Source organism: Gastrolobium bilobum, unplaced genomic scaffold (assembly GCF_033153095.1).
Source record: "Gastrolobium bilobum isolate Gb01-03AN ecotype WA unplaced genomic scaffold, APGP_CSIRO_Gbil_v1 utg23001, whole genome shotgun sequence".
Lineage (NCBI taxonomy): Eukaryota > Viridiplantae > Streptophyta > Magnoliopsida > Fabales > Fabaceae > Gastrolobium > Gastrolobium bilobum.
Genome location: NW_026899448.1, coordinates 39,581 through 111,669, shown reverse-complemented (window position 1 = coordinate 111,669; position 72,089 = coordinate 39,581). Strand labels below are relative to the sequence as shown.

Sequence of the window (72,089 nt, the reverse complement as noted above, 5' to 3'; positions counted from 1 at the left end):
GGAAGGAATGTTGTTTCTCTTCCTTTGCCTAAATACAAACAAGATAGCTTCCTATCATCATCAGTTAAGGCCCAGGCTGTGGAGCTCACAAGAGAAGCTTATTCGTACAGGGAAGACAAGTTGCCCAAGAAAGATAATAACAAGATTGATAGTGGCTTTGATCCAAGACCTGGGTTGTGGCCTCCGGTTAATAGAGCAGATAACCCTTCGCTTAGGAATCCCTTGCTTCGACAAGAGAGGATGGGATGTGGCTGGTTGGGTGCTATATTTGAGTGGGAAGGGGTTCTCATTGAAAACAACCCTGATCTAGAGAAGCAAGCTTGGCTTGCCCTCTCTCAAGAAGATGGCAAATCCTCTCCTCCTGCTTTCATCCTTAAGAGAATAGAAGGCATGAAGAATGAACAGGCAATATCTGAAGTGTTGTGTTGGTCCAGGGACCCAGCACAGATAAGAAGAATGGCTAATAGAAAGGAAGAAATCTACCAAGCTTTGCAGGGCGGAAAATATAGTCTCATGCCTGGGTCTAAAGAGTTTGTGAGTGTTTTGATGCATTATAAGATACCAATGGCATTGGTTTCCACGCGACCTAGAAAAAATCTTGAGTCTGTTATTGGAGAATTTGGTATTGAAGACAACTTCAGTGTTATTGTAGCAGCAGAGGATGTTCACAGGGGAAAGCCTGATCCAGAAATGTTTGTGTATGCAGCTCAGCTTTTAAATTTCATACCCGAGAGGTGCATTGTGTTTGGAAACTCAAATCAAACAGTGGAGGCTGCACATGATGCACGTATGAAGTGTGTGGCTGTTGCTAGCAAGCATCCTGTCTACGAGCTTGGGGCTGCAGACTTAGTTGTCAGGCGCCTAGACGAGCTTTCGGTGGTTGATTTGAAGAATCTGGCTGACATTGATTCGGCTGAATTTAGGTCTGACGAGCCTGAGGTGGAGCCAGAGATGGAAATAGATTATGACACATCATCTGTTGATGACAGTTTCTGGTAAATTCTCCAAATGTACAGTAGATTGAACTTCATCTGATTCTTGATGATATTAGTTACAAATTAGTTACTTGTGTATATGAAAAACAGAATAATTGGGAAAAAAAATGATAGGCAGTCTGCACTGAAGAAAGATGTTACTACTATTACTGTATTTTCTGTACTATATACATGCACGGTATTTTCAGATTTGATTTGCTTTTGTTTCTATCCATGAGATGAAATACAAATTACCAAAGTTTAGATCATCTCTATATTTGGTCCATAAAGTTTATTTTGTGACATAAAACCCCCTAACTCTTGTAAAATAAGATGATATATCTAATATTGGGTAACAACTAACACTTGCCTCACAAGTGACCTAATTTTAAACTATTTTTCCTCTGTTTCTTCTCTTAGTCTTCAAAACATAGAAAGATGACAGCTGTATTTATGGGGGGATTGAAGTATGCTAAGCCTGAAACATTGATCATAATTAAGGGATAAATGAGAATAATGTAATGGGGGAAAATGAGGATTGATAGATCATTTGTTTGCAGTGTTATAATACTGTGCGTTATATATTACATCATCCACTTTTCTGTGTGCTTATACTATACAAGATTACTGATTATGGTGCTTTTAGGTTCTCGTAATTTATTGAGCTAAAGGAAATTTTCTTTTAACTTTCAATGGTTATATTATATATGATAGTTATTTTGATAATATTGTTTCATTGTAAGTTCTCCCTTCCCCATTTCTAAAGTAGGGGTTACAAATGTTTGTGTTATGTGTTATTTTATCTGAAGCATGGGATGCTTGTCGGGGACCACTTTCGGTTAGTAGTTTATTGATATTAGAATTTCATTTCTACTTTTAAAACAAGGGGGCGAACCGGAGCACTGGTAAAACTGTTCCTTCATGACTGAAAGGTCATGAGTTCGAATCCAGGAAATAACCTCTTTGCAATTATGCAAGGGTAAGGCTGCGTACAAGGATTTCCTCCACCCCACACTCGCTAGTCGGGTTTAATGGGGAGTGGTTTTTTTTTAAAACATTTTGAGTGTTTTAGCAAAATATGAATTCATTTTGCTTTTAAGTAACGAGTTCTTTGTGAACCAAGCTACAATTAAGTCTCTGATAGCTGATATAAATGTATTGAATAGAATGCTCATCATACTTTTAAGAAGTTTCATTCAGAAGAAGAACCCTCTGAATGGTTGCATATGGAACGCGCTTTTCATTTTCTCTTTATAGCATTCCAGAAGTTGACAGCAAGTAAAAGGGGCAACCACCCCGAAGCGCACAAGTGTTAATTGAAAGTAGAAGGCTCCCCCGTTGAGAAAACACCTAGGACACACTAGTCAGTAGTCACCAAGGTGTGGCAATGAAAGGTGAAAATGGAATATCTAAAGGCTCGTGTTACTCTGGCCCCTTATGCTTTGTGTTATATAATAGCTAGCTTAGGATTAACAGTACTTTTGGGTGGCCCATCTGCCATTACCTTTTAGTTGACAATCTAAGGTTGCAGGCAATGAAGGGGTTAAAATTTTTTGTAAAAAGGGCGAAAGAAATAAAATTTACATGGTAATATGAGGTCAATGCATAGTTAGATTTAAAAAATTCTTTCAAGTTTTATTGGTTTATGAGGAATAATATGGATGAACACTCGAAAGTTGAGCTTGAATTGGATGAACTTATATTATAAGTAAAATATTTTTCGGGTCTTCAACACAACAAAAATTACAGGATTCATTTTAATCTTTAGAAGAAAAAAAGTCCTTGTGACCCTTCTGAAATTCAAAATAATGTTAGTTAGTCGAAATTGTGGTCTCTCTGAAATTCAAAGAAGATTCACGCTAGTTCTTCACAAAGATTAACATAGGTCAATTTTGAATTTTAAAAGAATCATGACTGGGTCCCTTGATATTTGTTGAGGACTCAAAAATGCATTTTACTCTTATATTATCTTTTTGTCAAGTCTGAATGGGTCTTAGACTAAGATTTACATAAACTTAAGGGGGTGATGGGCCCTTCCTAAGCCCTCCGTGATTCCACCATTAGTTGTAGGTTTAGTGACCTTTATATTTAGTTTGGGATGTGTTTAGAGATGAATGGTGATTGCCATCGACTCGAGATTGGAGCTCCTCAGTTAAAATCAACTTCCGACCTGGGTGGATATTATATTAAACAAGATGGTATGATAACCATGCTGTTATGAAACGCAAGTAGCTGAACTGACAACATTTACTGGCACCTGAGTATAATATATGCAATATGTGATTTCCTCCAAAGAAACGGACTACCCATAAGGTTCCTTCTTTTTATTTTCTTTGGATTTTTGTAAATTTTTGCACCCTCCTTTCCTTACTGGCATCTGTTTGGTTAGGTTTGATTGTGAAAAGTAATGAAGGAGATTGGGCTTCATCTTTCTCTTTTCCAAAAATCAAACAGAGAAAATGATAGAAAGGAGATAAGGCAACGTGCACGTGGGTTATATAAATATGAATAGCTAACGTCTTCAATGTTTTCTATATGTCGGGAGGTTTTGTAGATCAAGGTTGTGTACCAAACGTTAAAATTGAATGAGAAATTAAATCGTTGAATGCGCGTAGAATCAAGTGAGTTTGTACAGTGATGAATAATCTGAATCATCATTATCTCGTAAATAATGGATATATATTTTTGTAAGTGTAAATACGCTATAAGCCTCCTTATCTCATTGTCTTTGTTGTTGAGAACAGCCACCTCTCGACATTCCAACACCTCCTCTCTTAGTTGTAGGTTCTCCTCTTTAAAAGCTGGGATATCTGGATTTGTGGATCTTTCTAATTACTCTTGAGGTGTGATGGGAAAGTACATGGACACTAAATTTTTTTATCTTTGATTGATTTTAGAAGTTTATGAATAGAATATATTTATGGAAGCTAAAAGAAAATCTAGGTCTAAAACCCTAATCTCTATTTAGGTTTCTTTTACACACTCAAGGCCGGAGCATAAATCCAACAAAAATATCTTAAACTACGAGAGTAATTTGTATTTTATGGTATTAGAAACGATGATGAGTGGAAAAAAGACACTTGAGATTTATTCAATTCTTCATTGATTAAACGAGTGAAAACAGTGAAAAGTTACTGCTATATAATAGGTAAGTGGAAGTAGGTTTCATCTGGAGAATTCTCTTCTATAGTTAAATAAATTTTAAGGAATATTAAGGATGCAAATTTCAGATATCTGTATGTGAACTGATTGTGAAAAAGTAACGTAAGGGAGAGGAATTCGAAGTGAAAAGGTTGCAAGTCATACAGACAAGTTGGAGAGATGTTCTCATGACTTACTGTGAAAAAATCTTAATCACACCTTTCTTAGTCTCTACTCTCTACGCAAACACAATGGATACATAGCAGCTTGCCCTTCCCTCTAATCTTCCCAACCAGTAGTCACCACAATTGAAATTTAGACGCCGCTTATCAGAATATGAATTACGCGGATCAGATGATTTTTTTCACACTCTTTAAAGTTAAAACAAAGCACTTCCTATTTTATTTTTTATGTTATAATCAGCAAAATTCAATGTTGACACAGATTCTCAAGATCATTTGAGATGCTGATTATGACAGTTTCAATAGATTGAGCGGGAAGAGGGAAGAATAAGGTGTTATTGTGGGTGTAAATGAGTTGGGTCGAGGCAAACTTTAGCTTAAATGAGTCAAGTTTATGAAAAATATTTTGAGCTTGGCTTGACCCATTAGCCTAGTACGAGCTAAGTTCTAAGCTTGACTTGGCTTGTTTGTAAAAAATTAAAGGTTTGGTTTGAGTTTGACCTGGTTTATTTGTAATTATAAAATATATTTTTTCAAAACTCACATACATTCAAGAAGGTTGGGAGGAAATGAGAGACCAATAGTCAAAGTGCTTATTTGTGAAACTATTATTGAAAGAATATCAGTAGACAATAATAACAAAATAGGGTTAATGATTCAATGACATAAAAATATATTGTTAAAAATATATCAAGTCAGCTCACGGGCTTTCAAGCCAAGCCAAACCTCATTACATTAGGTCTGAGCTTATTTGCTAAACAAGTTTTTTTAAAAGCTTGAACCTGTTCTATTTATTAATTAAGTCAGGTCAAGCCAAGTCTAAAGCAAGTCAAGCTTTGGACCCCTGACAAGCCACTCGGTCCATCTAAACCCCTAGTGTTATCTCTTCATTTTTTCTAGTTGACTTAACATTTTGTTTAATCATTTTCTCTATGCGCTTTCGGTATTAATTAAAATTTTCTTATTAATTAAGGTTTTAATTTGGGTTGTCGTCCTGCTTTGGAATATTATTTTAATGATCTTTATGGCTCCTAATATTGGTCCAAATCATTAACTAAATATCAAGCAGCTTTTTTTTAGATCAACCCAAATATTAAGTCCAAACGTGATGAAAGTAAAAAATGTAACGAAGAAATTACAAGTTTGATCCTCCAGTATATCTATATTTGAATTATTTTACCCAAATATTTCTAACTACTTTACTTTTTTTTTTGATCCTCCAGTATATCTATATTTGAATTATACCCAAATATTTCTAACTACTTTACTTTTTATATATTTATGTCGTTTAATTTTCGATGAATATTAATTCTGATATCTTTTTATGTAGTAAAATATATTACATGGTTATTTTTTTGTATATTATTACATGGTTATTTTAATAATATAGAAATGGATTCAATATTGAATGATCAATTCTAATTATTAGTTGCTAAATTTTGGATTATATTTCAGTAAACTTAAGTCATAGTAATGGTTTTTTTATATAAATATACTCGCGCGCACAAATAGGGATGTCCATCAACCGATTCAAACCGCAGTAACCGAACCGAAAACCGAATAAACCGAAAAACCAAAAATCGAAAAAAATCGTAAATTTTAATTGGATTGAATCAATTTTCGGATTGATAGATGAAAACTGATCCAATCCAAACCGATCCAATATATTAATTTTCCTCTACCTACTTGGGTCTTTCCCCATCATAGCCCAAGAATTTCTAAACCCAAAACCCATTAACTAGGGGTGTTCGCGGTCTGGATTGGATCGGTTTTGGAAGCAAAAATCATCCGATCTAGTTCTTTCGGTTTGATCACATAATTATCCATTCAGTTTGGACTTTTTTTCAAATCCGATCCGATCCAATCCAATTTTTTTCTGTTTGGATTGGATTGGTTTTCGATTTTTTGAAAATCCTAAAATTTGTTTCTTGATTATTGCTCAAATAACATCTTTTGTATATATTAACTTTGTAATTTTCTTTTCTTTAAATACAAAAGTATCAATAAACGATAATATAGATTTTTTTTGGACAATAAGATATGAAGCTCTACATATATAAAATTTTGTTGATTAGATGTGACTAGATTTTTTCTTGAGTTTAGTTAATGGGTTTTGGGTTTAGAAATTTTTGGGCTATGATGAGGGAAAGACTAGGTAGAGAAAAATTAATATATTGGATCGGTTTGGATTGGATCGGTTTTCATTTACCAATCCGAAAACCGATCCAATCCAATTAAAAGGTACGGTTTTTTTTCGGTTTTTCGGTTTTCGGTTTTTCGGTTCGGTTACTGCGGTTTGAATAGGTTTGGATCAGTTGATGAACACCCTTACCATTAACCCATCAACTAAACTCAAGAAAAAATTTAGTTACATCTAATCAACAAAATTTCATATATGTAGAGCTTCATATCTTATTGTCCAAAAAAAAAAATCTATATTATCGTTTATTGATACTTTTGTATTTAAAAAAATAAAATTACAAAACTAATATATACAAAAGATGTTATTTGAGCAATAATCAAGAAACAAATTTTAGGATTTTCAAAAAACCGAAAACCAATCCAATCCAAACCGAAAAAAATTGGATTGGATCGGATCGGATTTGAAAAAAAGTCCAAACCGAATGGATGATTATGTGATAAAACCGAAGGGATTGGATCACATGACTTTTGCTTCCAAAACCTATCCAATCCAGACCGCGAACACCCCTACGCACAAACACACACGCATATATATGGCAAAATAATTTGTAATGTGACTGTATATAAGTATTTGTGCAGTGACCTAAAAACTACGTCGTTTTGGGTGAGATGAAGGACGTTCGCGTTCAAAATTAATTGTAGAAAATGGAAATATTATATTTATTTTCACCTTTGTATGGTTATGATTCTCCATATTTAATGCTTTATATTTATTTTTACCTTTGTATGCTTATAATTTTTCAAATTTAATGCTTTCACACTATAAAACGACGTAGCTTTATATGACTGCACCAATCCTTAGGTGCAGTCACTTTACATTCGCTAAATCCTATATGGTTTACATTTCTGCAGTTATTGTACGTACAACAATCAAATACTTGTCATATGGCAAAAAAATTAATTTATTGTTTTTTTAATAAAAAATTACGAAAATGTAATCGTTTTAAAATTAATTATGAATCTATTACACTCAAACACGCCTAGAATAGGTGTGACCACTCACACCCATAAACAGATGTGACTCATAAGAGAGAGACGCCTAAAATAAACGTGATCAAGACACGCCCCACCTGGGCGTGAACGGGGTCCGTGAAGTTTACTTTTTTTAAAATTAACTTTACACTGCTTCAAACAAAAGACCCCAAGTTTTCCCTTCCAGCTTTCCAGAGACTATTGATTTTTGTTTTTTCTTTTTTTCTTTTTTGGGCTAAAGGGCACTGATTTTTTACTAGTCTTGAAGGCCAAGATCTTCTCATGTCATCTCTCTCTGAAGTTCAACAGATATTTTCATAATATATCTTTCAATCGTACACATGAGAGCTATCCAAACTCCAAAGTATACTATTCACTCTTCTTTTTGAACGACAGAAGCACGTGATTTCTAAAAATATTTTAATGTAATGAGAATCACAATTGATGACGGGACATATAAAGCTTGTCCAGCGGTGCACGTAATTATGTAAAAGAAAACAAATATCGTCAACCTCGTTCACCCTCAGGTGTGGCGTGTTTCCCTTTTGGGGTCACGTCTAAATGAGGCGTGTCTTGGTCACGTCTCATGTGAACGTGTCTCTCATGTAGGTCACGCTTATAATGGGTGTGTCTTTCTCCATTGAAACTCACCTCAAATGAACGTGTTTGAGTGCTATATTTGTGTAAATAATTTTAAAACGATTATATTTTCGTAATTTTTTATTAAAAAAGTAATAAATTAATTTTTTTGCCCTTGCTATATATAGGACATCCTGTTATAGGACATCCTGCAACTCATTTTTAACTATATACTCCCAAAAGTGTATAGTTGTAATATTAAAGTTACTGCTTTTAATTATGTACTTCTGGAGTACATAATTAAAAAATTATTGCAGGAATGAAAAGTATCATTCCTGCAACATGATTCTTATATTTCTTACAGGGAAAAGTTATATTTACAAATTTTTTGTTTATAAACTCTTACAAACTAGACTAAGTATGTCCGGTCATACTTCAATCAAGAGTGTATGACCGGTCATACTTAGTGTATTTTGTAAAAAAGTTTGTACACGAATCTTTCCCCTTTCCCATATATATATATATATATACAGAAAAATATTTCTGCAGTTACTGCAGATAAGTTACCTGCATTTACTCCCAAAATGACGTCGTTTTGGGATTGAAAGATTAAAAAATTATAATTATAAAGACTATAATAACCCTGGAATAAATTAAAATTACAAAAATACCATGATTTTCGTTCCAAAACGACGTCGTATTGGACTTACTGCATAAAAAGTGAACCCTATATATATATATATATATATATATATATATATATATATATATATGAGGAAAAAAATATTTTTACAGCTACTTTATATAATGCTATCTACAACTACTTTTTATAATTATGTACTATCGGTAGTACATAAATATATTATTAAAGTTATTTTTTTTCTTTCTCTATGTTAGCAGACAGATTCTAAAAAGTGACTGAGGAGAGAAAAAATAAATTTAATATTATAACTATATACTATCAGTAGTACGTATTTATAAAGAGTAGTTGTGATAACCTTTAAAATTTTAAAATGCCATTTACTTTTTATTCTAAATCCTAAAATGACATTATTTTTGGATTGTAGGAAATAACTTTATCTCATGTAATAGAAAAATTATTAACCCATATATATATATATATATATATATATATGAGTTCGCTTTTTCTGCAGTTACTGCAGATAAGTTATCTGCAGTAAGCCCAATACGACGTTGTTTTTGGCAGAAATCTTGGTATTTTTGTAATTTTAATTTACTTCAGGGCTATTATAGTCTTTATAATTATAATTTTCTAATCTTTCAATCCCAAAATGACGTCGTTTTGGAAGTTGTTGGAGAATATCACTCATTGTTAGGATCTTAGTTTGTTGTAGATAAGATATATCAGATTCTGTTTTAGCTTAATACACGGTTGTTTAGTTTGTTCGCTTCTAAGAGTTTGTTACGCGTGTGTTGTATCAGATTATAGGATCCATCTGTTAGTTTGTTAATATTTTCTGTTTCCTTGTAAACCTATTTATACGTTATTAATTAATGAGAATCACAAGGTTGAGTACCAGATTTTATCTTGGTATCAGAGCAATCCTTTTTTTCCGCAAAATTAGAAAGTGTGAAAGCTTGCCATGACTGGAGGCACCACTCGCTTGAAGCCATCGGATCCTGGTTCTCCATTCTACCTAGCAGGGTCGGATAGTCCAGGTGTCATGCTCACAACGGTGTTGCTTCAAGGGGAAGCCAATTATGATAATTGGGCCAAGCTCATGAAAAACGCACTTAGAGCCAAGAATAAACTTGGTTTTGTAACTGGAGATGTTAAGAAACCAGAAAAGGACGATGAAGCAGATTGGAGAGCTTGGGAAATGTGTAACTCCATGATCAATGGGTGGATCCATAACACCATTGATCCAAAGCTTCAGCCATTTATTAAATGTTTTGATCAAGTGAAGGATCTCTGGGATGACTTAAAGGAGAGATATGCGGTGCAGAATTTTCCTCGACACTATCAACTCCGTGTCAGTCTAGCAACCATCCGGCAGCAAGGGAGCACTGTAGGCGAGTACTATACAAAGCTACGGGCCATCTGGGATGAGCTTGAAGCCAGCAAAACATACAGGTCATGTGCATGTGGAGATAACTGCCTTTATGCCAAGGATATCAGTGCTGATAGTGAGAACGTTCGAGTGTATCAATTCCTGATGGGATTGGATGACGGTGTATTTGGGAACTTACGTTCTCAGATTTTGAACACTACACCACTACCAAGTGTCAATAAGGTGTATGCTATCGTCACCCAGGAAGAAACGCACCGCACCATTGCCCGCAGTCAGGATGAACGCAGCAATATTGTTGGTTATGCAGCACAGACACAGACTTCTAATGCACGACCAGATGTCCAGAAGCCGCAGATGACACTCGATAAACCTCCTGACCGACACCCGTGTATACATTGTGGGAAGACAAATCATGATTCTTCCAGATGTTGGGCAAAGTTTGGCTATCCTCCTTCTCGAGGTGGTGGAACTCGCGGACGTGGAAGAGGTAGGTTCGGAGGACGTTTTATCCAGGAGCAAGCCCATGCTGTTCAAACCACCACTCAGCCACCTGATGCACCTTCGGCCATTGCTGCTTACTCGGCCTTAACACCAGAGGTCATTAATAAACTTGTTGCACTTGTGGACCAGCCTCAGCCAAGCGATAAATTAACTGGTAAGGCTACTTTTTTACAATGGCTTATTGATAGTGGCGCATCCCAGCATATGACAGGTTCCTTAGATGCATTGATCAATGTCACTCCAGTCCCACGTTTGGCAGTAAGCTTACCGAATGGATCCATAACGTATGCAGAAAAGACAGGAACGGTGGTGATCAATAAATCCTTCACATTGCACCACGTTTTATATGTCCCTCATTTGTGTTGCAATCTCATATCTGTCTCGCAACTGTTACGACATGGTGATTACAAACTGATGTTTACTGAGAAAGAATGTATTTTGCAGGACCAGGTACTGAAGAAGGAGATTGGTTTGGGTGAACTCCGCCAAGGTGTTTATGTGTTTCAGCCTAAAGTTGTTTCTGCGTCTGCTGTTCAATCACCAGATAGCCTTGACTTGTGGCATCAGCGGCTTGGTCATCCTTCTTATGACATAGTTTCTTTAATTCCTTGTGTTTCCCGTTTTCCTGGCAAGGGAGTCATTAATAAATCATGTGATGTTTGTCTTCGTGCGAAGCACACTCGATCCATGTTTCCTTTAAGCGTTTCTCGTAGTAACGAGTGTTTTGATCTTGTGCATTGTGATACATGGGGACCTTATAAAGCACCTTCTACTTCTGGTTCTCATTATTTTTTGACTATTGTTGATGATTTTAGTAGAGCAGTTTGGGTCTATATGATGGCCGAAAAGAATGAAACCAGTAACCGTATCATTAAATTTCTTTCCATGGTAAAAACACATTTTGGCAAAACAGTTAAGACAATCCGATCTGACAATGGGACAGAATTTAAATCTCATTCCTTGCAACAAATTTTTGTTAATATGGGTATACAACACCAGACATCTTGCATCTATACACCTGAGCAAAATGGCCGTGTCGAAAGAAAACATCGGCACATTCTTAATGTTTCAAGAGCCTTATTGTTTCAAGCTTCGTTACCTGTTCATTTTTGGGAAGATAGTGTCTTGACCGCAGTTCACTTAATTAATAGAACACCAACTCGGGTTTTGGATGGGAAGAGCCCTCATGAAATACTGTTTGGTGTTAAAATAAACTATGATTATTTGCGCATTTTTGGTTGTTTATGTTATGCTACTATGCGCCCAAAGCCCAGTGATAAGTTTGCTTCACGTTCCCGTAGGTGCATTTTTGTTGGGTACCCTATGGGGCAAAAGGGTTGGAAGTTATTTGATCTTGATACTAAAGAATATTTTGTAAGCCGCGATGTCAGGTTCTATGAGCAAGAATTTCCTTTTCAACATCCTGTTGACCACGACAGTAGCAACCAGACTGCACCATGCTTGCCCTCACAGTTGCCATGTCTTGATGACCTTGCCCCAGCAGAAAGTGTGACGGACACACCACTTGCTGATATTGAGGAACATTCCCCGACGTGCCAGGATAGGGGGAGCACCGTTGAACCTGTTGCTGCTGAAGACCAGTGTCATCGATCATCCCAGTCGTGCCTGGATAGAGGGAACACCGCTACTGAGTCTCTTCCCACTCTACAGCACCGAGAACGTCGAGCTACTAAAGCACCTGCTTATCTGCAAGATTACCAGTGCAATAAGGCTGCAACACATAAACTACCCACGGCCAACACCCATGCTGCGTCTTCTTCTTGTACCAGGTATCCTATGACTCACTTTCTTAGTTTTTCTAAATTCTCCCCTCCACATCGAGCTTTTGCTGCAGCCCTTGATACAGGAGTTGAACCAAGCAGTTATAAAGAAGCTGTCCATGATCCTCGCTGGGTGGATGCTATGCGCAAAGAGATTACTGCCTTAGAGGACAATAACACCTGGAGTATAACTGACTTACCCCCTCAACGAAAGGCACTTCCCAGTAAATGGGTATTCAAGATAAAATACAATTCCGATGGGACGATCGAAAGGTACAAGGCTCGTTTGGTAATAGCAGGCAATCGACATTTCTTGCCGTAGCCGCAGCAAGGAACTGGGAGTTGCATCAGTTGGACGTCCATAACGCTTTCTTAAACGGTGATCTTAGTGAAGAGGTATACATGAAATTTCCACCCGGGTTCAGTAATGGTATGACTAACAAAGTCTGTAAACTCCGTAAATCCTTATATGGCTTAAAGCAATCCCCGCGAAATTGGTTTTCCAAATTGAGCACCTCGCTGAAGGCCTATGGTTTTATTCAATCGCATGCAGACTACACCCTCTTTACTTTGAAGAAAGGTGATATATTTTTAGTTCTTTTAGTTTATGTTGATGATATAGTTTTGGGAGGTAATAATTCTCATGCCTGCACGGAGGTGAAGGAATATTTGAACCAGTGTTTCAAAATTAAGGACCTCGGTCATTTGAAATATTTTTTGGGCATTGAGGTTGCTCGTAGTAAGGAAGGTATTTTCTTGTGCCAAAGAAAGTATGCCCTTGATATTCTCCATGAATCCGGACTCAGTGGAAGTAAGCCTGCTAATTCACCAATTGAGCAAAATCACCGTTTGGCACTTGTGGACAGTCCAGTTCTTGTGGATCCAGAGAGATATCGACGCATTGTTGGCAGATTGATCTATTTAACGATAACACGGCCTGATTTGAGTTATGCTGTTCATACTTTATCCCAGTTTATGCAACAACCGAAACAAGCTCATTTAGAGTCAGCCATGCGTGTTCTCAAGTATATTAAACGCAACCCAGGACAAGGACTTCTTTTAAAGTCTGATTGTGATCTTCAGCTGCATGCCTATTGTGATTCGGATTGGGCTTCTTGTCCTCTTACTCGCAGGTCCACCACAGGATTTTTTGTCATGCTGGGCACATCACCAATTTCTTGGAGGACGAAGAAACAAGTCACGGTGTCCCGTTCTTCTGCGGAGGCTGAGTATCGGGCTATGGCGGCAGCTGTAGCTGAGTTAGTTTGGCTAAAAGGATTTCTTTCTTCCCTTGGTGTGCTTCATACACGCCCAATGGAGTTGTTTTGCGATAATCAAGCAGCCCTTCACATCGCTGCTAATCCGGTGTTTCATGAACGCACTAAACACATTGAGCTGGATTGTCACTTTGTGCGTGATCACATTCTCTCCAACAACGTTGTTACTGCTCATGTTCGCTCCAAAGCTCAGCTTGCAGATCTGTTCACCAAGGCACTAGGTCAAGCGGATTTTCTGGCCTTTCTTCCCAAGTTGGGCATTTCATTCTTGCATGCTCCAACTTGAGGGGGAGTGTTGGAGAATATCACTCATTGTTAGGATCTTAGTTTGTTGTAGATAAGATATATCAGATTCTGTTTTAGCTTAATACACGGTTGTTTAGTTTGTTCGCTTCTAAGAGTTTGTTACGCGTGTGTTGTATCAGATTATAGGATCCATCTGTTAGTTTGTTAATATTTTCTGTTTCCTTGTAAACCTATTTATACGTTATTAATTAATGAGAATCACAAGGTTGAGTACCAGATTTTATCTGAAGTAAATGCAGATAATTTATCTGCATTAACTGCAGAAATATTTTTCTGATATATATATAGGGGTTTACATTTCTGCAGTTGTTGTCCGTGCAACAATCAAATACTTGCCATATATATACTTGAAAACATTAAATGCGGGGAATCATAACCATACAAATGATAAAAGCATTAAATGTGGAGAATCATAAACATATACTTATCGTTGCTGTACGTAAAGCGGCTGCGGAAATGATTTTACTATGCAAATTTTGTTTGAGAAAAATATCATAAAGTAGAAATTCAAACCAACCAATAGCACAAAATTAATTATGAGAGGTGTACATACTTTGAAGGAGATTACAAATTTCAACTTATACCATCGCTTCGGAAAACAAAATTGAAACAGGTAAACAATTATCGAATTTTAAACTAACCCATTGGATAATGATCAAAATGATATATTTTATTTTTCCTAAAATATTACGCTTGAAATAATTTTCATTCTACCATGTCTAAAATTTTGCTACCGAGTTCAGCAAGACACATTTTAACACGTAACAAGAATGACATGAGTCATGCTGGCTAAGTCAGTGGTATCAATTTCTTTTTTTCTTTTTTTCGGTAAATAGTGGTATCAATTTCTAATATTACATATGTTTTGTCACGTGACAAAACAATTCCGCTGAACCCAAAAATAAAATTAAACCGTAACATTTCATAAAATAATTTGGAAGTCGTGACATATTAGTTATTTCCCGCCTTAAATTATGTCGTATAGGTTGTTGTCCATACACCCATAACTTCGTAATTTAAACACAACATGATGTCCTCATCACACAAAGCTAGTTTTAAACTTGTTAGTCGGTCCAATATAACTTTGGGTCCAACCCAAAGCATGTCATGAAAATATGTTCTTTTATGAGATGAATAATTTATTTTAAAATAATAGTTATAATATTATAGGGAAAAAGAATTCTTACGTTGTAGGAGCTCTCTTCTCATGTTAGTGAGAGTTCATTTTGCGTGCAATAATTTTTTTGTTTTCTTTATTTTTTATGTGTGGGCCCCACCATAAATTTGAGTGTGTAGTAGATTTCCTCCTCTCCAATAGCATGAGAAAAGCATTGCCCAATATTATATATATAAAACCCTCATCAATTGTGTATTGAAAACTTCTTACTAACATAACACTATCATGTTATGAAAGAGGAAAAAAATATCAGAAAAATATTTCTGCAATTACTGTATATAAGTTATCTGTATTTATTCTCAAAACAATGTCGTTTTAGAATTGACAGATTAAAAAATTATAATTATAAAGACTATAATAATCCTGAAATAAATTAAAATTACAAAAACATCATGATTTTCGTCCCAAAACGACGTCGTATTGGACTTACTGCAGATATTTTATCTGTAGTGGATGCAGAAAAGGCAAACCCAAAAAATATTATACATAAAAAAATTATGAGCTTTACTATAATTGATTTTATTTCTTTATCACTCTTAACATGAAAATGTCATGTTATTTGTCATGTTAGTGAAATGATTGTTATATTAATAAATAAAGTGAGAGAATTCAAATTTGATTAAGTATTAGGGTGTGTTTGAATGTGTTTTTGTTTTTAATTGTTTTGAGGATAAATTTTGAAAACTGATTTTGAGAGTAAAAAAAATAACAAAACTTGTTTAAATATAATTAGTTTTAAAGTAACAAAGAAGTTGTAGTTATTTACAAAAAAAAGCTATTAATGAATCTTCATATTTATAAGATTGCCGCAGCGAAATAATTTAAAATTAAAATTAAAATTGATTTAATTACGAAAATGCCATTAATGAATCCTCATATTTACAAGAATGTCACTGCAAAAAAACAAATTTTTTTTTGAAAACATCCTTATATTGTTTTGCTTTTTCAGTTTTTAAAACAAAAAAACAGAAATTATTTTTAAAACAAATAGCATGAAAACACTCTTTTCAAATAAGATTTTTTATTTTATTGTTTTTAAAATTTAAAAACTGTTCTGGAGAACAGAAATCAAACAGAGCCTTAGTTTCTAATTTAGCAAGGTATATCTCCCAAAATGATAATTTCACATAATATAGGGTATATAAAAAATAAAAATAAAAATATGTAATAATCGAAATTATCCATTCATAATTAAGCACGTTGAAGGTTAAAAATTACAACAGATAATTTATTGTATGTCAAAATAAAGACAGTCACATTCTAAAAGCATTGTATATCAACAGATATGCATAGCATTGGGGAAATGTGTTTTTGGATATATTTTCTCTTGTATTTAAGGAGTTATGATTTGGTTACAGAATTTGTGTCAATTATATATTAAGTTGTTTCCCCCACTAATGATGATGGTGTTGTGGCCTGAATGTGGTTGGCAGCCAGTTTCTTTAACAGATTTGATTACAGCTGTTGCTGTTAAAAAAGCCTATAGTAAAGCTACGTTGTGTATTCATCCTGATAAAGTGCAGCAGAAATGTGCCACTCTTTAGCAAAATATATTGATGCCCAGTGAACCTGACTTCTGTATGCTCACCAATCAATGCTTTATAAAGAAAGATGAAATTATTTATAGTGGGTGGTGGCAATCAATGGTTTCTGAACGTAGACTATGCTACTTTTATTCTTCTAAACAGTTTTAAAAGTGAGTTTTTACATAGCATTTTATTGTCATTAATGACTAATTGTTGCTGAGAATGCTTTTATGTTTTTCATAATATGAATCAAATGATATAACTGTTATTTTTTCAATTCTACATTTTGGCTGCTATATTAGTTTCTCCATGTCATTAATGCATTTTTGTTTCATTTTACACCAAATGTTTCTTTATTGGTACAGTCTAGCAAGTGTTTGGATAGGATACTACAAAACTAAGAATTTTTTGTTACATAAATATAACATTTGAATAGAATTGAATTGAGTTAAGGATTTATTTTTATTTAGTTTTATAATTTTCACGTAATGTGATACTATAAAATTTATGTGCCAAAATATGAAATAAAAAGATTATTTTAAGATCTCTATGTATTATTAATTGAGATTAATTTTTCTTACTTTGTTATTGCCTAATTTTCCTTCTTATCTAACAAGTGATAGATACTTGAAACCGAGTTTATCCAATTTCAAGTTTTTGTTGTACTATATTGAAAATGAGATTATGTAATTTGCACAATAAGCATCATACAAATTTTACAAAACAATACATACAAAAGATATGTTATTTGCACAATAAACATCATATAAATTTTAGGCTTTTCAAAAAATCAAAAACCGATCCATTTCAAACCGAATAAAATCGGATTAGATCGATTTGAATAAAAAATCCAAACCGAACAGATAATTATATGTTCAATCCAATCCAATTTGAAAGGATTGGATCAGATAATTTTTACTTTCAAAATCAATCTAATCCAAACCGCGAATACACCTAATTATGCCTACACCCGTAACTTGGTAATTTAAACACAACATGATGTCCACATCACATGAAGCTAGTTTTAAACTTCAGTAAAACTTTATTTTTTTTAAAAACACTTCAGTATAACTTTTGGTCCAACACAAACCTTACATTTATATCGATATTATGTAATTTTAATAAAAAATAATTATATTAACTAATCATACTAATTTAACGCATGCCATGAAAATATTTTCTTATATGAGATGAATAATTTATTTTGAAATAAAAGTTTAATATTATATATGTAAAACCCTCATCAATTGTGTATTGAAAACTTCTTACCAACATAACACTATCATAGTATCATGTTATGAAAGAGGAAAGAATTGTTATACATGAAAAAATTATGAGTTTTACTATAATTGATTTTATTTCTTTATCACTCTTAACAAGAAAACGTCATGTTAGAGACTTGATTGTTATATTAGTAAATAAAGTGAGAGGATTCAAATTTGATTAAGTATTAGTTTCTAATTCAGCAAGGCATATCTCCAAAATAATAATTTCACATAATTTAGGCTATATAAAAAAAATGTAATAATCCAAATTATCTTTTTATAATTATGCACTTTGAATGTTAAAAATAACAACAGATGATTAGTTGTATGTCAAAAAAAAAATCCCATTCTAAAAGCTCCAGGAAGAGCTTTTTTAAATGTATGTCAGGTTTTTGGAGTTCTTACATTTATTTTTCAATTATATCCTTATTCTAAACTTTTAGTTATAAATTATATCATTTACTATAATAATTTATTCTGATAACAAATCATTCATCTCTCTCTTCAAAATCTTAAGAATAACTTTAAACAATTACCAAACAACTTTTATTTATTTTTTAAGTTTTTTTTTTAACTTTAATTTAAAATCGCTTTTAAGTTAAAAAAAGATATATCAAACAAGCTCTAAATAATAAAATAAAAAAACATAAAAAATGCAGTAAATCCTACAAGAACAGTTTTTATAATTGGCTTATATTTATAATAAGAAAAATATATTTTTGCTTTTGCAACAGAAAAAATTTCTCTTTCGCATTCACATAAAAATGAATGAGTCCTATTATAAATAAAAGAGAGAGAAAAATTAGTGAAACCCATTCATTTTTATGTGAGTATGACAGAAAATTTTTCTTTGCAACGAAAGCATAAACGTTAAACCTTTATAATGACTATATTTTGATTTTTATCTGAAAAATATCTAACAATATAACATTGCTTTTGAATAAGCATGTAGTCAGGTCTAGAGAAAACTCTGAATCAGAAATGTTTGTGTATGCAACGCAGCTTTTAAATTTCATAAATGAGAGGTGCAATGTGTTTGGAAACTAATACCAAACAGTGGCGGCTGCACATGCTAAATGAAACAGCAAGAGAGTGAGAGACTGCACATGATCCACGAACAAAGTGTATGATTATTAATTACTAGCAAGCAATCAAGCATCCTATCTCAGAGTGCAAATAACTTTATAATAGAATAATATTTTGTATAAGTAGCATGACAATTGACAATAATATTCTAGTATTTTTAAAATTTTTAAATTTTATTATTATTATTACTGATTTAATTACCGTAAAATTAATAAATCATAAATTGGTGCTAAAGACCAATTCAATTTTAAAAATATTGATTTAGATGCAAATGAGTACAATAATTAATAAATTTTAACATATTTTCCTTAATCAAAAATCTTGAGTTCGATCGAGTTATGGGAAAAGAGAAAATTGCATTAGGTAAGATAATATTTTAATCGGATTAAATCAATTGGAAATGGATCTTCATATGTATTATTTAACATGATTATGTCATGTGAGAGGATCTTAATTACTAATGAATGGTGATAATTTTATAATTTTTTATCTCGATATTTTTCTTTTTCTTCACTTATCACCATTGATTCAACCTTATATGATTAGTACTTTCATGTTAAGCAACATTTGAGAGGATCTATATTCTCAAATCAATTTAGATAAAAAAAATAATAATATAAGAAAAAAGTAATTATTTTTCTTAATTTTTCAAGTGAATAAATAGTTAAAATTAAAATAAAATAATTTACAAGTATTTAACATCAAATTCGTTAACTTTTTTAAATGGTTAAATGAGTTTATTTTGATTATAAAAAAAGGATCTATTAATCTCATGTTGCATGAGATAATTATCTCATGGAACAGAGACAAGATAGTGGGATCTATCATTTCTAAAACAAAAACAAAAACAAACAAAAATAATGTAAACCCTACTACTTTATCTCTGTTGCATGAGATAATTATCTCCATAAAAAAATGAGTTTATTTTAGAGTTTGCAAGATATTTGTAACAACAAATTAAAGTTTGTGCAAGTATTATTATTTCTGAATATGAAGGGAGATTCTTAATTGCTTTAGAACAAGAAGTATCTTATATATTGTATTCAAAAAGAAAAAAAAAAAAGTATCTTATATTATAAGTGTGGGGGCAAATACAACTTTTTATGTTTTTTCTTGCAAGACAGATGCAAGTTTTAATTTCTAAAGACACAAAGCTTTTGAGCAAAAACACATCCATTACCAAGTCTTACTACACACCCCACAAAACTTGCCGAGCACGGACAAGGAGTATAGCACAAACTATAATAAGTTATAATATTATGTCATTTTCACTTTTGTTTTTAGGGAGCTATGCAGTGCACTCACAAGTATGAAATTATGAATGGTTAGTAGATCATAATATTAATATTATATTGTTAGCAACATCGAACCTAACCAATTGCAGAGTAATAGCCAACAAAGTAGCATTAAATCATAAATTATTTGTATTGTTAGTCCATGAAGCTTCGAACCTGATCAATTCCCGAACTTCATAATTTTATCAATAGTAGTATCATAACATTCTTTCACAGCAGCATGCTGAAAATTAAAAATGTTAAACACATAACAAAAGCAATTGGACTATTTTTAATTACAACACTTTTTATGCTAAAATGTCCCAAATCATAGTGCTAAAACTTTTGTGCACGCCTCTATGTAAAGAGCCACTCATCTTTCTGCTGACCTTAAACGAAGCCCAATAATAGGTTCCACTACAAATTGATTAGGGCACGAACACATCAATAATTAAAGTTTAACAGATGAACAGATCGTGAAAGCACATGATGAGGGTTGTGCCGATTCCTCCCGTGGGTCCACGATACTATATATGAGACGACAAACACAAACGGTTCTTTATTTCTAAAACAAATTTTTAATTTCCATATAACTAAACGACGGAGTAGTGTTCGTGGCTAAATTAGGGAAGGAATATTCCATCGCTGATTATGTGGAATTCAAGAAGAAAATTATCTTTAAAAATTAAAATGCACAACATTTAGTAGCGACCTATGGTTTTGTCGTTTAGTAATATCTAAATTAAAGCTTTGTTTTGTTTTAAAAGCGAAGAACCATTTGTCTTTGTCATCATCTTGCAAATGGTATTGTGACCCCCAAGCCAAGGGGAATCCACTCAGCATGTTATCATGTACTTTTAAGACTCGCTCCACTCTTTATTTATTATGTGTTTGTTATTATGTGTTTGTGTCCAAATCAATATGTAGTAGGGAACCTTATTCTTAGGCATGGTTTCAACTTAGACACGTGCACAAAAGTTATAAAACTCCCTAGTCGGCACTAAATAGGTTCAGTTTGGCGGGTCAACTTGCTAAACGGAGTGGGACAGATTTCATTTTTCAACCCATCTCAAAAGCGGGATGAGATAGGACGGGTTCATTTTTTGACGAGTTGATGTCGGATCGAGGCAGGTTAGTGTAAAATAGACTCGGACTGACACGCCAACACACTTTACCCGCGAAATGGGATGGAACGAGCTGAGTTTTTCAGCCCACTTTCAAAAGCGAAACAGAGCAGACCGACTCATTTTTTGGCAGATTAATGGCGGGATGAAGTGGGGCGAGGTGGACCGCCCACTTTTCTACCTTTAGTCGGCAGTATGAGTTGGGACATTTTAGCACAGAAAAGCATTATAATTTTAAATAGTATACTCCAATTGGTTTTTATTGTGACTTAAAATTACATGGCAATACAGTTAACTACTTAGTGTTATTAGTAATTGTTTTTTATTTTTTATATTGATCATTGTACAATCCTAAAACTATATATGTGACATAAGATATACGTACTATCATTTTAGATTTACTAATTTTATTATTTTTTATTGTTGTTGGATTAATTCAAAATTAATGGTTAAAAAAAAGAAAAAATAATTTAGTATACATTCTTGTATTTATAATCACCCTCAATAATATTAATATGTTTTTAAATTTTTAGATCGGAATAAAAATATTCAGCTTAAGAATAGTTTTTCGTTTTTGTTGTGTTGAGCTTATAATACTCGATTACTACTAAACTTATATTTTGTGTTTTTATTTGCTCTTAAATTTTCTTTTGTGAGTTTTGTTTTATTATCTAATTTTTCATAAATGAACTCTATTTTTTCTACAAATTAACTCCGTTTTAACTTATCATTGTACAGATTAGTTCCGCTATGACATTCCTATTGGTAAAATAATTAAGTTGGGAAATTAATTAGGGGCTTTGTTTGCCAGGAATCAAGAAGCTTTATGGATGCTGCATGGACTAGCAATACCAATAAATAATTATTTAACGTACTTTGTTTGACCATCAATTTGCAATTGGTTAGGTTCGACGTTTGTAACGATATGATATAATTTGTTGTGGTATACTAATTAACCATTAATACTTGTGAGTGCAATGCACTTATAAGCTCCCTGAAAAAGTGAAAATGACATAATGTGGCTAGTATTCAGTTTTATTGTGATGTAAGTGCTGCCGCTTTAGACGACTTCATTATGATAAATAGATACAATGTAACAACGACAATTCGGTTAACCTGGCCCCTCTCATGAGTTAAAATAAAGATGTTTCTCAATCAGTCAATCGCACGCACAAGTTAAGATACGAGGTTTCACACCTGCTGGCTGCTGAGGTTTACAAGGGCAAAACGCCAAAATCATTATAGTTCTTAATGCATAAAAATAGAACTCAGACTAAATAAGTTTTTACGAAAGCTCTTATGATGAAAAAAGTTTGTTTTTTTATAACCAAAAAAAAAGTCAAATGTCTTTAAATTGTATCAATTTTTTTTTTGAAATAAACAGTTTTAAAATTAAAAAATTTATATAATTATCAAACAATCTTTAGTTTTATTTTAAAACTCTTTTTTTTAGTTTTAATTTAAAAGTAGCTTTTAATTTAAAAGGGAGATGTCAAACAAACTCTTATTCAGATGAATTATCTTGGCACACGCCCGAGTGAAACGATCCCGGGGCGTTTGGTACATGAGAAATTTTTTTTTATCCGGGAATCTCGATTTTCAAAAATATAATTTTTACATTCAGTTTGCGATAATATCCAAAAATTTAAAATTTAGAAAAATTCAATTTCTCAGGAATCTTGGAAAATGACGCGTACCAAACACCCCCTTAAAGTTGTTTAGGCAGATTGTTTTATGATAACATTGGTGTGGGATAAGGGATGGCCTACGTCGTGCTCATAGATTAGGTAGTATCCCAAGTTTCTTGTATGTGTGGGAAGAATTATATTTACAAAATATTTATTTATAAATTATATTATGTATTTATTAAAATACACTAGGTTATATTATATATTTTCAAAAATATATAATATGATTTATAAAAATTTGTAAACGGATTATTTATCTTATTTTGTTGTTAATTTTTTTTGTCATCCAAAAAAACAAACAGGCTCTTATAATCACTCTTCTTTTTTCTTCTAGAGCCACTATATTCTTATAGAGCTATAGAGCTCTGATCTATATTATTGGCTCCTAGATCATGTCACATCCACATACTTTATCTCTTAAAAAAATAAATCTAATACTAACACGGAAAGATAGTAATATGGGGGAGGATCAGGCTTCAAATTGCATACAGTGAAAAATGATCAGAAAGGACGCTAAGATATTGTGTAAATTATTTAAACTTCTCATAACTAATTTATTCGTATTGGTTTCTTTCAAATTTTACTTATTTTATGACATTTTAACCAAACAAAATTTACAAAAATTCTTATATGTATTTATAAAAAAATGTTCCATACTAATACTATGATTTAAAAAGTTTATCCAAATATAATCTAAAATTTAGCAACTAATAATTAAAATTAATCAGTTAATATTGGTTTACCAAAAAAAAAAAAAAATCAGTTAATATTGTATTCATTTGTATACTGACAAAAATAATCATGTCATATATTTTTACTATACAGAGAATTAATATTTGACTAAAATTAGAAGACAAATATACAAAACAAAAATGGAAACTAGTAAAAAATATTTGAGTAAAATAATTAAAAATACTGGAGGATCAAACTTCTAGTTTTTTTTTTATCACATTTGAACCTAAAATTTGGGATGATCTCAATCGGAAAATCTGGTTGGCAATTAGTTGTCATTACAAGAACTTCTTTGGTGATTTTAGAGCAATACATTTATATTATTAAATGTACTTTGATTATGCGAATTATTAATATTGTCTCATTTTAATTCTTTTTGATACGTTAACCAATACGGAATGTATTAAGGGGGTGTTTGGTAGAGGATAAATTTTTTTTTATCCGGGAATCACGATTTCCAGGAATATAATGGAAATATGAGTTTTCTAGGAATGTTAACAAAAAGTTGTTTGGTAGACTAAAATATTCTCAGGAATATTGGGTTAATTTTCTTAATTCTATGTTTAGTTGTATTAAATTTTCTCTTGCCATAGAAATCCTATAATACCACCCCCTGGATAGTATTCCTAGATGGTATTTTCAAAGAAAATTACACACAAAATAAAATTTCCGAAAAATCAGATTTCCGAGAAAATTTTAAAAATTATGTACCAATCATGGGTAAATATGATTATCACTTTCAGTTTCTCGAGAATTCTAAAAATATCTGGTACCAAACGGCCCCTAAATGATATTAGCAAGAGAAATCTCTTATTCGAATAAGATTCAAAAATCTCCCTTTTATCTTTAAAGTTAAAAATGCTCACACAACTTTCAGTGTTACTCTAAGGGGGCGTTTGGTTAAGGAGAAATTTTATGAATAATAGGGAAATGTGATATATAGGGAAATAGTTGGAAAGTGAGATAGGTAGAAAAATGTAAAAAAAAGTTGTTTGGTTGGGAAAAATTTTACCGAAAAAATTAGGTAACTTTCACGAAATCTATGTTTGGTTGTAGGTAACATATAGATGAGAAAATACAGTGGGTATTATAAAAATAACCCTGACTTTATAAATTTTTTAATGAACAGGGAAGACACCCGTTGTCCTTTCCCAACGTCCTTGGTTCCTTGTTACTCTCTTTCTTTCTTTCTAGGTCTGAAAATGGCTCCTGTACTAAGTAGAAGCATGGCCACTGCCTCTGTTGCCCCATTCACACTAACAAAACCCCAATACCACCTGAGAAGCGTTTTTCTACCACCGCAACATGGTCTCATAAAGTGCTTCTCTTCTGCCACCGCCGGGTTGAAGGGGAAGCAGCACGCGAGAAGAAGCAGGCTCGCTGTGCGGTGTGAAGCGACGGTTGCAGAGAAAAAAGGGGTACGCTGGTCTTTTTCGTAGTACAGTCAGTGAGCAAATGTGGAGGTATTCCACAATACCACCTTGCAAATGGGTTTCTATGGCCGGCTAAATCAGTACAAATACATAGGAAAATAGGAATGCCTTCAATCACAGTTATCTAGCTAAGTGAGGAAACCCAACACACCAAATGCTGCTTTCTTCCTTTCCCATTTGTGATTTATCTATCATTCTGTTCAGATTTCTTCAACCAAACAGCCCCTAAAGATAAACCCATTTGTCCATTCAAAAAAGTCAAGGAATTTGCCTTGAACACTTCAATACGTTTGGTCATTTAGACGTGTAAAATTGTAGGAGCAATTAGATATCTGCGGAAGCGTTTTAGACCATTGCGGTTTGGGATGCAAACAGATCATCATTGTTTTACATATTTACCTTTTGATGTCCACGTCTTGTGCATAATCTTTCTATGTACGATTCCTCTTTACGAACTACTTACCTTAGCACCACAACACGAACAAACTCCTTGAGGCTGAACAATGACAAATCTTCCAGACTATAAGGGGAAGAGGAAGTGTGGGAGCACTCTCTCACTTTTAGGGAGATGACCTTACCTAAGCCTCTGCAACCACCAAGTGAAGATCTAAGAGGCTGACGACTATAAGTGTAAACTATATATGGAAACCGACAATTTACATAGCACACAGATCACAAATGAAGAGAGAGAAAGAGTTTTCACCAAAAAAAAAAGAGAGAGAAAGAGAAAATTGACACAGTGATTTACCATATTCATCCAATGCAGGCTACGTCCAGCTTATCTGTACTATATTTACCTCACTGCCACTCGTTACAAGACACTCGATTTACAAGGAGAATATAAATAGAATTATAAAACCCTAACAACAACTATTCATGGGCGCAAGGCCAAACTACTAAGAAAAAAATTACAATAAATCAGAGGCCCACAACAGTACCTGACATCTACGGATCCCAATTATCTTTCTGCTTATCCCGACAATAAGGGCCCTAATAACATGCAAAGTATGAGCCATATCCAACATTCAAGTATCATTAAACTATTATTTTAAATGAGAGGTTATAAATTACAATATCTTTTTTCTTATAATCACTTTTATAATCGTCGGATCAAAATTAAATCAACAGTTATCAAATGACATCAAGTGAAAGCCTTTAATTTGATTTTAGTCTAAGGACAATAAAAATAATTGTAAGAGGTTATGAGAGAAAAGAGATAGTAAATATGATCTCCCTCTTATTTTAAAGATTATATTCATATAATTAAGCACAACTCCATCCCAAAAGTTAAGCTTTCTTATTTAGTCTTTTTATGTCAATGAGCTTTTTAGTTCACTTACACTTGGCATGCATGTTTGAGAGGAGGGGAGCGCATCTCTCCAATTTATTCTTTATTCTTTTTCCTTTTTATTTTTTCCTGAAGCTCTTTGAGATGCCCAAATGTTTCATCTTAGAGTGAGACCCTTTATATATAAGTTTAACAATTAGAATTGATCTAGTAGTGAAGAGTTTGAGTAATTTGCATAAAGTTTAAATTTTGAAAGAATACCTTTGAGTATAGAAATTTTTTGCATGAGAGTTCCATAATTGTCACACCGCTTGATTTGAAATTAATCTTATATAAACATGACTCATGTTTCTTATAAATTATGAGATATCCAAAAAAAAAACACCTAACTCATCTCAAAGAATAATTCGAATTATGAAATTAAAATTATGATGAAAATGAATGAAAAGGAAGACAAAGAAGAGGAAGGTAACTTGTGACCGGCTTAAAATGAATCGCTTAGTAATTAATACTTTCAAGATTTAAAAAATATTTTTAGTGCTACGGCCTACGGGGAATATCGAGCAAAAACACTATTGTTATTTTTATGATTATTTCCTCTTATATTTCTTTTTTTTCTTTTTAATAAGAGTAAACACCCTTTTTAGTCCCTGACAATATCTACGAAGTCCTTTTCAGTACCTGGCAATAAAAAAGGACCAAATTGGTCCCTGAAAGTACAAGAAAAGGGCCACTCTACATATTTGGGAGTTGACATAGGGACTAACATGACCCTTTTTTTGTAATTTCAGGGACCAATTTGGTCCTTTTTTATTGTCGGGGACTAAAAAAGACTTCGTAGATATTGACAGAGACTAAAAATGGTATTTACTCTTTTAATAAAGAAATACCTACTCTCGTTGCATACAAAATGTGTTGGGAGATTTGATAATATAAATATGTTATCAAACTCAGCTCGAACCGATCTGAATGACCTGAACCGTGTGAACTGATGATCTAACCCGTTTGAGCCAAGTAATAGTCGGCCATGTATCGAAACCGGTGAAAACAGGTTTGAATCGACCAATTTTATCAAAATTGATGACCCGATCGGGTCACACAAAAATCCACGGATCATGCATTTAAAAATAAATAAATCAAGATTGTTCCAAAATATTTAAAAAATCATAATTCTTCCCAAACGAAACCTTTCCTTCCAATTATCGGTTCTACTACTTGTTCCCTATGAAGCACCGACACTTCAAAAACTCCGACGTGTCGTGTCTGACACTTTCCGATACTCTCCGACACTCCGACACTCCCCGACACTTCAACGCGCGTTGTAGAAACTCAAAGAAAGGTCCAAAGGTTGCGTTACGTTGCATTTTTAGTTTTAACTATTACTATTTTATTGAATTTAATATAAATATTTGTGATATCTTATGTTTCTTTGCAAAATTAATGGGTCTTATAAGTTTAGCTTTATTTTTTTGTTAAATTATTGAATATGAAATATAATTTACGTAACATAAATTAAAAATATTATTCAATATCAAAACGTGTCCTAACGTGTCGAAATCTAATATTTTTTAGAATTAACGTGTCAGAGTGTCGTGTCGTATCATATCCCGTGTCCCGTGTCAATATCGGTGCTACATAGCTTGCTCCAACACTTCCCTTCTCCAATCGTTGATTATCATCTTCTTTTTACTCCACAAGGCCATTAGCTCTGAGCTCGAGTCTTTCCACCTTGTCGCCATGTGAATCGTTTCCAACCAAAATAATGTCTCTTAAGTCTTATCCTTGTTCCAACACCGTCACTTTCTTCGCACTGTTTATAAATACCACTTCAATGTCAAGGACTAGGTGCATTCATGCTTTTCATTTTTTTTATTTCATTTTCTTTGTTTTTATGTAGAAAATCTCCAAATTTCATTTTAAAAATGAAGTCCTTGATGAAATATTTTTGCAGTGTGTCTTGTCGTGAATAGTAAAAAACCCATGCGTGGGTTTTTAATAAAATATTTTTAAAATATTCATTTTAAAATCTTCAAATTTTTGAGTGTAGATTTGTTTAGTCAAGATGATCATACTATAAATTGTTTTCACAACATTAATGTGTCTTGAATCAAAACTAGTTTATAACTTCCTGAGCTTTGCACCGTTTGTAAAACTTGATGTATAAGATATATAATAAATTTAGCAAAATTTTTATGAAAATCGATGTGAAAAGACTTTGTTGTGGATTCTATACTGGATTTTTAAGTGTAAAATATAAATTTGCAGATATTCACCCGAATTAACTGATTTGAACTGTGACCACCAATTAAACGAATAACTTATTAAATATTAATCCAATATGTCGGTCAATGTCTAAGTCAGATTTAATATTCTTTATATAAGGGAAAAGTTCACCAATACCTCTGTAGTGTGTAAAAAGTAAAAAATTATAGGGACATACATGATAAAAAAAATATACTCTTTTACAAATCATATGAGCATATATAATAAAAAAATCAAAAAAACATAGATGATTCTAGAATAAACGAGAGAGTTGAACTTTTCCCTTGATACAAATCATCAACGGCATCCGTTAACCATGATGAGAATGACCAATCGGTATTAATTGGGAAAATTCTATATTTATTTATATTCATAAAGATATATAAATGAGAAATTAATATAAACTGATCCTTTTCTATTCCTTTTTTTAATTTAAAGGAAATAGCGGTGCGTGACCGTGAATGTAGAAAAAGACCCTTTTCCCTCTTGTTGTTCTTCTTCTTCTCCCTACACTCTGATTTCCTGCCTCCGAATCCACAACCCTAATCCTCTTTAAACAACAACACACTCGGTAATCCCCTCTCACCATCACACTTATATAATCATCATATTACACAGCTTCGTTAATTTCTAATTTTCATCTCTACAATCAAACTTTGTTTTTTGTTGCATCAGCAGAGCAACCACCATGTCTGTAATTTCCAGAGCAGCTTCATCATCACAGTTTATGCGCCACGACATAACTCGACATAAGTTCGATGGGTCCAATGTTAGTAAAACCTCTGTTAGCAACACTTTCTCTTCCTCTTCATGGGATTCTGTCAGGAACACTCATGTTTCGCACAAGAGGATTATTGCTGCTGATGTTGGGTGTAAACGGGGCCGTAGGGTTATTGTTGCTGCTAGCCCTCCCACTGAAGATGCTGTAGTTGTTACTGAACCACTTACGAAGAAGGATCTTGTGGATTATCTTGCCTCTGGTTGTAAAACCAAGGATAAATGGAGGTTCCATTTTCTTCTAACTTGTTTCCTTGAATTTTTATTTTTATTTTTTTATTCATGTTATTTTAAATTTTAGTTCATTCCTTTAAACATGTGATTTACAATCGTTGTTTCCTTTTAGCAGAATATCACTTAGTTTGAACCTATGATGAAGATAGTATTTTTTTTTTAAAAAAAAATCTTCTTCATGAATTACTGGGGTTTAATGTATCTGGTTTTACGTAATTTTCTGTGCTGTTTGTGTTTGGAGATCAAATGGAGATGTATAACTGAAGAGCTAGTAATTGTATATACGGACTGAAGATAGAGATGACCAGAAAACGAAAGCACAATATCTCTAGCCAATAGTTCAATGATATGAATCAGGGGTGTGTGTACACCTGGAGATGGTGAATGCTCTGGATAATAGAATTAGCTAAGCGTAAGGTCGTAGTACCTTTTCGGGCACTGTCTTGGGCTGTTATAGGCCCCTGGTGACAGTTGACCGGGTGGAAAGCGGTCCAGAGCTAGAATTTCGTAGGTGGTGGATGTGGGCAAAATAGTGGTGTTCATGAGATCGTGGGTCGCAGACAGACCCATGTCCTAGGTTAGTGGGCTCAGGCAGGCTTACTACCAAACCGGCAGGCGGTTCGGCTAGTCAATCAATACTGTGATCCCGGGTAGAGTGGCCTTTAGGCCCAACTCCTGAAGCCCAACCAGGAATCCTTCAACAGTTTGTATTTGCAATGAAAATTGTGATGATTGGTTTTAGGATTTTCTGGACTATTAATCATGCTCCATCGGTTCACCTTTAAAGAAGTTGTGTAATAATTAAGAAATTCATGAAAGAGTCTTAATTTTAGGCAGAAACAATTGCATTTGATTGAATTACCCTTTGTTGGAATACTCAGAATATCAGTAGGAGAATGATATGAAACACTTGAGTAGTTAATTTTGAGTCTCATGATTCGATACGATGCGATTTGGAAAGTCAGTGATTTGTATCACGTGGTATAAATAAGAGATGGCTTTAAATCGTGCAGTATATGCATAAATTAGTATGATTCCGTATCACCCGATATGAATGGCATAATTTAATGATTCAGTAATTTTTTTCTTTCTTTTTTTGTTTTGCTTTAATCAATTCTCATGAATGAAATTGAAAAGTCAAATAAGTTAAAATTGTTAAATGAAAAGGAACTACAAGAGCAGTACTGAATGCCACCTATTTGATTATTCCACGGCCCTTTCTTTATTATTCTGAAACAGGGGATTAGCACAGTCACTCACTACCTCTATGCATTTGGCTATTCTATTGCTCTTTTTCATTCTTTTGAACCGGAGGCTTCACATAGTCAATTGCTCCCTCTATATGCACCTTATTTGGTTATACCCTTGCTTTATTTTTCTTCTTTTGAAACATGGCTTCATGTAGCCATTTTATGTGACTCAGTTATGACTTATTACTTACAATTTTGTTTTGTGAGAGTTATGGTTAAGCTATTTTGTGAATTCGTAGTTTAAATTATTACATTGAGCATGATACATCATTTATATGATACATTTCAAACTACTTTTCATTGTGGTATTGAATCTTTTACGATTTGATACAATTTATGATTCATGATTCAAAGTTTAATTTGGCGATTCACAATTTGAATTGTGATTTGATAACCTTGCTTGAGTGTTTGTTAGGTGATTCAAAAAGGGAAAAGACCTCCGTCAATGAGCTAAGCTGCAAACTACAATAGTGGACTTAATACCATATCTTTACCCAAAACCTTAAGATAATGAATATATGGATTTTTTTCACTTATTTGGTTCTTACTTAACTCATCAATAACCAATATAGGTTCATGTCCATTGGATGCATGTAAATTTTTAAAGTTGTGTTCAAGTTTCATTTCTAAAAATAAAATAAAATAAAAATAAAAATATTAAATTTATCTGCTTCAACGATCAACAGCACTTTATCAGTGCTCATATTATTATCAGTTATCATTATAACAACTTCTGTCTCACTTATTAATACTAAGGGTAAAGTTGGAAAAAACTAATAATTTATTGATTTTCTAAAGCAACTGATAAAATGGGACAAAAAACTTTTCTAAAGCGATGGATAAAAGTGGACGGAGGGAATATCTTCCAAGGGTCTCATGAGAAGTCTATTTTCCCTTGTTCAGTTTGTGTTTTAAGTAAGTTTATATAGCACCTTATCAGGTTTCTTGAAGCTTTTTTATTTGAACCGTCTCTTATGTGATAACTAGTTCTTGTGTCTATAGGCAGTTAAGTTATTCATGTAGTCTTGCAGAATAGGTACTGAACATGAGAAGTTTGGTTTTGAGTTTGGAACCTTGCGTCCTATGAAGTATGAGCAAATAGCAGAGTTGCTGAATGGCATTGCTGAGAGATTCGACTGGGATAAAATAATGGAAGGTGATAAAATTATTGGACTCAAACAGGTAAGCTAATATTTGCACGAACAAGAACTAAAACGTTTTCTTTGAGATTTACAATTTAATTCATTTGTTAAAATGCTTTGTTATTGTTGGAGATTTGAAGTGAAATTTTTTCATACATATGTGAATCAGGGAAAGCAGAGCATATCGTTGGAGCCAGGGGGTCAGTTTGAACTTAGTGGAGCTCCTCTTGAAACCTTGCATCAGACTTGTGCTGAAGTTAATTCACACCTCTATCAGGTTAGTTATGCATACTTTTTATGAGATACATCAAATAAATCTGTTATTTTCCCATTAGAAAAAGAAATTCATTTTTTTTATGCAACCATCTTCTCTTCAAATAAATACGCATCATCATTATTCACCAAAATATATATATATATATATATATGCATCATCATCACAGTTATAATCATTTAACTTATCTTTGTGTGTTGTGACATAATAGATAAGCTAAATTTTAGTACTTGTTCGTTGTGTTTGATTTTCCTGTAATTTGATGAGTGGCCTAGATACTTCTTCAGATCTGTTAATTGTTTCCATATTCTTCTATTTATAGGTTAAAGCTGTTGCTGAGGAAATGGGAATTGGATTTTTGGGTATTGGTTTCCAGCCAAAGTGGGGACTCAAAGACATACCTATGATGCCAAAGGTAGTAGTTCTTTCTTCCCATCTTTCAAGTCCTTGAACTGGTTGATCATGTATGGATTTCTCAACTTTTTGTAGAAATAAAATCTTGCTCATATACTTACTGATTGTATCAGTTATAACTTAGCTGACTTTTTTAAATGGACGAAATCATCTGTTTTTAATCAACTTGTGATGAATTTGGCTGTTTCCTGATTTTAGGATTAAATAGCTGTCAAATTTCGCAGCCAGACCTTTTTATTATATATAATGACTTGAGGTAGTTGCTACAACCTTTCATCTGTCAGGCTTGAGCCCAGACAGGAATGGCGTGTGGAATTTGGATAATACTAGTGTAAACCGGTGATATTTGGTCTACAGAATTTGTCGACAAGGATTGATAGCTTAAGTTGGGCTTGAATGAACAAATATCCTTCTTTTGGTTTTTTTTTTTTTTTTTTTTTTTTGTAGGGGAGTGGATGGGTGGGTGAATTCAGCAACTTATGCTAGTGCATACTTTTTTCTTCTTTGTTATGTCACTTTGTGTGATAGATGCATGAACTGTTGTCATTTTTATCTGGTTATACCATAGTGGCTCTCATCTTAAAATTACAATTTCCAGTTATTTCTTTTGGTGTTTTAAGCCTGCTGATATGCATATGATAGAACTGGACCAGAATTTAGGAGATCTATGGAGAAAACAAAGGAGAATATAATGAATACAGTGATTGATATTTAGGATTTTGAGAGTCTAGTCTCTCCCCACAACTCAATTCTAATCTCACATTGCCTCCGTCTTTGCCCTACACTTCCTTTTATCCTACTGCTAACCTAGACGAGCATCCTCTCAAATCTTGAAATCCTAACTGCTGTATCTAATAATATCTCCTAAAATCAAATAACTCTGTCTATTACTTACACCTAACCATATCAATTAATAACAGGTAACCCTATCTGTCATATCAATCAATGGCAAGTAACCCTATCTAATATATTTAACAATATAAATTAATATCAGTTAACTATATCCAATATATCTAACCATATTAATTAATCTAATTACTATTACTAACAGGGCCTACATGACTAGGTCATTGGGCTCATCCTTATTTCTTCTAACCTGCTTTCCAAAATAGAGGGTTCCTAACAGCATACATATGGTGACATAGTAGGCTTAACTTTTAGAATCATTGGCACTTATACACCAGAAGTATGGTTATACCAGAGATTATTGCTCCATATCTTAATAAGTGACAACCTACTTTTCAATAGCATAGCAATGGTATCTGTTTGTGGTTTTGTCGATTTATTTTTTGCTCTATGGAGCAATTACCATCTGGGGATGTCTGATAGCAGGCCCTATTCCACTTAGTAACTGAACAATGACAGTGCTTCTTTCTTGTCCCTTAGAAGTTCAATTACTTGCTGTCTGACAGTGTTTTGTTGTATCTCAGGGAAGATATGAGATTATGAAGAATTACATGCCCAAAGTTGGTTCTCTTGGGCTTGACATGATGTTCAGGACATGCACTGTACAGGTGAGATGTGTGATGATTTGTGAGCTGATTTTTAACAAAGACATCCTTACTTAAACATGGTGAAAAGAGTATCTTCTGACACAAACATATAATCAGCTCTCATACTGGATAGTAATATATTTTTAACTTTTACTCTTGTAGGTCAATCTGGACTTTAGCTCTGAAGCTGACATGATCAGGAAATTTCGCGCTGGCCTAGCTTTGCAGCCTGTAAGAAACATTGACATTTTTTTTTATTAGGGAATTTGTTCAGTGCCGTGGGATATAATGAGTGATATATTTTCAACAGATAGCAACAGCACTTTTTGCAAATTCGCCCTTCACAGAGGGAAAGCCAAATGGTTTTGTTAGTATGAGAAGGTATATGGAAGTTCTCATGCTGTTGTTTCCTTTCTCACTTTGCATTATTAAGGTACCTTATCCATTTTTCGTACACTTGAAACAGCCATATTTGGACTGATACTGATAAGGACCGCACAGGCATGCTGCCCTTTGTTTTTGATGACTCCTTTGGGTAAGAGAGTATTTTTGAATTATGACAAATTAAGACTTAAACTGTTATTTCTAAGTCTTCTTACTCTGAGATTATAGATTTTCTTTGAATTTAAAATAAGGCATTAAAAATAAAGTACAGTTATTTGGTTGTCTAAGTTTTTATCCTTTTGCTGATTCAGCTATCCTTAATATTGACTGTCCAAAATCCAAAGTACATGTATTTGGATATATGCACATTGAATGGCTAGGGTATGTCAACTTTTGACTTTCAAGATCCTATTGCCATCAAGATATAAAGAGTTAGGATATTCTACTCGCAAATTTTCCAAAGACTACTTATGACCAGATATAAAGGGAGGGTTTTGATGTGATGAAGTTTGGGCTCTCTTGTCATATGTATGATAACATGAATTTTGCACATTTCTTCCCCCTAAGTACCTTGTCATACACACACCGTCCAACTTATTCCTTGATTTTTGGAGTCCATGTTCTTTTATTTCTTTATTCTAGTGTGCTTCTATGAGCTTTTTAATTCATGGTTTGAGCTTAAAATTTGAAATTCAAAATGTTAATAATCTCTGGTATAACCTACGTATGTAAGGAATACGAAGAAAAAATTCAGTGAATAATTGATTATAATTTATTGTTGTACCCATGTTATTTTCTCTTTAGGAACTGGTATTCATACGAAGTTAAAATTTAGATGTATTATTTTCTGTAATAGTTCAGTTGAAATAAAAATAATTATTGTACTATGTTTCATCTTACATAATGAATTCCTTTTTTGAAAGAAGTTTTATCAATGTTATTTCATGCAATGATTTGGTTAATCTTTTTTCACTTGTTTTACTTCAAACTCTCTGATTGCAGGTTTGAGCAGTACGTTGATTATGCTCTTGATGTCCCAATGTATTTTGTCTATCGGAAGCAGAAATATATCGATTGTACTGGAATGACCTTCAGGGTTCCCATCTATCTTTAATATTCTTGTAATCTAAGGCTATCTTATGTTGCCTAACCATTCTTTATTGTGAAACTTACTTTCCTTGACCACAGTATTCATATAGCCGTTATTTGTTCAATTTAGAGAATTTTTTTTTTTTCATTGCAGGACTTCTTGGCTGGAAGGCTTCCTTGTATTCCTGGTGAATTACCAACTCTCAATGATTGGGAGAATCACTTGACAACTATATTTCCTGAGGTTTGTTTAAATTGGTTTCACAATTTTACTCGTTTTCTGTTGCTTTTGCAGCAGTTTTGTAGTTGTGTCATTATAAACCATTACTCTTTTCAGGTCAGGCTGAAGAGGTACTTGGAGATGAGAGGTGCTGATGGAGGACCTTGGAGAAGGTTGTGTGCTTTACCAGCATTTTGGGTGAGTGGCCTTTGACTACTTGTGCATGATATTTGAAGTCACACTTTGTCCTTGTGACTTACCCTATTCTTGGAGACTATATCTGTACAACATTCTAATGGTGATAAAAGCAAAAGGAATGACATTTTTAATAATAATTTTTTGAAATTCTATATTATTTTGTGATATTCAAGCCCTTTATCTTTGCTTGCTTGCTCTTCACTTAACTTATGAACTACTTCAATTCAGTACATAAGCTCACTGTAGTGTAACTTTCCTAATTGTGTCAGGTAGGGTTATTGTACGATGAGGATTCTTTACAAAGTGTTTTGGATTTGACAGCAGATTGGACTCCAGAAGAAAGACAAATGCTAAGGAATAAGGTTGTATCCTTAGTAACAATTATTTTCATTTGGTATTATTCAACCCAACTGCATAAGTTGTTAGGTAAAGTCCTAGAAATATGTTTTTTTTTTTAAAATTAATTCTCCAACATGCCCCTCATGCGAAATCCCTTTGGGATTGAAGCATGGACTTGCTGAACCTTCTGCTGAAATTTAATTCAGAGAAGGGGAAGGAGAAGGTTAAGAGAGAGAGAGGGAGGAGGGAGGGGGGGGGGGGGGGTTGAGGATTGAACTCTCGTCTTGATCAAAGTGGCTTTGAATCTGTGTCAAAGCTTCAGTTAGGTGCAAACCTAAAAGAAGGATAAAAGGAGGGTATTTTAATTTTTGCATGTTCTATTGTTATGTTATTGAATTTAAAAGGGGTAAATATCATTTGAAACCTGGAAGAGTGAATAAGCGTTTCTTCTCTGATTTAGGTCTCTCTCACTTACACACACACATGCATGTATGTTCACGTGTATACTGGGAGTTCAGCCTCGAGATATTCTTCTGATTTCTTCATAAGGATTGATATATGTCATAGACCCAGTGGTCATAAGTTGATATTTTATTATGTGACAGTTTGTGTTTCAGTGATAGTCATTATTCATACTAGATGTCTATACTGACCATTAGAGTCTCTATCTGGTAGGTTACTATAACTGGTCTAAGGACACCATTCCGAGACGGTTTGCTGAAGCATGTTGCTGAAGATGTTCTAAAGTTGGCAAAGGTAAGGTGTCATTGTTTTTACTTTTGCTGTTATCAACAATGTTGCTAAGGGCATTGATGTATCTACAGGTTGGCTTGGAAAGAAGAGGCTTTAAGGAATCAGGATTTTTAAATGAGGTAGCCGAGGTGGTTAGAACAGGTAATGTATTTATAGGTTATATCCTCATTAATGTGCATCTCTCACAACCAAGCCATGCTGCCAGAGGCCCTATTTCATTCCATTCCCTGATAATAACTTAGGGAGAATAGAGAGCTAGAAATGTAGAGATAAGAGAATGAAAGAGAAAGATAATCTCTGTTTTCGAGTATCACAAATCAAGGAGAGTGATCTCATCCAAGGAGAGTCTCCTTTTACAGCTGAGAAATGTGCTTGGTTACGGATTATTTCCCAAGAAGTGTTGGGAACGAACACAAACACACACGATCGCAAATTAGTAAAGAGAGAAGAGAAGAAAACGAAGACACAGAATTTTCCCTGGTTCACCAAATATGAGTTACGTCCAACAATATTCACTGTATTCTCCACACCGCAGTCACAACACTTTGGTTACAAGGGAGATATAAATAGACTTAGAAACCCTAAATAACAACAGCTATTTATGGATTCAAGTCCAAATTACTAGAAAAAGAAAAAATATAAATCAAAGGCCCACAACAATATCAGGTCTCCGCGGTCCCGGGAGCACTTGCCAGGCGGCTTCATTGGACCCCTGTGTTCCGCCAATAAGAGTCACACCCAACAAGAAAATCCTTTATACAATTTCTGCTTTTTATCCAACCAACCACCATCCTAATTGAGTAACTGTCCTCCTAATTCCCTGACTAACCTAACGGCTTCTCTTACTCTTTCTAATACACACTGTTAACACTTTCCCCCCAACAACTTGAGTCTCGTCCCTAACATTCCCCAACTTGTTTCAGTTAGATTCAAACATTCATAATTTATATCTCCTTGGCCCTTATTTAGCTAGAGATTCTCTTCAGTGCACTGAACAAATGTGCTGTTCTCTAATTGAACATTTTTATGATTCAGTTCCATTGATATAGTGATTATATGAAGCAGACACTTAAAAAAAGAGCCTTATCCATGTCAGAAAATGTAAAATTCTGATGGGACACCAGACACTTAAAGTTTACATGCCGTGTTGTTTTCCTGTATATGGTTCTTTTTTAATCTACTTGAAATCTTCTGTTTCTCGTGTTTCCTTTGTTCCAAGATTTTCTCCTTTCAATTCTGCAAAGCGCAAAGAGTTTTTTTACATCTAGACTTTGACTTGTTCCATCAATTTTAGTTTGTAATTTTATAAATAATATTGATTATGTGGAGTTTTTGTGGTTGATTCTCGAGTCCAAATTAGCTTTTAGCTTTTTATCTTTTAGGTTAAAATATATTTTTGGTGCGTTTTCAATTTGGTACTTATCCAATTTAGTCCTTATATGTACAATTTTTTTTAATTGGGTTCTCATTGTCTGTTGTTATGATACTATCTATTGGAGTATTAAGATAGTGTAGGGACCAAATTAGAGATGAGTGTCATGAATAGGGATAAAAAAGTAATTATATTGTATTTTTGGTCCTTTTATTCACTTGTTTTCAATTTGACCTCTATATTTAACAGCAACTCCATACCAATCTAATGGTGTTATAACGGTGACAAAGGCAGGAATGAATTTGAAAATGATTGCACATATAGAAATTAAATTGATTTTTTTTTTTTTGTAAGGACCCAACTAAAAAGGAGTGTTACATGTACAGACCAAAATCATATTTAAACCTATCTTTTACTTTTATTTTCCCTCTTTTTTTTTTTTCTTAAGGGCTTTTGTTTATATAATTCCTGTATACGTGGATTCAGTTTACTGTTTATTAAAAAAGAGGCTGAAATGGTTGTAACCGAAACCTTAGTTAAAATAAGGTTCGAGACAATTGTCATGTGAGATATTGATCTAAATCCTCTCGAGGAAATTAGAATGAGTGTGTTTTTAACATGTTTTTCAACCCATCCCCATCTTAATCTACCGAAGCAAATGTTAAGTGTTTTAATTTAGCTATAAATACGATGGCATCTAAAATTTACGCAAGTTGGTGCCAAAATTTCAATTGTGTTCCCATATATATTCCAGAGTTTTATACCTACATAACATCTTGAAGTGGATTTTCTTTACTAACGCATACTCATGATGTGCTGCCTTCCTCAGGCTTTTTTGTTGTTTTCATGAAAAGTTTTCTCTTTGTATTGTTTAATATTTTGTCTAATAATCTTTGTGGTGGCAGGTGTCACCCCAGCTGAGAGGCTTTTGGAATTGTATCACGGAAAGTGGGAGCAATCTGTGGATAATGTATTTGAGGAATTGCTTTATTGAGGTGTAATCAAATACTCGCTTCTTTTTCACATTTCAGTGGGAGGTTAACTGTGTAAACCTCCTCTTTTGGGTAGAATTGTGTTTAAACCTTTTTTTATAATCCTGGTCATCTCTCTCGAGTCATGAGATGCTTTTAGATATAGGAAATAATTGATTATGTAATTTTTGCTTTGAGGCTTCTCATGTACTTTTCATTGGAAACATGATCTGATAAAGCTGGTATGTAATTCATGTCATGAGTTTGGAAATCACATCAGCATCATCAATAGATTAATGGCTTGTTTTAGGTACCAATGTTGCTAAAACGAACTTTCTTTTCTTTTTCTCCAGTTCATATTTTCATCACATTTTCTTCTTCTTCAAATTTTTGCAATATTATTATTTACGTTATTGTTCAATTTTCCCCTTATCTATGCTCTACTAGAAAGAGACATCTTAACCAACCGAAATATTAAGGTCGTTTTTATTATCATACGTCAGTTAGTTGATATTTCAGCTATACCTTGTACTAGCATTTTCTTACTTAATAGATTAACACCGATCGTGAACCGTTTAGCATGGAACAAGCACTGCACTTGCGAGCTTCTGAATGTACATTGAGAGTGATTGATGGGATTAGGGAGAGGTAGGTGGTTGCCATGGATAGAAAAATCTAATTTTGAGCCTGATTTTAAATTAGAATCGATAGGCTACCTTATTTTACTTCTTCCAATGACTTGCAAACGATTTATCTAACAGCATAACTCTACCCTCTTCTTAAACCTCTGTTCACTTTCTATCAAGTCTGTCGCAATCGCCAGACATTAGAAGAACTAGCTACCACTTTACTTAAATCCTTTTTTTTTTCTTAACAAACATAATCAGACGTTAGCTGGGTGAAATGATATATAAACAACTATTTTGGTTTCATTATATTACAAATCAATTTATTCGAGAATAATATTAAGGGTTATTATTAAAGTGTGTAGTTAGGACACAGGTTAAGGAATGAAAATAGTATTTATTCGTTATCTTAATTACTTCAAAAAAAAAGTATTAAATGTCTTTTAAGTTTTAAAATATTAATGTTAATACTTTTCGTTTAATAGTTTTTTTTTATTATTATTTAACATGCCCTAAGGCACACATTAACGAAACATAACATTAATATTTTATGTATGGATAAGACCCCTCTAATATAAGCAAGTAAAGGTGTGTTCATTATTTATGTAATTTTCGTAACCCATTAAAATTTAAGGGTGCATACTCCTTCCTTAGTAGTTTTTCATTTTATGTACAAATTTACATGTAATAAAACTACTTTAACTCATTAAGATTTTCTCATTTGTAATTAAATCTCTTTTCTTCTGTATATAAACAACATCCAAAAAAAAAAAAAAAAATTGATAAATAATCTTTCTATCAGTTGCAGCTCTTCCATGAATACTTGCGAGTGAATAGGCCATATTGTGAGTTTTATTCCTTTATACCCTCGACTACATGAGAACGAATAGATGTTTTAATTAATTTTTTTAAAGAAAGACCAATCATTCCCTCATCAATTGCTAACTACTGCTTTTGGTGGGTATTAAAATAGTTTGTCTTGAGAAGGATACAAGTTGCAACTGATGCTCTTAATAATTAATTTCATATTCTCTATCAAGGTATTTCACTTGGGCCTTATATGACTAAGGACATACATAATTTTATCTCTAGTAATATATAACCGAAATTAGTAATTGCTTGCCACTAAACTTGACATGGCTCAACTCAGCCCGTGTGATTGATTCAATTTTGTTAAGGATTAAGACGGATAGCATAACATGCCTCTCAAAACATAAACCAAAAACTTGTAAACAACATCTAGCAGAAAAATCATTGAATGTAGTATCTTTTCTTAACATTGTCAAAAGCTATCCTCAACTCTCGGTGACAAGCCTATAATGGTATCAATATGTACATAATTGTCTAGTAAAGGAGGTGAAAATTCGTTGTCAAATCACTGTGGAAAAGCATTGTGACCAAATTAGGAAATGGACAATTTGAAATCGTATATTGACAGATGGGGTATCAAGTGGTAGGAAGGACTTATAATTCAGATAGCTAGCTAGCATAATAAGGTCATGACTCATGAGAACAATCATGCAACTTCTTGTCACCTTCCATATCCAGCTCATTAGTCATTCTTGGAGTTTGACATGGCCCCTTCCCAACAAACCCACATGAACATTTAATTTAACTTCTATTAATATATTTTCTTTTTCACAGAAAGGGAAGTACCAATTTTATCAATCTTATCATCCTATCTCATCTTGCATTGCACCTACAAAAGGCCATTCATTCCAACCCTCCCTTCTCAACTTGTACTTGATCTGATTCAGTGTTAGAGTTCTGAAGCTTTTTGTTGAATCATCTTTCTTTTTTTCATTTGAGGTTTTTTGAAATCATCAAGGGCACTTGTTAAAAATGAGAGAAATCCTCCACGTTCAAGCTGGTCAATGTGGAAACCAAATTGGAGGCAAGTTTTGGGAGGTTATGTGTGATGAACATGGGATAGATGCCACTGGAAATTATGTAGGAAACTCTCATCTTCAAATTGAGAGGGTTAATGTCTATTACAATGAAGCAAATGGTGGACGATATGTCCCTCGAGCTGTGTTGATGGATCTTGAACCAGGAACCATGGACAGCTTGCGTTCTGGTCCTTATGGAAAAATCTTTAGGCCTGATAACTTTGTGTTTGGTCAAAATGGAGCTGGAAACAACTGGGCTAAAGGGCATTACACTGAGGGAGCTGAGCTTATTGATTCTGTTCTTGATGTTGTTCGTAAAGAAGCTGAGAACTGTGACTGCTTGCAGGGTATTTCCTTAGTTCACCTCATTTAGTTAACTTAAGTTATAAGTAATTTGAGAAATTTAATGTCCATGCATTGTGACATGTTATTGTTAAGTGAGAATAGAATAGATCCTCTCATGTTTCATTTAACATGATCAGGTCACATGAGACAACATCAGTGTTTATAAACAAATCAATAGGAGAGAAAGCATTAGGATAGAGAGTGAGGAAATAGCAGTTAATTTCTTTATAGATTGTTGATATCATCTCACATGAATACCTAGTGATGTTAAATGAGATATGAAAGGAAAGAACACTTTATTTCTTCATAAATTGTTGATATCATCTCACATGAAAACATGGTGATGTTAAATGTTAAATAAGATATGAGATGATTCATTTCGTTATTTACTTAAAAGCTGTTGATTTGTTTATGGCTTTATGTATGTGTATGCAATGATGACAGGCTTCCAAATTTGTCATTCACTGGGAGGTGGAACTGGGTCTGGAATGGGTACCCTTCTAATCTCAAAGATCAGAGAAGAGTATCCAGATAGGATGATGTTAACTTTCTCAGTGTTCCCATCCCCTAAGGTATCTGACACCGTGGTTGAACCTTACAATGCCACCCTCTCTGTTCATCAACTAGTTGAGAATGCAGACGAATGCATGGTCCTTGATAATGAGGCACTCTATGATATCTGTTTCCGAACACTCAAGCTCACAAATCCAAGTTGTAAGTGTTGTCACCACAAGCCTTGAAACACATGTCTAGCAATTTCACATTGATAATAGAATAACCAATGAAAATGCAAGAGCATGTCTTATTGATTGCACACCACAGTTTTTTGTGCTTAATTTTTCACCAATCACTTGTAACAAAAAAAAATGTGTAAGAATTAATGCATAAATGATTTTATTATCTCTCTAACGCTAAGTGGTAAGGATCAAACTCTAAATCACTTGATGTTAGAATATCTGATATCATGTCACGAATCAATTCTCCTGAAAATTTAAGTCGAGAAAGGGACATGAATGATTATATTATATCTCTAACAACATATATATGAATGAATGTGTTTTGTTGGTGGCATGGCATGCACAGTTGGTGATCTGAACCATTTGATCTCAACAACAATGAGTGGAGTAACATGTTGCCTACGGTTTCCAGGACAACTAAACTCTGATCTTCGGAAACTAGCTGTTAATCTCATCCCTTTCCCACGACTACACTTTTTCATGGTTGGTTTTGCACCCTTAACATCTCGGGGCTCACAACAGTACAGAGCCCTGACCATTCCTGAACTGACACAACAAATGTGGGATGCAAGAAACATGATGTGTGCTGCAGACCCTAGACATGGAAGGTACCTCACAGCCTCAGCAATGTTCCGTGGCAAAATGAGCACAAAAGAAGTGGATCAACAAATGATAAACGTGCAGAATAAGAACTCATCCTACTTTGTGGAATGGATACCAAACAATGTGAAATCAAGTGTTTGTGATATCCCACCAACAGGGTTATCAATGTCCTCCACCTTCATGGGAAATTCCACATCCATTCAAGAGATGTTTAGGCGTGTTTCGGAACAGTTCACTGTCATGTTCAAGAGAAAGGCTTTCTTACATTGGTACACTGCAGAGGGTATGGATGAAATGGAGTTTACTGAGGCTGAGAGTAACATGAATGACTTGGTTGCTGAGTACCAACAGTATCAAGATGCAGCAGCAATGGCAGAAGATGAGGTTGATGAAGAAGAAGAGGAAAACATAGCTGCTTGACCATGTGGTCAAAGGTCCCTTTTTGGGTCATGTCATGGCAAACTCTCTTCTCTGTGTGTATATATATATGGTTAATGGTTTTATGGGTTGGTTTGGAAGTTGAAAGGTACATTGATAGAATCTTGGGGCTCTCATGAGAGTAATATTTATCTGGATTTTATTTTGCTTTTTTCTTCTTTCTTCTTGGGATTGCTGTTGTGGCTTTTGTTTGTTAATGCACATCATGACTTTGCTTTTGTTTTGTTGTGCTTCCCATCTAATGTTTTTTTTATCTTCCGTTTATGGATGTTAATAATTGATATGACCAAATATATATATATATATATATATATATATATATATATATATATATATATATATGGTTCATTTAATCTCATGTTACATGATAGAGTATATTTTATGTTGTAGAGACACATGTGGTGGGGTTCATTATTTACATAAAAAGGAAAAAAAAGGAAAAAGAGTGTCACGGTTTTCGATGGGTTTATAGAAGATAAACTACTCCTATGTTGCATAAGAGTAATTTTTTTTCTCTCTATATATATATATAGGATTAATTTTCTTATGTTACTGTTGACAAGACCATTCTCCTGCAGACACAGATGTATGTGGATCCCATCATTTATGTTTCAAAAAAAATAAAAAACTCAAATATCAATATCTCTGTAGAAAATACTGTTCACTATTCCTACATATGGAGAATAACATTTCCAATATATATATATGTAATGATAAAACTTGATTTTGATATTTAGTGTTACTTTATAAAATTTATTTTAAGAAGTATAAAGTCATACATAGCTAGCGGAATAAATGTTATTTTCTTTCTTTTTATTTTAAATAAATAAAAACAATTATAGCATTATTTTTAAAAAATAATTAATTGATATTTTTTAAATTTATACTCAATTATTCTTAAATAAATAAATTTTTTATTTAATGTCGATATTGAAAAGAAACCAACTGAAAGCCATCGTTTTTTGGCAGCCTTGATCTTCCCATAATAGATTATATAATAAAATATAGTTGACAAAAGGCAACACAGTACAGGGTCCATAGCTCAGTGGTAGAGCATTTGACTGCAGATCAAGAGGTCACCGGTTCGAACCCGGTTGGGCCCTTTCGTTAAAAATGTTTTTTAAAATTTTTTTTGCTATGTTGAAGCTCCACACTTTGGTTTTGATATTACTAGAAAGAAAGAAATATCATAAAAAAAGTAATGAAAACATGCATTCTGATACAATCATGATAGTGGTAACAGTCCCTACACAGGATGTGACTAAAATCCTTACCATCTTATTGGAAACAGATAGATTCAAAAGAACCTCCCACCAAAAAGCTATTTGTGTCTTTTATCTCTCTTTAACATAACATTCTCCTGCTAATAACCATGTGAAACCCGATGGTAACACGATGGAATTAGTCGCAAATGGTTTATTAGGCAAAGTCAACATCTCCACACGATCAAATGAAACGAGACAATCCAGAGATTTAAGCAAGAAAATATTAAAAATTTATTAGATGCAAAATCAATATAACATACAAAAACAGCCTATTTCATACCCAATTGTTCTGTACATTAAATTACAAGCACAACAACAACATTTGCTATTTACCCAAGAAATGCCGACATAAACTGGCATGTGAAACCTTTACAAATACAACTCTATTACAAAGGTTTCTTAAATTCTTCCCATGCTCTTTATACAAACATAGTCCAGACCATATAGATACTGTATAAATCTGCTGTCACTCTAGTCTGTGCAAAAGAATGCTTCTAGGCAACCAATGAACCAGTCATGCACAAGTATAAACCACTCTATTCCATGTAACACAATTGTAACTTTAAGGAACTGGTGCCCCATGTCAATTTGCCCAAACAATGAGAAACCAGCACGTGTTCTATGTAAGTTATCTTCAGGAAAAGGAAAACAAGATTTGGCTAACGACCCCAACTAATTTGTGCTCTTTTTAGTTTCAAGCGAAGAACCCTCTTTAAGTGCCACTTGGGCCTCATTCTCCTTGCCCTGTGCTAAAAGAGCAACAGCTTGTAAATAAGATGCAATGTACCAAACAGGGGATATTATTTGCGCCTGCAATGCATCATTAAGTGCTTCATCTGGCATATTGCTAAAGAGATAAGACAGACTACGACGTGCATAAACTGTCGGAGAAACCATGGTTCCAACATCAATGAACTGCATTACATAAGGAAACCATCAGCTGCACATCATAATTGCTCCAATATCTATCAAGTATATTTTGAATACAACCTATTAATAAACAGAATCCATGAGATTATTCACTTTATTTTTATCTTGAATATCAATCTAGACAGAGAAGAGAGGTTATGTAATACGGTTTCACTTTCCCATATTTGAGTTGCATCACTTTCTTCCCATGTTCAAAAAGGAAAATTGCCATTTTCCTATAATGAATTTACCATCACAAACAGATGCAAGTCCTGTTATCCCATCGACCCAGCAAGAAGAGAACAGCAAGTGATTTTATATATTCTTCAATAGTTCAATACAACCAACTTAAGAGCCAATAAAATTACTAACCTGAGTATAGCTATCAATTGCAGATTTAAAGTCCTTATGACGAAAAGCAGCATCCCCCTTCTTCTTCGAGTTTAATGTTTCCTGCATCTGGTTGGTCCACATTTGGAATGAAAGCTGCTAAATAGAAAAATAAAATTAAAATAAAATAAATTAGGGGACAACCCAATCAGCAAATCTACGTGGAAAAAGAGGACAATGATAATAGATATATGAAAAGACATCAAAGATTCAAGATAGACCAACAAATATGTTGTAACCAGGTGTGAAAACAGAAAATAAAGATTTTATTGAAGGTGAAAAAACTTAGTTACTGCAATGATGTGGCGCTATCTCACCTAATGTTATATGATTTGGCGCTATGATGCACCGACACTTCAAAAACTTTGACGTGTCGTGTCCGACACTCTCCAATACTCCGACACTCCCCTATACTCCAATATGCGTTGCAGAGACTCAAAAAAGAGTTCAAAGGTTGCGTTGCATTGCGTTTTTAGTTCCAACTATTAGATTCGTTGAATTACGATTACCATTTTATTGAGTTTAATATAAATATTTGGGATATCTTATGTTTCTTTGCAAAATTGATGGGTATTACAAGTTTAGCTTTATTTTTTTGTTAAATTATTGAATATTAAATATAATATACACTACATAAATTAAAAATATTATTTAATATCAAAACGTGTCCTAACATGTCTAAATTTAATATTTTTTAGAATTAACGTGTCGGAGTGTCATGTCATGTTGTATCTCGTGTCCCGTATCCGTGTCTGTGCAACACAGATTTGGCATACCAAGAATAACAATAGAATATTCCTTTCTTATTCCCACTAAAACTAAAAGCATTTCAATGAACCGAATGATCCATTAGAGCCAAAGTGTCAAACAAAGGACCCAATGAATTCCTACGAGCAAAAATAAAACAACAAAAGCAACAATGAATTATATCAGGCTCAAACATAACCTTTCATTTACTCCATAATCCAGACAACACAAAAAATGGCAGGGAAAATGAATGAAAATAAATAACAAAGGACCAATAGCTTTACATGATTTATTACAGGTTCTACAATTTATATTTACATATAACAAACAAACCTCAGTTGCTGCACCCTCATCGTCTTTATACCCAATTTTCTCCATCACCTCGTGTATGGCAGTCAGATCCATTCGTAGACAAGCTTCCCCAAGAGGAGAAAGGGGAAACACAGAAGTACCATCTGGTATACCCATCAGCACGTGAGAAGGAACCTATAAAATAAAAAACATTCATAGTCAAATCGAGCTTGTTAAAGTATGGCTTTAGTACTAAGCACAGACAAAAACCAGGCTTGCAAATATAAACTGTTCATAATGATGACATCAAATAGGGAAACATCAGTAAAAACAAAAATTGCATACAGCTATCCTCATTTGAAGTATTAAGTCCATCTATCCTTGTCTAAGAAAATAAACTGTGCCGAATGTAAGAGATTGTGTTGTATTGTTATTATGTTGCTTACTGTGCTGTCATTAGTGTCAGGCGGATCCAGGGGAAGTCCGTGATGAGGACCACCACCAATGAGCTAAGTGATCAAATACACCACATTTTTATTACATTCTCGATTTCTGTAATTAAACCACTTCTAAGAAAGCTATTCTCATTTTTTATTACTTTCTCGATTTCTATCACTGAACCATTTCTAAGATGGCTATTCTCATTTTCAATTACATTCTCGATTTATGTCACTGAACCACTTCTAAGACAGCTAATCTCATTTTCGTGCAGGTTCTTCGTTTCTAGCATTGAACCACTTCTAAGATAGCTAATCTCATTTCCATGCACATTCTCAGTTTCTATCACTGAACCACTTTGGATCGTGTCATGTTGTATCAACACGCATAATAAGCAATACACTTTAAGGTTAGCGAGTTATTCGTGTCGCGTCGTATCAACTCGCATAATAAGCGACACACTTTGAAGTTGGCGGGTTATTTGGATCGTGTCGTGTCAACCCGCAAAATGAGTTGGACATGTTCATGTCGAAGGTTTTGACCCATTTTCAAGTTCATATCGCAATCATGTAGAGCATACTCGTATTCGTGTCAATTTCGTATCGTACAGTATCGTGTCAACCAAAATTGCCACCCCTAGAGCTTAGGAGCTCCCAATACTAGAATCAGTATTAGGTTATAATAATCTATTTCACTGGTTAGTTAGGTCTAGAGCTTAGTAGCTCCCAATACTAGAATCAGTATTAGGTTATAATAATCTATTTCACTGGTTAGTTAGGTCATGTACATCTTTAAATGTCGTAACATGTACTCAGAACATTAAGTCTATATATATATACAAAGATAGTTTAGTTACATTGCTCTCAACTTCATCTATCACTTTCTCTCATTTTCACTGCTTAGATAGGTCATCTACATCTTTAAATTTCGTAACATGTACTCAGAACATTAAGTCTATATATAGATATATATAAAAAGATAGTTTAGTTACATTGCTCTCAACTTCATCTATCACTTTCTCTCATTTTTCTTAAGTCAACATATATACAAAGATAGTTTAGTTACATTGCTTTCAACTTCATCTGTCACTTTCTCTCATTTTCCTGCACATTTCTAAGACGGTTAATCACATTTTCAATTACATTCTCGATTTCTGTCATCGAACCACTTCTAAGACGGCTATTTTCATTTTCAATTGCATTCTCGATTTCTGTCACTGGACCACTTCTTAGATGGCTATTCTCATTTTCAATTACATTCTCGATTTCAGTCACTGAACCACTTCTAAGACAGGTAATCTCATTTTCCTGCACATTCTTTGTTTCTATTACCGAACCACTTTTAAGACAATTAATCTCATTTCCATGCACATTCTCAGTTTCTATCACTGAACCATTTATAAGACAGCTAATCTCATTTTCCAGCACATTCTCAGTTTCTATCACTGAACCACTTCTAAGACCGCTAACCTCAGAATCCTTCTGTAGAGGGATTAGGGCAGTGACCAACGAATTTGGATTAGGACGCTCTCCCGGTTCAGATTGTAAACATCGTGAAGCTAGACGCACTAATTCAGTTCCCTCGTCATTTGAAATTTGTCCTTCTAAACAAGAGTCGACTAGCATCTGAAAGTTCCTGTCCCTAATCAGGTCAAGGGCCTGCAAAAAATCATGAAAGCAAAACATTAGATATACAGAAAAAAATATTCAATACAGAAAACTCGGCCTTCATGTTTGTCCAAGAAAAAAAAGGGGCAATTTAATATTCTCAACAGGCTACTTACGAAATTTCAGCTAGATGAAGGGGAAGAAGTTATCTCTTTTGCTTGCTTTTTTTTTTTTCTTTTTTTCTTTTGGTGTTTATATGTTGAGAAGTTCGTGTATTTTGAGGGTACATACTTACAATATTATCTGACAGGGAACACTAAGCTTGGTTAGCGTAACTTTTTATCAAGGAAAGAAACTTACATGGCTTGGAGGAATATGTTTTCCGCTGAGAAGGTCAAGCAAAAGGGTACCAAAGCTATAAGTTACACTCTCTGGAGTAATTCTACCTGCATGACCATGGGAAAGGAAGGAGGACACATTGCCATCATATATTTATAATTATAACATGAGATATAAAATGAACATAATGATTGGATCATCATGTCATAGAACTGTTTCTTTTTCCATTTGAGGGAGGGGATAAGAATTATATTTCTACTCCTAATATCAACCTGTTTCTGACAAAAAGATAAATCAAACAGGGCCATGGCCCCATCAGTTCCAGCCAAACATGGTCAAATATCCTCAACATCAATGATGAACCTCCACAGAAATAACTCATCTATTGGATTAAAAGCATAGAAAGAGAAACGTGAAAGCAATAAATTGATCAAAGAACAAAATTTGCAGAAGAACTAGTCTAAAGACTAAATAGTTACACATCAATAATCTTAGCCAGTTGGTTCTTCATAACGGACAGAAAAATGAGAAGAAATTAATGATAATGATAATATTTCAAAAGTAAAATTGTTGAAGAGGTACTATATGAAGACATTTTAGCTCCAAGGGATAATTAATATCATATTACAAGACGTACTGATGACTTAAGCTGACATCTGGTTTATTTCATAATGAGAAACTATTTTCACACTGTACTATATGAAGACATTTTAGTTCCTTTACCCTTTTCTAGTTTTTGGTTTTTTTGGCGACAAAAAGGATAATACAGAATTCTATTGATCATTCCAACTTACACAATTTTTGTTTGCAAAAATCAACCACGAGCTACTTATAAAGAACATTTCAACCCTATGAACTATAAGTTCTGAGCCAAGTTGACCAGCCAAATAAAGGTAAAAGCAATGACAACGAAACCTTATTTTGCATCTCTAGGAATTCTCCATAGAAAACCTTATGCCCTAAGAAAGAAAGAATAGTATGCAAGTTAAATAGACCCTTGAAAAAGCCATACCCCAATCTCCATAGACATTCCTATCATTTATACTATAGTCTACAGCACAATACCCTTTCAAGTTGGCAAAACTACATGAAAAGACAGGGAGAACAGAAACAAATGTTATGAGAGAAAAAAAGACGATTAATACATCTGAAAACTCATGAGCATGGTACTGATGTTCAATCCACAAGCACAGTCATAGAAGATCCATTAACATAATTTTGTGATGAAAATAATATCCTGTTTAAGGGAGTACCTGTCCTCAGATACTCAGGTGGAGTAAATGCCAAATTTGTACTGTAACTTTTCCCATCTCGACTGTTTTTCATGAGACCGAAGCATGAAAGTCTAGGATTGAAGTCCTGAATAACAAGGAAAAAAAGATAGTCAACACTTATTATTCAGGCTCAGAACACAAGAATTTATGGCAGTTGCTTCCACAGCTCCACCCACTATCATTGCCCTTTCCTCGCTTCTTAACCAAGTACATGGCCACTTACTCTTCATCCTAGTCTGTACCCAGTCTAAAGGTCATACAATACTGAACAATGGTCAATTCTATATCTTGGTGCTCATAAACTTCCTACATCATTTCCATTTCCACAAAAATAGTAGATTTATATAATTTACTATGTGAAGTCTTGGAGATATAATATCAATCACTTCATGTTCATCTGTTGCATCCCGCATCCCCTGTAGTTATCTTGTACCCCCCCTTTTCTTTCTGTGTGATTTTGTTTATTATACCTGTTGTTGCAGTGTTGTAAACATTATTAATTACTCTTGTACCTTCGAAATAAATCTGACTCCTCCCCCTGTTCCCGCCCCTCGTATATATAATACTTTAAAAAGTGAACATCTCTATTAATAGTGGGATCAGGGAAAGAATAAGAAAAGTGATTTCACTATATTTCTGAACAGAAACAGGTCTACCACAAGAATATTTTCTTTTGTGGGATGATAGCTTTAAAAAGACAGATTATTTATCTTTTCTTTCATCTCAAGCGAAATATGATCGGGAGGGGCCAATCCAAAACCCTCCGGTAAAATAAGAACAACTCCCACATTCAAACTACCTTTTAAATTTGGGAAGTATGAACCCGGGCTACATTTCCAATCATTGTGTATTAATTATTTTAAATTAATTCAGAGCATGAAGTCTGAATTTTTTTTTGTAGACAGAAACTTGAGCAAATAAATATTAATTTGTTGACTAGTAAAGTGAAGTGGGTTATCAATATTAAATGATATTTATTAATTTTTATGCGATTCAATTGTATACTTAATATCGTTCTATCAATTGTATTAAAATTTTCCCAGATTACACCAATTAGATTGTGTCCTGGATATCACTTCATAAAAATAAAAGACAATTAACATATCTGCATTTTCAAGTACCATCCCCCCATAACCTAACCATGAGAAATAATGATTTGCACCACAGATAAAGGAAATGAACTTACATCATCAAAAAGAACTCTGTAAGCATTTAGATCATGATATAGTGCACGTCCTTTGCTGGTACAGTACTCCAGAGCTTGGGCAAGGTGTAAAGCAACTCTCAGTCGCATTGCCCAGTTGATGGGCTGAGTTTCCCCTATGTATTGCGTAAAAAAATGTTTAAAAAAAAAGTCACCGAACTGTATTCAAGAGAATGACAGCAAAAAGTAATGGCAACAAAGAATTACATCTACTGTTCACCAAGTAACATTGAAAGAGTACAAGAGAGTGATGGCAATGAATTTCCTTCAATTTAAAACAAATTCCCAGGCAAACAATTTTGAAAGAGCCATCTAGCAATGGGACTTTCAATTAAAGGTTGCCTAATGATACCTGATTGCTTTCAGCCACTGCTTGAATAAGAGTTCTATTTAGAATACAAAAAGATAAATGCCAGAGCTAGTGCAGGGAAACTGAATTAGTTGCCAGTTATGTACTTACAATGGAACAAGTGCTTCGCCAAATTTTCGTTAGGCATATATTCTGCAACAAGCATCCTCTCATCACCATCCCAGCAACATCCAATCAGATTTGCCAATCTTTGGTTCCGTAGCTGACCAACAGCCCTGGCCTCTCCCTGAAAAGGGGAAAGAAGGTTCTTTAACAAACTAATAATGAAAAGCATGTTTAAGTGAAAGAAGAAAATCACATCACTAACCATGTCGGGGGAAAATTAATGAATATGGTGGAAAATTTTCAACTGGCACTACATGTAAAAGGAAAATACTAAAAGCCACAATTCCATCGCCAAGATGTTTGAAGCTTTTACATCAAATGCTATAAGTGATTACTTACCAATGAAGGGCCACTAGCAGGAATTGAAGTCAAGACCTTCTTGTCGATGCTGTTCAATACTACTAGCCAACCATTATTGGCAAGTGGAACTAGATATAAATTTCACACCAAAATTCCTTGACCAAGTTAATTATATTGATAGATCTTGCACGTTATATATAAAATATCTATGACATATGAAAACGTTGCACACCAATGGTAAATATTGAACGGAAACAAGAAATACAGATGTCATCAGGCCACGCATGACTTAGGAGGCATTAAACCATGCAATGCACACTTAAGTTAGACTGTCTTATATGATTTATCCTTGATAAAGAAATGCAAATGTGCAAAAACAACAAACACGTGTATAAAAAAAACTAATAATTGATTCAGTTGTTCCCCTTATAATTGATCCTTGATAAAGAAACGCAAATGTGCGAAAACACAGACACGTGTATAAAACAAACTAATAATTGATTCAGCCGTTCCCTCGAACCCCATAGGATCTCCGCGTATCCTGCTAAGGACACACGTGCGCAAAACAAAATACTTAATTCAGCTGTTAAAACCAATAAAAGTACAGTAAAACGAATTAGACATTGCACGCTATTAAAATGCAGAAGCATGCAAGAAAGCCTGTAACAGACAGTTATAACAAACACTCAAAACTAACAAATTTACATGGAGTAGGCTCATAAACTGGCACATTTACCAAAAATTGTTGTACATCCATGATAAAGAAACGCAAATGTGCAAAAACAACATGCACACGTACAAAAAACAAACTAGTAATTGATTCAACCGTTCCCCGAACCCCGTAGGATCCGGGACACACTGCACCAAACAAAAATAATAAATGCGGCCATTAAGACCAATTAAAGTACCGTAAAACCAATGACAGATTGCGACATTATTAAAATGAGGAAGCATACAAGAAAGCTTGCAACAGACATTCATAACGAACACTTAAAATAACACATTTACACGGAGTTGGCACATAAACCGGCACATGCTTACCGAAAAATTGTTGTACATCCTTGATAAAGAAATGCATATGTGCGAAAACAACAGACGCACGTGTATAAAACAAACTAATAAACAATTCAGCCGTTACCCCAAATTTCATAAGATCTCCGTGTGTTCTCAGCAAGACACACGTGTACAAAACGAAATAATTGATTCAGCTGTTAAAACCAATAAAAGTTCGGTAAAACGAACAAGAGGTTGCGACGTTATACCAGAAAGCCTTTAACGGACACCTATAACAAACACTTAAAATAACAAATTTACACGGAGTTGGCGCATAAACCAACACATACGTACCAAAAATTGCTGTGCCTCTGGCCAGGCTGATTTGTTGAACCGTTTGACAGCAATTCGCATTTGATTTTCAAATTTCCCTTTATAGACCACATTTGGCGCCTTTTCTCCATGCTCGGAAACTATATTTTCTACAGCAAATCCAGCCGTAGCCTTCCTAAGCTGATCAATTGTGTATTCACGAAACGGGGGCAAGCCGTTGCCCTCAATGTTGTCTTCATTTTCTGAACATAAAATATAAACTCAGAAATAGCAATCACTCTCAGACCAACAAGAACAGAAAGGAGGAACACTTCCATCACTTACCATCAATGTGAGTCTCAGGAACCTGACCACCTTGATCTGCAACGCAGCAGCATGCTGAGCACTTGGAAAAGTCACAACCCATCCCAAACCTGTAACTCAGTGACAAATACTTGTTAGTCAAGAGACTTCCAAATTAATCCCAAAGTCCATTTTGCTTAAAACCATAGCCCCTCATGGCCCATTACTCACTAAATTACATTAAAACAGGTTTGGTAGGGCTTCAGTTACCAAAATTGGATTTTTACATCAAGAAAGAAAAAAAAAAAAACCAAGCTGATTCTATACAAAGCTCATCAAGAATTCACAATTCAATGTCACATGGAAGCTTATTTGAGCTGGGTGAGGGGAAACACAGTAGGAGTTGATAGCAAAAATAATATAAAAAAAACTATAGTAACTACCCAAAAAAAGCAACTAAGGAAAACAAGCACCGAATAAGCATAACAAGAACGAATATTCAGGCATATACGGCTAAGAAAATCAAACCTTTTTCTTCAGCTACGAACCCGTGCAGTGCTGGGTCAATCCACTTCTACGGTGCTTCCCCGAATTGCTAACACTGAGCAATCAAATCAGCAAAAAATGAGCTCCGGAACATTTATTTGTGCAGAAATTTTTTTTAAAAAAAAAAAAATGCATTAGAATAACACAAAATCAAAGACACCAAGCAATGAAGCAAAACTAGATCATGCAAAAATAAGAAATCATAAAAAAGCATAAACATATGAACATAAATGAATTAAGAGGGAAATTAAAGAAGGAAAGTGAAAAGGAGCATTAAGGAAGAACCTCAACAAGAGCAGGGATTCGAAACAGTCAATACTCAAAAGACAGGGAAAGTGAAAGGACTTTCTGTTGCTTCTTCTGAATTTTCTTCAGCTATATATACACAATTTTTATATTATTTTAATTGATCATAATAAATAATATCATTTAATGAAAAATTTAAAAAATTGGAAGTCACAGAAAACGTAAGTCGAGTCTGATTCAATGGTCGTCGCTTCTGGTGATTTCTTGCCGAACGAGCAAATTTACACACTTGTTTTGTTTTTTTTTAGAAACTTTACACACTTGTTTTTAAAGTAAAAATTTGAAAGACTTAAATATGTTCGAGAATGGATACTTTCATGTCATATAAACTTGTGGGAGTAATAATTCAACGTGTTATTATGATCATGTGATAAAATTTTAATTATACACAGATGAATCAATTGCGATAAGAAAAGAGAAAAAATAAAATTGAAATTCTAATCATATAGAGGTGAAACACTAAGTAATCCTCACTTATATTTTTTTAGATCACTTGCTTTTTTCTTTTAAAAAATTTATACACTTGTTTTAAAATAAAAAATTTGAACGCACTTAAATATGTTCGGAATAAATATAACCTGGTAGGAAGTGAATCGTCTCATATGTTATTCAACGTGATCATATATAGAATCTTAATCATACACAGGTGAATCGATAGTGATAAGAAAAAAAAATATTATAATAAATAGTTACAAAATTATTATCGTTGATCATTGTGGATGATTAGAATTCTCTCGCATAACATGATAATGTCAAAATAACACATAAAATGATCTATTCCCAAATTCGTGTGAGATAATCTCAATTGTTTATAGATAAATTAGTGGAGATATTTTCATCATTTTTTAGCATATTCTTGTATTTTATCACCGTTGATTTGTTTATAGACGACTATGCTCATCTATCATAGAATGATTCATTTTCTAAATTTTAAACATACAAAAATGGAGGGAAGTTAAATTTACAATATGTTTGCTCTTACAATCTTCTACAATCATTTTTATTATTGTTGGATCAAAGTTAATTTAATAGTTCTTATGTGACACTATTTTACAATCATTGATTTGATTTTGATCAAACGATAACAAAAATAATTGTATAAGATTATAGAGAAAGAAGATTATAACTATAATATACCTCACGAAATTGATATATTCAAGCAAAAAAATATATACATACGCTTAAATTACAAATTCACGTAAAAATTTTAAATCACAAATGATTGAGTCATGTGATAATAGTGGAATAGTGATAACTAATAAGGAGTTCTGATAATTTGTATGAGATTTTAAATTCAAATCTTCGTACAATCATTATATAAAAAATATGATATTATGTATGAATTTATGCACAATAAAATTTAGATAATGAATAGGTAAGAATTACGTGGACTTTTTCTATTCTTACATCGTAAACAATATTCTATATTTCTAATATCCCTTGAGTTATTTTCTTGTTCAAATTTTATACTCTTTTAACAATTAAATATTTTTTATTATATTTTACATTTTTTTGGCAAATCAAATGGCTCTATGTTTATTTCAGGTTGGTTATATTAGTCATTTGATTAATTCACATTACTATTTATTTAAAAAAAAAAGGTGAAAACTCTCGTGGCATACCATTGGTAAAAGCGAATCAATTTGATGTTATTATTATTATTATTATTTTCGTTAAACAATCGATTTGATATTATTAAAAGAGGTCGTCTATATTTACCTTCCATTAATACTTACCATCTCTGAGGGCTCTGACTATTACATGTATTAATACTAAATTAATAGAGGAAGTGGAAAAGACATGACATGTGTTAATCCAAAATTGATCTAGCATTAATAGAAGTCGTAAGTATAATCGGTCTCTTATATTGGGATGTGGTATTGAAAATTTGATTTTTCAATAAATTTTTATTTCTTTGTCAAATACTTCCATTTTAATATAAAAAAATAATATCTCTTTTGTTTATTCAAAAAAAAAAACTTAAGGTACATTTCTTAAGCAATTAGTCATTCTTCTTAAATTTATTTAACACGATCTTTTTTTTAATACAGATTTAAGACGATCTTTTAGTGATATAATACTATGAGATTGGATAATGTATACATCAATTAAAATTAAATTATATATATCAATATGACAAATAGAAGTATAATTGGTTTTTTGCTATTGTTGTCTGCATGAGGAGAGCACAGTTGCATCAATTACTGGATGCGACAGTAATATTATAACTATATATTTTGAGAAGTATATATTTATAATAACAAAAAAAAAAAATTTCTCTCCTCATTAACTTGTCTGCTGATGTGTGATACTATTATTGATTAGATGTACATACTACCATAGTATTATAGATTTTTCCATGCACGAGGGCTTAGTCTTCCATCGACATTGTCACTTTATTTTAAGGGAATATTATCTCGTGTTACATGAGAGTAGTTCTCTCATGCTATAGAGAGAATCCAAGTGGGGCCTACCATTAAAAAGCATAAAGAAAAAGAAGAAGAGGGGATACGATTTTCGAAAATGAAAAAATATGAGATAACTATCTCATGTAAAATGAGAGTAGTATTTCCTTTTTTTAAAAGCTTTTCACATGATACAATTTGTCTAGCCATTCCCCTGAGAACTGAGAAAATATCAAATTAAAATGAAAGATAGAGATAATATCATAATAAAAAATGGAAAAAAATCTATCATTTTAAAGGACATAAGCTTATATCATTTTAGATCATAACTGTTGATTTCCGTCCATCAACGGTTATAATCTATTGGGTCAAATTTAATGGGCCAAATTTATTATTAATTAATTAATATTTTTGATCCAATAGATTATAACCGTTAATGGACGGAAATCAACGGTTATGATCTAAAATGTTATAAGCTTATATCCTTTAAAATGACAGATGTTATTTCCATAAAAAATACTATACCTGAGATTGTTATATTTAAAAAAAGGCAGATTATTCTCCCATTGCACTCATTTTTACTCATTGATGAATTCATATATTGTCTCATTTAACTAAAGAGAGTTTAAGTCATTATATATAAATATAATTAACGACCAAGATCGTGAATATAATTTATGGATTATATTTTTTTCGAACAGTTGGAGATATCTTATCTTATGCGATAGATATATAAACACGGTAGGTCTCATTACACAAAAAAAGAGAAAAAAAAATGAAGTGGGACCCATGTCTTTTTGAGTCAGTAGGAGAAATTGGTTGTCTATACCACATAAGATTAATATTTTTCATAATTTATACCGACATAAATAATAATTCTTAGTCATTAATTCTTAATCTTTGTATATGAGCTTTTCTTTTTAAGCTCTTGTTAGTTTTTCTTGAATGATGTGCATTTTTTTAAAATGAATAGGTATAAAGATAGAGGAAGAGAGATTTCTTGAAAAATGTGCTTGTAAGTTATAAATTTTGTGCTTGTAAGTTATAAATTTTATGTAATCATCAACCAACTTTTAGTTATTTTTTAAACTCTTTTTTTAGCTTTAACTTATAAGTAGCTTTTAGCTTAAAAAAAAAAATGATCCAAACAGGCTCTAAGGGTCTGTTTGGTGTGATGTATAAGAGTTGATAGTATAAGCTTATACTATATGTTATGATATTTTTAGTTGTTTGGTGTGACCATCGTATAGTATAAGCTTATACAGTAGAGTCTCTTAATATATCAAAATGATGTATAACTTAATCAAGCCTATAGGGGTGAGATTAGGCCTGATAAGGAATTAATGTATTAAGTATTAACATCGCTAATTGGTGTAATTCTCGATAATTAATATATTATTTTAATATTTATATATTAAAATAAAATAATTTTTCAATATATTAATTTTTAAAATATTGTAGATTTTTATTTTTATAAAAATTAATATATTTTTTGAACATGATGATCAATAGATTTTTATAAAAATTAATATCATATCATGACATATTTGGAAGAATTATATAAATTCTTTATTAAAGGATATTTTTGTTTAAAATAATTATTTTTATCCTATCTAGTATTATATAGTGCATTATCAAATATTGGATCGTATTAGCTTATATAATGTATTATCTTATACAATATCATATCAAACGTTGGATAGTATTAAAATCTAATCAGGTTATATATATACTATTAGGCCTTATCCTATATTATACACCAAACATGTCCTAGAATTTTTTATTATTAGACTGGTTGTAAGAAAAATTTCTCTCTCTCCTCTAAATATAAGATAACTTTATTTCCGGCATATATATATATATATATATATATATATATATATATATATATATATATATATATATATATATATATATATATATATATATATATATATAATAGAGTGGATCTCAAAAAAAAAAAAACAGAATAAGAGAAAGAGAAAAAATAAATTCCATAATATAGATATTCGTATTTTTTTTTACTCATCCTCATCTTATGTGAAGAATGAAATAAAGTAGAATATTTTATTTTTGCTTGTCATTAATTTCAAATTAAATGCATTGAATTTATTGTTTTCACATGAAAAATATATTTGAATAGTACGAACTGAAACTGAAAGAAAAAACGCACCCTCTATAGATTAATAATATTAAATTGAATTTTCATCTTTTACAAATTCAAGCTATGTCGATTGCTTCTTCAGAGCCGGAACTCTTAGCTCGTCTTTCGGTGAGATGACCATAAATATCATCTACTGGTGAACGCCCACAAAACTTCAAGCCCCGAAAAATCTCAGGTAAGTATAAGTGTACAAAGACAAACCGCTTCCGAAAAAAAAGAAAAAAGAAAAAAGAAACAAACCTAAAGCCTGCAAGAGATTCTGGTAACTGTTAAAAGAAGTCGCAACCTGCATTTAATAAGCCAACAAATTTTTTTGCTTATAACATATATAAATGGTACCAAAGAAATCTCTGTTGTTGTGTTATTATAAATTCATATTCATGCTGAATTCTGAATGTGTCAATATATCCATTACAGTAATTTAAAATAAACATATGTCCGTAATTTTGAATTTTTTTATAATTACGGTATGGTATTATATACATAAAGTTTTAGGAGATTTCAAAATAGGCAGTGGTTATATAGTCACAAAGGGGTGGATATATATGAGTATGATCGAGTGTAAGGAAAGAAAGTTTGAGATGACGAAAGAGACCAGGAATCCATGGCCAAAGCTATTAAAAACTGGGAAAAATAAATGGTAAAGATAAAATGATGACAACCAAGAAAAAACAAATATTAAGAGGAAAATGTGGATGGAACTCCGGTAGCAAAAACTGCTAACGTCTTGTATTTTTGTAAGATCCATGTTCACACGGAGAAGAGTTAGGAAAATACCAGTTATATTTTTTATATAGATCATAGAACAAGATTATTTTATTTTAGTGATTAAAATACAATAAACCAGTACACCCAAAAATAAAAAAATAAACTTTCGTAGATCGGTGGATATGAAGTAATGTCTACAAATGTGAACAGGCAATTTTTTTCTATTTTACATTTTTTTAATTGTACACATGTATATAGAGTAAATTATCAATTTAAACATTTAATTGAGTTATTCTCTACTCAAAATTTAGTTAAAGTTAAGTATGGGTAAGGGTTAATTCTACTTGATTTCAATTAAAGTGATAAATTACACATGTGAGAAGAGGACATAATAAGGAGATTTTTGGCCAAATAAGAAAAACACATTACACTGATAAATAAATAAATAAATAAAACTCTGAGATAGACCTCATGCGGTATATTTTGTTGTATTCATAGGAAAAATAATATATATTATTTGAACTGGACACGAAAGAAATAACGTACCTTCTCCCAACCAAAAAAATAAATTAAATTGTATTTTCATCTTTTACAATTCAAGCAAAGTCGAGTGCTTCTTCGAAGCGCGAAGTTTCGTCGAGAAATGACGAATGCATGCATTAAACGGCATTTAATGGTGATTAATGGCAATGGGAAAAAAATTTAGTAACTGTTCAAGAAGTTATAACTTGCGCGCGCACTCAAGGCTTGTTAGCTTTCGTAAACTGACTCATATTTTTGTTTTCATTGTGAATTTTTTATTGTTATACGAGTAACCCCTATCCATTTAAAATAATATTTCTGAGGTGTTTTTTTAAGTGAAAATTGTCAAGTATTTTTTTATTATTAGTTATATTTAATAGAATTACAAACATTGTGAAACCAAAAATCCAATAAACATTTGAAATCAAATGGTGCCTATAAAGATCTTTATAGCAACTCCCTCCAGTAAAATAAATGTAAACCTCAATATTTTAAATTGGGCTCATCCAACTAACCTTGGATAACTAGTCGTCTTCGTCCCAATGGCCCAATCCATTTTATAATATTAAATATTTTTTAAGTCATTTTTCGGTCTCTCGAACTTACAAGTCAAACACAGAAACAATGGAATATTGACAAGAGATAATTTTATAAAGGTCAGTCAATCATATTGTATAAATTTTATAATTATTGCGACTCGCAATCAATCATAGTTTTTCATTATTTTGATAAAAATTAATTAAGTAATGATTTATATGAGGGCATGTTATAAAGTTCATTTAATTAAGTGATTTTTTTATTATTTTTGTTTAGATACCTATAACACTCGTTAATGTAGATAACATTGTAGGTTTAATCCTTAGATCCATGATAGAAAGGGAATTAGGATTAACAAGTTTGTCTAAATCTCTTCTACACTCACAATACGTTATAAAAACAATCACACCCATAACAGTTAGATATGACTTAAATTTTGTATTCAGATAATAACTTTTGTATGAAATAAAAAAAGCCAATGATCTTTAAAAAAAAAAAAACAATGAAATTGGCTTGTGTTTATTTTAATTTATTTATCTTTTCAATAATTTGGACTTGAACTGAAAAATGACTACTATTATTAATGATTTTTATAACTAAGTGTAATGAGAATAATATAGTGAATACTGTGAGATATAGCTCAAATTAGGTAAATCAAGATAAATTGTGTCTCAATTTTCTTCTCTTCTCTCTCTTACTTGCTTCGTGATTGTTACTGTCACAACAATAACTTGTCCTGTTGATAGTTGTGAACATAAAGTGATATGAATCACAAAGAAAGATATTAGTTTTTCTAACTTTATAAAAATATCAGAAGAAGAACTACAATCTCTTTAAATATTGAGAATTATGTCTTTAACAAAAAAATTTAATTTTTTTGTATTTTAATCTCAGGTCATCTTTATTTTATTTTATTTTTTTTTTGCTTTTTTTTTTGAACATTACAGGGAATCGAACAGCACACCTAATACACCTTAAACACACCCAACACCACTAGGCTATCCCTAGTGGTGCTTTATTTTATTTTTGCTTACATTACATACTTCAGCAATAACTTCCCAACAAGTACGTGAGGCAATAATTTCATTTCCAAACCCGGGCAACTGATTTTTGTTACGTGACAATTGAATCGATCAACCCGTACCAACTAATAATTTATCGTTGCTATTATTACTTATTAGATTGATCGGTTAGATTTAACAGAAATAAAATTATTAGTACCAACTATGAATACACTAGACACAAATTAATGCACGGGAATATGAACCAGAAATGTGTCCAGTGGATTTAACCGAAATAAAATTATTAGTACGAACTAATAATTTAAAGTTTTTACTGCAAAGAAAATTTAAAAATTAGAAGTGACAATTCATGTAGGGTGTCGAGATCTGACGCATACATGAATACACTAGACACAAATATGTTATGAATAAATATTTATCTCAAATTTTTTAACATTTACACAATTAGTTTATTTTGTCCGTCGATATGATACGAGTTGTCTCGCTTATTATACAAGTTGATACAACATGACATGATATGAATAATTTTTATATTAAATGTTGCTCTCATCAAACCAAACACAAATAATCTATGGATCAATATTATGTTTGAAGGGTTGGCATGCAAGACAATATTTTTATGTCAGTTTTTATCAACACGCCACAAATTTAAAAGTGGATAGAACTAAACGTTAATTTTTTATATCGTATTAGTGTGTTGTGTTGGAAATTATCACTTCTATTTAAAAAAAAAAATTCACACCAAGTCAGACATTTAAAAAGACTATGCCAAACCAAGAAAAACTAAACAACCTCGTATAAATAGGTGAGTCTAAATTTGTAGGCTTAAGAAATATAGGCCACGCCTATTTAAGACAATATATCATCTATTTTCACTCATAACAGTGGTGCAATTGTATAAAATAAGAAATCAAATGTCAAAGAGTGTAATAACAATTAAGAAAACAATATCATTTAATAATTTTTAAATTTAAAATTTTAATACTTATCTTCTGAATAATTTGATTTTTTTTGTCTAGATAATTGATTTAGAAATTTTTATAGATTTTAATTAATAACTAACTCACAAAAGTCTATACAATTAAAGAACTAGGTGGAGCGAGACACTGAGCCGAAAAGTGGATAATGCTTTTACTCCATTGTCTTATTTCCATGCAAGGAACTTATAAAGGTGTTTGGTTGAAGAAAAATTTGTATAATAATAGGGAAATGAGATTACTAGGGAAATGGTTGGGAAGTGAGTTTGATAGAAAAATGTAAAAAAAGTAGTTTGGTAAGAAAAAATTTTACCGAAAAAATTAAGTAACTTTTGTAAAGTCTATGTTTGGCTTTTGATAAAATATAGATGGGAAAAATATATTTTTACTAAAATAACCTTGATTTTAAAAAAGGCTGAATAAGCCTTGCTACCCTTTACCCCTACTCATTTCCCGACGGACATAGAAGAAACGTGTGTGTTGGCTGATTGTAAACAGTGGTTTACCTGGGTTTTCAAAAAAAAAAAATCACTTACAAAAAGTTTTTCTAAACAGTGCAGAAACTGTTGAGATATATAGTCTCACATTGATTAGATGGGCAACTAATATGGCCTTTATAAGACCTTGAGCACTCTCACCCCTTGAGCTAGCTTTTGGGGTGGTGTATCCCAAGGTTCTTTACATGGTATCAGAGTCTCACCGTCCCCCGCTTTAAAAAATGGAATTAAAATTAAAAAAAAAAAGAAGCACAAGAAGGTAAACCAAAAATGAACCTGTGCAATTTCCACGCTTCTAGCCTAAAGGGATATTGCGTGAGGGGGCGTGTTGAGATATATAGTCCCACATTGATTAGATGAGCAACTAATATGGTCTTTTATAAGACCTTGAACACTCTCATCCCTTGAGCTAACTTTTGGGGTGGTGTATCCCAAGGTTCTTTACAGAAACCTATCTTTCCAAGACAAAGTTGAAAAAGTAATGCAAATGGATGGATGAGAATTTTGTGTTAATCTGCTGAACCAAACATTAGCTTTCTGGAAACCTTACTTCATTTGCATAGAAAAATTTTGGAAAGCCGTAAACCAAACACTATCTAAGTGGAAAATATTTCTCCCGTGATAACTTTATCTCGGAGGTAGTAAAAAATAATAACTCACACAGGGCTGTTTTGATGAGTTTCTAAAAAAAGTGTTTTTTATATCTTGTTTATTTTATAAACAATTTTTACAAAATTGAAAATTATTTAATTTGTTTAAAAAAATTGTATTTTGAAAAAAAAAAAGGTTTTTAACTTCCATTTTTTAGAAGTTAAATTTTGTAGTTTAAAATAAAAGTAGGTTTTTTTTAAAAAAAAAAATTGTGGCTTATGCTTTATTTTATAGCAAACGTCTAAATAGACTTTGTGGTGAGAAATATTTTTTTAATTAAAAAATATAATTTTTGTAGGAAAAAAAGACATTCAAACAAGTCCATATACTCAACTCCACCCATTGCCAACCCATCAAAAACGGAGTTGGGCGGGTTGGTCCAAATTTTAAAAGCGAGTTAAAAATATCAACTTACATTATTTTATGACGGATCAATTCATTTAAATAAATAAAAAATTAAAAACTTAAAAGTAAACCTTATGTTATGAGTTAAATATATATAATTATCTAATTCCAACTCACACTTTTGTTATTTTTTCTAATCTCAAAACTAAATGTCAATACCTAGGAAGAGCAATCAATGTATGCTAATATGTCTTATTTTCTTCTTGCAAGAAAAAAAGTAGCAGACATTTATTATTTTTTGCCTTCATACTTAGATAACCTTAGTCATAAGCATTTTTCTTTTCCATCTTTTGTCGAGGAGAATTGAGTTACAAAATATTGAATATTTTAAAAGCTTGACATGATAAATTAAACACACTTGCTACTTTACACTTTTTTTAAAAAAAAATTGATTCATGTGTTGATCCACTTTAACCCGTCTTAATACGGAGCATAGATGTGTTGAGTTGTTGAATTAGAGGGTTTAAATATTCAACCTAATTCGCATAAATAGGTGACTCAAATGTGCTCATTTGATGGATCAATCCCATTTTGTTATCTTTAACTTTATTACCCACAATCCAAAAATAATGTCATTTTGAAGTAAAAAAAAAATAACTAGTTTTTAAAATTTTGATTCCTTTTTCCAATATTATTATTTCTAAAATATAATGTTTTTTTTTTCAATCTCCAAACGATTTCATAATGAGGTTACAAGATATAACTTCATATTGTATAACAAGAAAAATGTTAAACCCATTTATAATCCTGGTGAATAAATAAATATCCATAAGCATCAAGGAGTATTTAAGAATTTAAAATAAAAATTATAAAATAAAATTTTAACATCACGTATCTTAATTTTATCTGACAAATTAAAATTCTTACAAAGAATAAAACAATATATCAAATCACATGCCAATTTTAATTATACTCTACAATAATTGATTTACATAAATAATCAATATACAAATAATATTTTCAATAATTTTTATTATTATCGATTCATTTGTTAAAAAATTAAACAATAGCAAAATGATTTTTTTATCCCATCTTAAAATTAAAAAGGTTTTATTTTAAAAAATATATTTCGCCAGTTTGTTCATATCTGAGAAATAAATATTATACTTCTAATCTCTACTCCTAAATGGATAATCTGTGGTGATCCCCGATAACGCGAAAAAAAATATTACCAACCCTGGAGAGATTAATAGACTCTTAGGGACGTTTAGTAAAGGAAAAATTTGTTTACATGAGAATCATGATTATCCGGAAGATGATGAAAAAATGAGTTTACTTTAAATATTACAAAAAAGTTGTTTGGTAGGTCATAATATTACTGTAAATATTAATTTAAGTTTCCTGAATTTATGCTTTTTTTTTTTTTCAGTCTCCTACCCATCTATCAACACCATCGTTCATATCCCCTTTTCTTTCTCCAAACAAAGTCGTTCGCTGCCAGAGACTGCATTAACAATCCCACTCCCATGAATGCAACTTTAGATCCACCGAAACGTTTGTATACCATTTCTTTTGCTTTTTCGCACTGAATTTTGCCATAACAAAAAACTACACCACAACACACGAGACATGTGTGGTAACTACGCATGGTTTTTGGTTGATGTTTCTGTCATGGTATCATTTGAATGATACCTCAATTTTTTCTTCAAACCCCAATTGCTTATGCTTTGCCAAATTCTCTCACTCTCAATCTCTTTTCTCTGTTTGCACAAAGCATAGACAAATTCAAGAGGCAAAAAGTAAAAAAGCAACAGAATTTTGATTTTAAGCCGGTTCTTTTTTCTTTCTCGTTTTACACTGAAGCAGTGAATGGTCGAAGACAATACTCAAGCAATAGTCAGGGTTATTTTTGTCAAAATTTCCACAGTTAGTTTTCCATATCCCCAGGAAAGTCAGAATACCACCGTCTTGGTGATATTTTTGGGTTGGATTTTTGTTCTTATTTTACACTGTCCTTGGCAAATAATAATTTCGATTTTTTTCTCTTTCGTTGCTACCCAACATGGGAGTCTTGAAATCCCACCCTGACTTTCCCAGGTATTTAAAAATAATACTCCTATTAAATACCCCGGGGCTGTTCGGTAGGAGTAACTTTTTTAGAATGATAGGAAAGTAAAAGTGGGATTTATATATACTCATATTTGATAATGGCGCGTTTGGTACTCGAAAAATATTAGCTTCCCCGAGAAACCATGCTTGGAGAAGTAAGAACCCCATGTTTGGTACCCAAAAATGAAAAAGTTTCCAGAGCGAGTATTGTTCCCGGAACCGCTTCTTGTGTGCAAAACTCTGTACGGACAAGAGGTCAATAGTTCCATGGATTAATTGAAATTTTTTGGTACCGAGGAAGTGGAAAATAAGCGCAAAAATATTGATGAAAGTAACCTTACTTTCGCACAATCTGCTTGAAAACAAAGGCTCCCTTTGATTTTAGAAACACCCAGAACTTGAATTTCATGGCCGAGCTCAAGTACCATGAGGATTTGAATGAAAGTGATAAACTTGAAAAGGGGAATTTTTGAACATCTCTATATATAACTTAGTCTCTCCTCCTCGGAGTGAGATCAAAGAGGGGAGATTGCAACTGAGAAAGGAAAAAAGGTTGAAACTTTAATTTGAATTCGAGGTTAATTAGTGTTGGGGTGGTACTGAGTCTTGACTGGAACAAACTGTTTGTTTTGGTTTGTTCGGAATTGAAAGTGGTAGAGATGAGAGGAGTGAAGAGTGACGAGGAAGAACATGCCGCAGATCCATTGCTTCTTTGTCTTCATTGACGTTAAAAAATACAATATTTGTAAAAAAAGAAGAAGGTAAAGTTGGGATTATTTTTGTAAAATAACTCCATATTTCCACTAATATTTCATAACCAACCAAACACATGTTCAGTGATTTAACCATAAAATTCTAGAAAAAATTAGTCATACCAAACACCTTTTAGTAATATTCCAGCTAAAATATTTTTCCTACCACATTCCAGTAATAATTATTTCTCGGATAATTTTTTTTTTCTCTTCTACCAAACGCCACCTAAGAGTTTTCACAATATTTGCCCGGCCATCTAACTTGTCATGGATTTGATGTTGTGTACAAATTGTGTCATACTTTCCCTTCTCAAAATATCACTAAGGGTGTGTTTGACACAAGAGGAATTTTTTTGTATCCGGGAATCATGATTTTCAGTAATATACAAAGAAATCCAATTTACCGGGAATGATATAAAAAAGTTGTTTGGTAGACGTAAATATTACCGGGAATATTTAATAATTTTACTGAGTATATTTTTGGTTGTTAGTAAAATATTACTGGTAATATATGATAATTTTACAAAACTAACCTTAACTTTTCAAAACATATTCTTCAACGGACAATAGGTAACAATGACACCAGACCTACCTTTTCTTGTGTGTTGGGGTACTTTAGTCTCAAAAATTCTTGTTCTGCTTTCCCTTTAGTTGGAATCGTGAATTACCATATTATGAAAGGTAATTAGAACATTAACTTTTCTTTGTAAATGGTATTACTGGTAAAAGCAGGATATCCGGGAATTGGATTTTATTTTCTTCTACCAAACATGACAATTTACTTTACCAAAAATAGTTTACCAGTAATCTTTCAAATACCCTTACCAAACACACTTTAAAAGGATGGTATTTTTCCATTACCGGATGTAGGAATTCGGACAAAGATTTTTTGGACAAATGTGCTACTAATAAAGTGAAAGCAAGAAAAAAATAACAAACATTCGTAATCATATTTGAAAAAATAAAGTGAAGGTGGGTTATTTTTGTAAAATAACCCTACATTCCCATTAGTATTTCACAATCAACTGAACAAAGATTCAGTAAACTTAATCAAAAAATCCTAGTAATATTTTCGCATATCAAACATCTATTTTATAACATTTTCGGATAATTAATTTTTCTATCATATTCCTCGTAATCAAATTCCCATGCACCAAAAAATCCCTCCTCAACATATAGGAAGTGCGAACGTTAAGAAATGAGGCGCGTGTTGGGACGTGTGCGATAATTCTCTTTCTGCTAGGGTTCTTACTGAATTTTTTCGCTGGTGTTATGGAGGAATCGAAGGAGAGTTTCAATGATCCTTTGTCGATGGATAGGAAGAGTACGAAACACACGAAGAATGTATATGAGATACCGATGGAAGCTCGTATGAGAGATGCTGTGAAGGAATTTCAATCTGGCGAAGTTGTGCTGGAGAAACAACGATCTTTTGCTGAGGTTACTGGGATGGAGAATGGAGTTTCGGGGGAAGCTATTCCCTAGTTGCAGGAGGAAGAAGCTGCTGATCTGGACCCGCTTGACCCGAATCAGGGGGAAATCTCTGAATGGGGGTTTCAGACGATTGTGCGTGAAGATGGTTCAGTGGAGATCCGTAGTAATGGTGAGGCTAGAGCGAGGATGAGGCAACGCTGAAAGAATGCACTGATTGTCAAGCCGTTGAGGAAGAGGATCGTTGTTGGATTCATGAAAAGAAGGCTGGAAGCACTTTGGGCAAAGGCAGGAAGCCTTACTGTTGCTGACCTAGGAAATGAGTTTTTTTCTGTCAGATTCAGCAGCTTGGAGGATTTGAATCTGGCAATCACGGGAGGTCCATGTGTGATATTGGGTCACTACTTAGCAACGAGGAAGTGGGAGCCTTGTTTTGATCCGGACAAGGCGAACATACACAAGGTTGCTGCATGGGTGCGTCTTCCAGATATTCCACAAGAATATTGCGAATTTCCTTTCCTGAATCACTTAGGAACTGTAATTGGAAAAGTGTTAAAGGTTGATAGAACAACATCAACCGGGGATAGGGCTAGATTTGCTAGGGTTTGCATTGAGATTGATCTTGCTAAACCTTTGAAAGGTGGAGAAAGAATTTGGTTTCGCTGCGCCCTGAATCAATCAAAAAGCTTCTTTTTTTTTTTATTTAATTCATCCCATTTCATTTGGGCGAGAGGAATACATATTGGATGGCTGTAGGAAGAGGATTGAATATGAAGGTCTTTTCTTAATCTGTTTAAAATGTGGGCGTTATGGGCATAATTCTGAGTATTGTCCAGATTTTGTTAAGACTTCTCCCAAGGATGCACCTAGTGAGACTCCTCAGCAGTCAATGGATAAGCCTGGAGTTCAAGGGGTTGGGGAATGGATGGTTGTTCAAAGGAGGAAGAAAGGAACTCAAGGTTCTCAGAGAAAGGAAGTTAAGAATTCTAGGTTGTTTGGGGCAGACATTTCTAATTCTAAGCAGGAAGTGTGTGATCATGTTGGAGGAAGTGGGTGTTGTAAATAATAATTATTTAGTTACTATTTAGTTATTATTTAGTCATTTATTTGTTGTATTGGGCCAAGCCCATTAGGTTAAAATTAGGTCAAATTTCTCTATAAATAGAGAACCCTTTGTACAGATTATTTACAATTCTATAATATATTAGAATGCTCTTTTTTCAAGTTGGTATCAAAGCTCTTGATCTGAGGGCTTTGCTTCCGCACATATTATCTTCTTTTTTAACAAAACCCTAATTTCTTTGCCTTTTGCCGCCATCAGCCGCCACCGAAAAAAATTTCGGGGACCTTTTGGACCAAGGGGACCATTGTTGACCTTATTTTTCCTCCGATCTATCATTCTACGCACTGTTCCTCCGCCATAAACGACCGAAACACCTCCGACCGCCTCCAATCAGATCTGTCTTCACCGTTTGGACCACTTTCCGGCGACTTTTCAACCGCGACCACCCACAGACAGGTGCGCGCTCACCGGACGACCACACCAGAAAAATCTCAGCCGGCGAAGCCCATCCACGCGCTCTCATGCGCCGCCCATTTCCCGGCGAGTGAATCCCACGCGCAGCTCCTTTCTCCGGCGCGTGGAGGCGCGTGCAGCCGTGTTTTTGGACCGGACCACCACCATTCTTCTCGTCTTCTTGTCTTCTGTCTGGATCTGTAATTATTTTTCTGATCAGAGGTCATTTGATATTCTGTTTGGTTGATTTTATCGCTGGTTGTTAACTTTTTTTGTTAAAGAATGGCCGAGCATGATAGTTCTTCGATCTTATCTGGTAAGAGCACACGTTCTATATCTCTTCTTGCTTCTTGCACTGATTTTAAAACCTCATGGATTTTGGATTCTGGTGCAACTGATCATA

At 33.0% G+C, this 72,089-nt stretch overlaps 4 protein-coding genes and 1 non-coding gene across 7 annotated transcripts in view; 4 read left to right on the top strand and 1 right to left on the bottom strand.

The window, feature by feature from the left end:
* Positions 1-1,228, top strand: part of LOC133290489 (5-amino-6-(5-phospho-D-ribitylamino)uracil phosphatase, chloroplastic) — a 1,966-nt gene extending 738 nt beyond the window's left edge. The window contains exon 2 of the mRNA XM_061488576.1: positions 1-1,228. This exon is cut by the window's left edge and continues 397 nt beyond it. Within this exon, the coding sequence (XP_061344560.1) occupies positions 1-999 (999 nt within the window). The 3' untranslated portion in view covers positions 1,000-1,228.
* A 28,005-nt stretch (positions 1,229-29,233) lies between these two features.
* LOC133290488 (glutamate--cysteine ligase, chloroplastic) lies at positions 29,234-40,019 on the top strand. Of its 2 annotated transcripts, none has more exons than XM_061488573.1 (16): positions 29,234-29,374; positions 29,482-29,808; positions 32,096-32,246; positions 32,376-32,483; positions 32,803-32,895; positions 34,325-34,408; positions 34,550-34,618; positions 34,698-34,768; positions 34,854-34,922; positions 35,774-35,867; positions 36,015-36,104; positions 36,198-36,278; positions 36,548-36,640; positions 37,293-37,373; positions 37,442-37,511; positions 39,648-40,019. In XM_061488573.1, exons 2-16 carry the CDS (start codon positions 29,492-29,494, stop codon positions 39,734-39,736), a joined length of 1,560 nt encoding a protein of 519 aa, XP_061344557.1. In that variant the 5' UTR covers positions 29,234-29,374; positions 29,482-29,491; the 3' UTR covers positions 39,737-40,019. The 2 variants fall into 2 exon arrangements, with proteins under 2 accessions (XP_061344557.1, XP_061344559.1); XM_061488575.1 differs by having other exon boundaries at positions 29,238-29,374; positions 29,479-29,808.
* Positions 40,020-42,181: 2,162 nt separating this feature from the next.
* LOC133290490 (tubulin beta-1 chain) lies at positions 42,182-44,510 on the top strand. The gene is made up of 3 exons (XM_061488577.1): positions 42,182-42,575; positions 43,018-43,287; positions 43,657-44,510. The coding sequence occupies exons 1-3, from the start codon at positions 42,182-42,184 to the stop codon at positions 44,331-44,333; spliced, it is 1,341 nt and encodes a 446-aa protein (XP_061344561.1). The 3' UTR covers positions 44,334-44,510.
* Positions 44,511-45,382: 872 nt separating this feature from the next.
* On the top strand, positions 45,383-45,454 carry TRNAC-GCA (transfer RNA cysteine (anticodon GCA)). The gene has a single exon. It is a non-coding gene; the product is annotated as a tRNA-Cys (tRNA).
* A 404-nt stretch (positions 45,455-45,858) lies between these two features.
* On the bottom strand, positions 45,859-56,266 carry LOC133290485 (serine/threonine-protein kinase BSK7-like). 2 transcript variants are annotated; one of them, XM_061488569.1, is made up of 13 exons: positions 56,212-56,266; positions 56,030-56,119; positions 55,727-55,799; positions 55,241-55,329; positions 54,938-55,158; positions 53,276-53,411; positions 52,798-52,931; positions 51,591-51,696; positions 50,359-50,444; positions 49,861-50,049; positions 47,996-48,148; positions 46,898-47,014; positions 45,859-46,531 (listed from the first exon to the last, which is right to left on the bottom strand). In XM_061488569.1, the coding sequence occupies exons 4-13, from the start codon at positions 55,320-55,322 to the stop codon at positions 46,289-46,291; spliced, it is 1,467 nt and encodes a 488-aa protein (XP_061344553.1). In that variant the 5' UTR covers positions 55,323-55,329; positions 55,727-55,799; positions 56,030-56,119; positions 56,212-56,266; the 3' UTR covers positions 45,859-46,288. The 2 variants fall into 2 exon arrangements, with proteins under 2 accessions (XP_061344553.1, XP_061344554.1); XM_061488570.1 differs by having other exon boundaries at positions 46,898-47,011; positions 56,030-56,265.
* Between the last annotated feature and the right edge of the window lie 15,823 nt (positions 56,267-72,089).

Coding starts and splice junctions, on each gene's coding strand:
- LOC133290488 (XM_061488573.1), top strand. CDS start 29,492: ATGTCTGTAATTTCCAGAGCAGCTTCATCATCACAGTTTATGCGCCAC. Junction 34,923..35,773: donor GTTTTTGATGACTCCTTTGG/GTAAGAGAGTAT, acceptor CTCTGATTGCAG/GTTTGAGCAGTACGTTGATT. Junction 35,868..36,014: donor GTACTGGAATGACCTTCAGG/GTTCCCATCTAT, acceptor TTTTCATTGCAG/GACTTCTTGGCTGGAAGGCT.
- LOC133290490 (XM_061488577.1), top strand. CDS start 42,182: ATGAGAGAAATCCTCCACGTTCAAGCTGGTCAATGTGGAAACCAAATT. Junction 42,576..43,017: donor GAACTGTGACTGCTTGCAGG/GTATTTCCTTAG, acceptor CAATGATGACAG/GCTTCCAAATTTGTCATTCA. Junction 43,288..43,656: donor CAAGCTCACAAATCCAAGTT/GTAAGTGTTGTC, acceptor TGGCATGCACAG/TTGGTGATCTGAACCATTTG.
- LOC133290485 (XM_061488569.1), bottom strand. CDS start 55,322: ATGGGTTGTGACTTTTCCAAGTGCTCAGCATGCTGCTGCGTTGCAGAT. Junction 51,697..52,797: donor ACAGAGTTCTTTTTGATGAT/GTAAGTTCATTT, acceptor CTTGTTATTCAG/GACTTCAATCCTAGACTTTC. Junction 47,015..47,995: donor ATGAGGGTGCAGCAACTGAG/GTTTGTTTGTTA, acceptor TTTTCTATTTAG/CAGCTTTCATTCCAAATGTG.